The following is a 72089-nucleotide window of genomic DNA, read 5'->3' as shown; positions in this document are numbered from 1 at the left end:
GGTCTGTATAAAATATTGCAAATTTTTTTTCAGAGATCAGTGAACTAAAAGGATAGGAATCACAAGGCCAACACTGAACAGAGTTGAAAATAAAAAACTGTGAAAGGGACTCCTTGTGAGGACTTCTGATGATCTTAGGAAGTGTTTGAGTTTCTGAACAGCATTTTAACATTCTTGTAAGATTGGAGGGCTAAAATTGGATCTTGAGCTACCTAATTGAAATTTAGCTGGTATCCTCATTTTATCTGGCAAATTTGTCAATAACTCATGTGCCTGTGCTATGCTTAGTCACTTATAGGCCTAGTGGCTATCATAGTGGACAATGTATACATAGAACAATTATGTCTTTGCAGTTATTGGGTAGTGCTTCTCTGAAAGAAGAAAACTAAGATAGGCAACTTCCTTTAAGAGATGTTGCAACCAATTGCAAAGTTAAAAAGATAGTGTGTTAATGATTCACTTATATATTGATCATTGAAACAAACTAAAAAAAGTTCTATGAATAAACATATGTATTTGATTATATGATAGATGAGGCCAGAATAAGCTTGAAAGAAAAGTTGAGTAAGAATAATCTTTTCAATAAAAAGACAAAAGGGTTTATGATTCCAGCCTTACAGTTTATACAAAAATCAGTTCTAGAATACTGCATACCTCAATGTATAAAAGAACAGTAAAGCCTTTAGAAAATGATATAGGATGTACTACCATATCACATATGAATTTGTCAGATCCAATCCAGAGAAGAGACCTGAGACTACACAGTCTCCTTGGGAACATTGCAGCCTCTGGTAGGAAGGGCAACAGTCCCTGCATTCAAAGGCTATGGGCTAGAGAACACCGGGCCTCTTGGGTAGAAACCCTCAGTGCTTCCTGCAGCCTGTAGCCATCCAGCCCAGCCCTTTATGGCTAGGGCTGCTGCTGTGTGGTTAACGATCATGGTGGGTGGGGTTGATCCCGGTTTCCAGGGGACTGTCACTGTGGACACCATATGAGATAAGATGAATAAGTGACAAAGCCAACATTTTACATGTCAAAAGGAAATTAAAATTAAAAATATTAATATATTCCTTTCCACCCCCACCCAAGTCACTCTTGCTTAGGGATTGATTTTTTTTCCCCCTCTCAATTTTCTTGACTAATACTAAAGCCTCCTATTAAGTCTCCCCATTCTTCACCCTATTTTACTAAATCCTATACATTTTGTCTGAATAAACTCAAAGCATATATTTGTTAGAAGTTAATGAAGCAAAGAGAGAGGGAAGGTGCTTTAGATGGCTATGAGCTGTGTATTAGGAAGAAATAAATTTCTCTTGTTTCACTTGGTATCAAGTAATCTGTGTTTTAGACTTGTTCATGGACTTTCCTTTTTTCTTTCTGTTGACAGTAAATGCTTAGTAAATGCTTTTGATAGTCATCCATACTGTTGCATACACTGTTGCCCATTCACTTTTCATTGCTGTATGGTATTCCATCACATGGCTAGGCCCACAAACACTTTATTCATTCAATAAACTTAACAAACATCTAAAGATTGTGTGAAGGTATTATTTTCACAATTTCTAGGTTAATTTTTGAAGAAAAATTTAAAAGGGAGACTTGTTCAACCTGGCATTAAGACATAAACTAGGGCCTAGTAATGGAAAGTCAAGTTCCTGGTCCAAAAAGAAAAATATCATCGGATAGAGGTCTTAGATACAGATCCAAGAATTTGTATAGAAGCAGTACATACTAAGTATGGTGCTACAATACATAATGAAAACTTAGTTATAGTTTGGAAAAAATCAGATCATTAAATGAAGAAAAATAAAATTAGTTTTCTAACTTCCACTTTGTAAAAAGATGAACTTTAAATGGATCAAGAAGCAAAATTTGAAATCTAAAAATTGTAAAGTTAATATAAAAAAGTTTCAAAGAATATATTTATGAACTAGCAGTGGGAAATTTTAAATAAATCTTAAATTGCACAGCCCATAACCTAAGAAAATATGGATTTTATCATGACAAAATGAATGACTTCTTTTCCATGGAACAATAAAAATTAATGCACAGATGACCCCTTTCTATAAATTATTTGAAAAAGTTAAATTTATAAATGACCAATGATGTCTTAAATAAGGAATTCCTACAAATGAATGAGAAAAAAAGCCCAGGAAACTTAATTAAGAATATGTGCAAAGAATAAACATAGCAGATTAGTAGGAGAGGAAACCCAAATGATTGACACACAAAAAATCTCCACATAGAGGGCATGTTCAAAATTGCTAGTAGTCTGAGTTATTCAAATTAGAATAATAATGAGCCACCGCCTCATTCCCATCAGATTGACAAAAACTAGAAAACTTGATAACTCCAAGCAATGTGAGGAACACTTGTATGCTTCTGTGGATGATACAGGTACAACTGGGCTAGATGGTAGAATTTTGAAGATCAACCTTGTGTAATTTAACTCTACTCTGTGGAAATCTGGTTTCACTTTGCTCTAACTTTAATTTGTTCTAGAGAAGTCCCCTCTGATTCTGAGGTACTTCCAGGACAGGAAAGCGCTATAAAAATCTTAGCATTATCTTTAGCTTTCCAGAGTGAAAAGCTTTCCAGTGTATCATGATAGAATGGATGATGGAATTATATTCTAAAGTCATGGTGGCTTGATGAACTTAACTACTTGAATATGGCTTAAGTGCTTAACATGGGTAGGAAGGGAGAATTTTAGAAGTAGTAACAGAAGTGGTTTCCGAGCATTTTTGTTCCAAAATCAGTTTCATTAAAAAAACGAAAACAAAACAAACCTCTTGGAACCTACATATCAATACATTACACATCTTGCAGGATGTTAAAATATTATGTTTCCATTTTAGTTGAGACAAATCTATCCAAAAGCAAGGTGCTAGGTCACTAAAGAAGTACAGAGTTAGAGAATTGATTCTGTGGCTAAAGAGGATTTCTTTGGTGAGAACTGGGGTGTTAAGTAAGCCTCCCCCAGTCCCAGAAAGGTGCTTCCCCTTAACTTCAGCTGAGAGGAAAAAAGAGAACAAGTTAAAGATCTCGACTGTACCATTGGAATTGTAGAGTTCAAGGACCAATATACAATAATGTGGTAGAGGCAAAGGCTGCAAGATGATTCTCATTGGTCAGTTGTGGGCCAAAAGGTAAGAGTCTACCTGGAACAGTTTTGATTTCACATGAGACTTCCAGAAGCAGAATTGCAATGGCAACAGAGCTGCTGGAAGACAAGCAGATGATTAGGGACTGAGGCAGGAGTTGGAAGGAGCGAATCTCTGGATCTCAGAGGTGTGTCTCTCGGGTCCTTAGAAGAGTCCACAAAACACAGGGACCTTCTGCATCCAGGGAGCATGTCCTTGCCCACTCCAGTTCCTTGCGCTGACTTTCAGGAATTGAGGATGCTCCTGGCATTCAGGTAGAAGACCCTGTATTCAGCACAGACTTTCCAGGGTCAGTTAATATCTGTCACTTCCTTGTGTTCATAAAAGTTGTTCTGCAGTAGGGTCTACAATTTGAATTGTGATCTCTGCACTTTTGGTGCATTTTTGATCACAGGTGAGTAAGCAGTTTTTTAATTGCTTAGCTATAGCTCTACATCTCTTGGAGATACACTTTCTATGCCTTGTTCTTTAGATGAGAGACTACGTAAGTGGGCAAGTGGAGTGTAATGAGCTGTGAGATTCCAAAGGAGGGAGAAATCGAACTCTCATCCCATGCTATGAATGGCAGGCTGAGTGTGTGTGCACCACGGAGCTGCTGTTATTTTAGGTATTTCAGCATCACTCAGAATGGCCCTCTGCTGGCTTACTGATTCTTCATTAATAAAGGACAGAAACATAGGGTCAAAGTCTGACTTACACATCAATTTCTGTTTTATTTATCATTTTATTTCAAGTTTTAAAAATACATTTGTTGAATAAAATAAGCAGCATGGTTTAGTCTAGTAGTTGGTCTCTTACCACCTCAAAAATGGAAGGAAAGATTGAAAAAGGTGAAGGAAGAGATAAGCAGTGATGGAAAACATGGATTAGACAATGGGATTTTAGGGTCCCTCTCTTGACAGTGCTGTTTGCATTAGAGAATTCATTTGATTCTGGTAAAGTGAAATACTATATTATGGGAATTTAACCCTTTATCCAACATATTTGTTCCTTCTACTGAAAATATCCACAGTAGGTCACAGAGGGAAAAGACAGAAATTAAAACAAAAATACAAATAAGCATCTTTTCAAACTTAGAATTCGAATATGTATTTGTATACAGACCAGGGCAATCAATGAAGTTTATTTTTTTGATTAATATATAATACTCTCCTTCATTTTTACTTTTGCTTTTTATTTTTTAAATATTTATTTATTTGGCTGCACCAGATCTTAGTTGCAGTATACAGGATCTAGACCCCTGACCAAGTATTGAATCCAGGACCCTTGCATTGGGAGTGCAGAGTCTTAGCCACTGAGTCACCAGGGAAGTCCCTCACCTCCAGTTTTAGAAAGTCATGTTTAATTTATCTTGTTAGCTTCTTTTTTGCATCAAACTACAAAATCAATATTTCTCCGTGAATTAGAATTTGAACATTTTAAACTAAGAGATTCTCTGTATTATTATTTTAATTTTATCACACATTTCTATTAATTGACCTAAACCAAGCTCTAGAGCAGTATCCTTTAATAATACAAGCATGAACACTTAAATTAATTTACAGCAGAGCCAGGAAATTTAAAAATTATAATAAGGATCAATTTTTCAAAAATTATTTAATTAAATACCAGATATTTAGTAACAATTATTAATAGATTTAACTATCAGGACATGGCCGGCATAGCCCATTGCCATTAACAGTCAGGAAAAAACCGATTAGAGTTGGAAACAAATTGAAATAATCCAGTTATGTGAATATAAGTGGTAGTAAAAGTATTTTTAAAGAAAATTCTATTGTCAGCAATAAAGTTTAATTTTTAGCTACTTAATCAAATGTGTATTAGTCTGGGAAAGATAAAACTTGCAATTTTTACCTGATGGCCACATAACTCTGCTGCTGCTGCTGCTAAGTCGCTTCAGTCGTGCCGACTCTGTGCGACCCCATAGAAGGCAGCCCACTAGGCTCCCCCGTCCCTGGGATTCTCCAGGCAAGAATACTGGAGTGGGTTGCCATTTCGTTCTCCGATGCATGAAAATGAAAAGTGAAAGTGAAGTCGCTCAGTCGTGTCTGACTCCTAGCGACCCCATGGACTGCAGCCTATCAGGCTCCTCCGTCCGTGGGATTTTCCAGGCAAGAGTACTGGAGTGGGGTGCCGTTGCCTTCTCCGCACATAACTCTATCAGATATTTATTTTGCTGAGACTCAGTGTTTTCATCTGGAATTCGGAATGACAACATTATTTATCTCAGAGAATTTATCTAAAGAGTAAATTAGATTCTAGGTAGAAAGTACTCAAAGGTTTTAAGTGCTTTTCTCTACCCAGCACTTACAATAATTTGTCCAACAAACACTGAATCCTACAGTAGCCAAATGGCTCTTGAATTTTCCAGAATGATGACCAGCATCAGGGGGTCTCTAATTTATTAGGATGAATCTTTAAAGTTTGTTAAAAGATAGGACAGTTAACTCCAAGTTCAAGGAATCTAATTTAGTATGCTTATTACTGAAATTTATCATAACAAAGATAAACATAATCATCCATTAATAAGAGTGGGTGTATAAAAAATTTGCTGTATTGATATGAATATTTGTATATAATTCAAACATCATGTTTCAGGAGAATATTTATTGCCATGAGAAATCATTGTAAAATGGTGCTTAAGGAAAAAACGCAAATTAAAACATGTACTTTCTGATCTCCATTTTGAATATTTCGTGCATGGAAAATTGATTAGATGAACATATACCAAACCATTAGTAGAGGTTTTCTTGGATGGAGATACTAATTTTTAATGTTTTTATTTTATTTTTGATATTTTCTAAATATTCTAACACAAATATGTTAACTTTAATCAGAAAAAAATAGATGATGAAAACTTTGGAAAAATTTATCTAAAGGTGAACATTGGGCATGCTCCTATGATATCTTTTAAAATAACTCTAAAGCACTCTACAATGTAAAAAAAAATTCTCCTTGAATTTTGATTTGTCAAGCAATTTAGGAACTAGAGAAGTCACTGGTAAAGAATGAACTGGGAATTTAAATTCCAACTATCCACAATTATCAGTGTAGTAGAGACATTAGGTCATGTTAAGCTTATGACACTTCTCTCCATTCACTTCTCTTTGGCACCAATAACTTATTAAGAAAGTCAGGAAATATCTCTGATGGAAACATCGATAACTGTTACTGAAGCGAAGTGACTAATGGTTGTTGGACTGGGCACTAAGAGTTTGTTCTTAGTCTACACAACTGAGCAGAAAAATGTCAGGAAAACTTGGAAATCTCAGAGTTAAGGGCAAGAAGATATGTGTCCGAGGAATGTGTACTAACACCCTATTATACAAAGTGCAATGTTGCCCTATGTGAACCTGTTTCAAAAAGCTATAGGAAGAGGGGAGAGTATGGGCAGTGGAGTGGGGGTAGGGAAGGAGAGGGAGAGAAAGAGGGGATGAAAGAGGGAGGGAAGGAGAGGATACTTGAAGGTTTTCCAAAAACAGGCTTCAGAAAATCTATCTCTGAAGGCAAAATAAAGCATAGTTTTAAGTCAGGTTGACAAATGGAAGGAATACATGCGATCACTACCATTTTCTTGATTCACAGTCGAAATTGCTAGGTTCAGAACACATTTTTCTCAACTTACATAGGATACACCCAAGTTAGGTAAGCAGTCTTCAGCAAAAGAATTGGCAGGGAAGATGAGACCTGCTTGCCACTCTAGGTCTCCAAAACAGGCTGGAGATACAGACTTAGACAGAACTAAATGTGATCCCTCTTTAGTTCTCACTGGCTGTGTGATCTCAAACACACTGTTTAACCTCTCTGATCTTTAAAACTTCATCTGCAAAATGAAGATGATAACACCCATTCTGAAGAGCTGTAGTGAATAGGAAAGGTCAAAAAGTATGTGCTATATCTTACCACAGTGTATAACATCTAGAAAGCTACCATGTTCCCTTTAATCTAAAAATTTCTCTGTTCTTAGAAGAGGTCACAATAAACCAGGATCCATGTCTTTTACCTGTTTCTTCTGCTCTTGCAGATATGAACCACAATTTGTGTCAGGAGACCCTAACAAAGGGTGATTGACCTAACAAAGAGGTGGAAAAGCCTTTTAGTGCCTTTTATCCTTATGTCCTCTTCAGTATCTATTCAGTTCAGTTCAGTTCAGTCGCTCAGTCATGTCCAACTCTTTGTGACCCCATGAATCGCAGCACTCCAGGCCTCCCTGTCCATCACCAACTCCCGGAGTTTACTCAGACTCACGTCCATCGAGTCGGTGATGCCATCCAGCCATCTCATCTTCTGTCATCCCCTTCTCCTCCTGCCCCCAATCCCTCCCAGCATCAGAGTCTTTTCCAATGAGTCAACTCTTCACATAAGGTGGCCAAAGCACTGGAGTTTCAACTTTAGCATCATTCCTTCCAAAGAAATCCCAGGGCTGATCTCCTTGAGAACGGACTGGTTGGATCTCCTTGCAATCCAAGGGACCCTCAAGAGTCTTCTCCAAGTAGAACACCAGATGTACTTACAGCTGTGTCTGATGATAAGAAAGTGAAAAAGTGAAAGTGTTAGTCGCTCAGTGGTTTTCAACTGTTTGGGACCCCATGGAGCGTAACCTAACAGGATCCTTTGTCCAGGGAATTCTCCAGGCAAGAATACTGGAGTGGGTTACCATTCCCTTCTCCAGGAAAATCTTCCCGACCCAAGGATTGAACTGGGGTCTCCTGCATTGCAGGCAGATTTTTTACCATCTGAGCCATCAGGAAAGCCCTGTTCAATGATACGTATGAGTATGGTTTGTGAAGGGATGCTGCTTCTCAGGGTTGGAATCTGGTACAGATGGTGCTGATTTTTATTCATAACACTTTTCTTGTTTTGCAGATCTTTGCTACTGTGCATATGATTATTTTAATCTGTGCTTCTCTTTGCCCAGTTCACCAAAGGGAACCAGGCAACGTCATGGAAGGAGAGAATCAAACAGCTCTGTCTGAATTTATAATTTTGGGATTCTCCGACCTAAATGAACTGCAGTTTTTGCTATTCACCATCTTCTTTCTGACTTATGTCTGTACTTTAGGAGGCAATGTATTCATTATCTTGGTGTCTGTGCTTGATCCACATCTACATACACCCATGTATCATTTTTTAGGGAATTTGGCTTTTCTTGACATCTGCTACACCACTACCAATGTTCCCCAGATGATGGTCCATCTGCTATCAGAGAAGAAGAGCATTTCCTATGGCGGATGTGTGGCTCAACTTTTTGCCTTCATTTTCTTTGTAGGATCAGAGTGTCTCCTCCTGGCAGCCATGGCATATGATCGCTACATTGCAATCTGTAAGCCCTTAAGGTATTCGGTTATTATGAACAAGGTCCTGTATAGCCGGTTAGCAGCCTCCTGCTGGACTGGTGGTTTCCTCAACTCAGTGGTGCACACAGTACTGACAATCCGTCTGCCCTTCTGTGGCAACAACAAGATTAATTATTTCTTCTGTGACATCCCCCCTTTGCTGATCTTGTCTTGCGGGGACACTTCTGTCAATGAGTTGGCCCTATTATCCATTGGGGTCTTCATTGGTTGGACTCCCTTCTTGTGTATTGTCCTTTCCTACCTCTACATTATCTCTACCATCTTGAGGATCCGCTCCTCAGAGGGGAGGCAAAAGGCCTTTTCTACCTGTGCCTCTCACCTGGTCATTGTCCTGCTCTATTATGGCAGTGCCATCTTCACGTACATGCGGCCCATCTCAACATACTCACTGGAAAAGGACAGACTAATCTCAGTATTGTATAGCATTGTCACCCCCATGCTAAACCCTGTAATTTACACATTGAGGAATAAGGATATTAAAGAGGCTGTGAAAGTTGTGGGAAGAAAGTGGCAGCCACCAGTACTCGCTTTTGATATATAATCTTTCCTTTGTTGTTGTTGTTCAGTCACCCAGTCATGTCTGACTCTTTGCAACCCCATGGACTGTAGCATGCCAGGCCTCCTTGTCTCTCACCATCTCCCAGAGTTTGCCCAAGTTCATGTTCATTGCATCAGTGATGCCATCTAGCCATCTCATCGTCTGATACCTTCTTATTCTGCCCTCAATCTTTCCCAACATCAGGGACTTTTCCAATGAGTCCTCTGTTTGCATCAGATGACCAAAATACTGGAGCTTCAGCTTCAGCATCAGTCCTTCAGTGAATATTCAGGGCTGATCTCTCTTAAGATTGACTGATTTGATCTCCTAGCTGTTCAAGGGACTTACAGGAGTCTTTTCCAGCACCACAGTTTGAAGGCATCAATTCTTTGGTGTTCTGCCTTCTTTACAGTCTAGCTCTCACAACTGTATGTGACCACTGGGAAGCCATAGCCTTGACTATATGTACCTTTGTTGGCAAAGTAATATCTCTGCTTTTCAATAAACTGTCTAGGTTTTTCATCACTTTCCTGCCAAGAAGCAATTGTCTTGTGATTTCATGACTGTGGTCACCATCTGCCGTGATTTTGGAGCCCAAGAAGAGGAAATCTCCTCCTTCTTGGAGAAGAGAATGGCAAACCACCCCAGTATACTTACTATAAGAACCTCATGAACTGTATAAAAAAAAACCTTCTCTTATCTGCAGTCAATTAACATGTTAAAAATTAACTTTTTCACCAGCCAGCTATTCCTAGTGGCACTCAATTTATAAGAAACTCAGTGTTGGGACAGATACTGAACAGTTGGCACACTTAAGCCTAAGTGTACATATTTTGAGCTTTTGTTAGTTCTGAGCAAAAGACATTGATGTTACTCTTTTGAGATATTTTCTTCTTGTTCATAATATCCACTCCTGAATTTCATTCCAAAGATGGTGCCCCTTTTCATGAAAAACTGGTTATAAAGTTTAAATAAACCTCTATGTTCACATTTGCTTATCACTTAATCAGATATTATTAATGTTTTTGTGTCAGCATGCATTTCTAATCAGGTCCTATAAAAGTGAAAAGAGCCTAGGCTTAATCTTGGAATATATGCTCTCCTATCTCAGTTCAGTTCAGTTCAGTTGTTCAGTCGTGTCCGACTCTTTGTGACCCCATGAACTGCAGCATGCCAGGCCTCCCTGTCCATCACCAACTCCCGAAGCCTACCCAAACTCATGTCCTTTGAGTCAGTGATGCCATACAACCATCTCATCCTCTGTCGTCCCCTTTTCCTCCTGCCCCTAATCTTTTCCAGCATCAGGGTCTTTTCAAATGAGTCAGCTTTTCGCATAAGGTGGCCAAAGTATTGGATTTTCAGCTTCAACATCAGTCCTTCCAATGAACACCCAGGACTGATGTCCTTTTGATGGACTGGTTGGATTTCCTTGCAGTCCAAGGGACTCTCAAGAGTCTTCTCCAACACCAGAGTTCAAAAGCATAAATTCTTCTGCACTAAACTTTTTTATAGTCCAAATCTCACATCCATACATGACTATTGGAAAAATCATAGCCTTGACTAGATGGACCATTGTTGACAAAGTAATGTCTCTGCTTTTTAATATGCTGCCTAGGTTGGTCATAACTTTCCTTCCAAGGAGTAAGAATCTTTTAATTTCATGGCTGAAATTACCATCTGCAGTGATTTTGGAGCCCCCCAAAATAAAGCCTGACACTGTTTCCACTGTTTCCCCATCTATTTGCCATGAAATGATGGGACCGGAGGCCATGATCTTAGTTTTCTGACTGTTGAGCTTTAAGCCAACTTTTTCACTCTCCACTTTCACTTTCATCAAGAGGCTCTTTAGTTCTTTACTTTCTGCCATAAGGCTGGTGTCATCTGCAGGTTAATTGTCTGAGGTTAATGATATTTCTCCCGGCAATCTTGATTCCAGCTTGTGCTTCTTCCAGCCCAGCATTTCTCACGATGTACTCTGCATATAAATTAAATAAGCAGGGTGACAATATACAGCCTTGATGCACTCCTTTTCTATTTGGAACCAGTCTGCTGTTCCATAGCCAGTTCTAACTGTTGCTTCCTGACCTGCATATAGGTTTCTCAAGAGGCAAGTCAGGTGGTCTGGCATTCCTATCTCTTTCAGATATTTCCACAGTTTATTGTGAGCCACACAGTCAAAGGCTTTGGCATAGTCAATAAAGCAGAAATAGATATTTTTCTGGAACTCTCTTGTTTTTTCCATGATCCAGTGGATGTTGGCAATTTGATCTCTGGTTCCTCCACCTTTTCTAAAACCATACATTTCTTGAACATTTGGAAGTTCACGGTTCATGTATTGCTGAAGCCTGGCTTGGAGAATTTTGAGCATTACTTTACTAGTGTGTGAGATGAGTGCAATTGTGCAGTAGTTTGAGCATTCTTTGGCATTGCCTTTCTTTGGGATTGGAATGCAAACTGACCTTTTCCAGTCCTGTGGCCACTGCTGAGTTTTCCAAATTTGCTGACATATTGAGTGCAGCACTTTCACAGCATCATCTTTCAGGAGTTTAAATAGCTCAACTGGAATTACATCACCTGCACTAGCTTTGTTTGTAGTGGCGCTTCTTAGGGCCCACTTGACTTCACATTCCAGAATGTCTGGCTCTAGGTGAGTGGGCACACCATTGAGGTCATCTGGGTCATGAAGATCTTTTTTGTACAGTTCTTCTGTTCATTCTTACCACCTCTTCTTAATATCTTCTGCTTCTGTCAGGTCCATACTATTTCTGTCCTTTATTGAGCCCATCTTTGCATGAAATGTGCCTTTGGTATCTCTAATTTTCTTGAAGAGATCTGTAGTCTTTCCCATTCTATTGTTTTCCTCTCTTTCTTTACATTGATCACTCAGGAAGCCTTTCTTATCTCTCCTTGCTATTCTTTGGAACTCTGCATTCAAATGGCTATGTCTTTCCTCTTCTCTTTTGCTTTTTGCTTCTCTTCTTTTCACAGCTATTTGTAAAGCCTCCCCAGACAGCCATTTTGCTTTTTTGCATTTCTTTTTCTTTGGGATGGTCTTGATCCCTGTCTCCTGTGCAGTGTCATGAATCTTTGTCCATAGTTCATCAGGTACTCTATCAGATCTAGTCCCTTAAATCTATTTCTCACTTCCACTGTATAATCATAAGGGATTTGATTTAGGTCATACCTGAATGGTCTAGTGGTTTTCCCCACTTTCTTCAATTTAAGTCTGAATTTGGCAATAAGGAGTTCACAATCTGAGCCACAGTCAGCTCCCAGTCTTATTTTTGCTGACTGTATAGAGCTTCTCCATCTTTGGCTGCAAAGAATATAATCAATCTAATTTCAATGTTGGCCATCTGGTGATGTCCATGTGTCGAGTCTTCTCTTGTGTTGTTGGAAGAGGGTGCTTGCTATGACCAGTGCGTTCTCTTGGCAAAACTCTATTAGCTTTTGCCCTGCTTCATTCTGTACTCCAAGGCTGAATTTTCCTGTTACTCCAGGTGTCTCCTGACTTCCTACTTTTGCATTCCAGGCTCCTGTAACGAAAAGGACATTTTTTTTTTTTTAAGTGAAAAGGACATCTTCTATCTCAGTGTGGTCTAACTCTTTAATCTCCCACCCTCCTTCCCTTCCTTCTTTTTCTTTCCTTCTTTCTTTCTTTTATTTATCTCAATAAGCCTTTTTTAAACTTTTAAAAATTATTATTTTAAATTTTTAGTTGTGGTAAGAGCACTTAACCTGAGATCTACCCTCTTCACAAATTTTTAAACACATGGTACAATTTGATATTGTCAGCTATTTTTTACAGTAACAAAGAAAGTTGGCTCATGTAATTTTGAAGTCCAGAGCGGATCGACTTCCAGTATGGTTGCATCATGGCTCTGCCCCCATTTGTGATTCTCTTGGATCTGCTCCCATCCATGGAGCTTCATTCTCAGGCTGCCTTCCAGCAGCATCCATGGTTGCTGGGCATACCTTCTTTTCCGTGCCTTCTTTTCCAGGGGTGAAGTTAGACTCCTCCCCACACTCCAACCTCACAAACGTTGTAAAAAAGGCCCTGGGTTTTGTCTGACTTGATCTTACTCAAGCCTGTTCTGCCTCTTGGAGAGTCTGGTTCTAAATGGATGTTTAAGGAGATGGAACTGACGAGCACTTCTAAGTGACACTTGGCCTCAGGATGGACTGGAGTCAGGAGGAGTTTCTGCAAAGGTGTTGGAGGAGGTAATTGAAATAGTGAGCTAGCAGTTGACTCGAGAGCTGGACCCCAGCAATCAGAGCCTCCTCACCTCCTCCTCTGTCCTTGGATGTCAGTTCTGCCCATCGTTCCCACAGCGGGAGCCATATTTCAGGGTTGCAATCTTGAGAGAGCAATGTACTGCTGAGACATCTGGATGGTATGCACGACTGAGCCCAGGTAAGGCCTGTATATAAACTTTAAGATTCTTAGGGTGGGTGCCAAGATCTACTCTTCTGGCAGCCACCCAGGAGAAGTCTTGTAAGTCCCCTGCTTACTTTTTAATTAGCTGCCACCTACCAATCTGGAGTGTTCTCTATTTATGTTTCTCCCCCTACCCTCTATTTATGAGTAAGTTTTTATGTCACCCCAGGAACTCCTGAGTTTGTGAACCAACACAAGTGCTCTCTGCTCAACTTGCTACTATCTGATTTTACCAAAGAATACAATTAGCCTGACAACAGGACATGGGAGCTGGGACTCCTAAGCCTGAGCCCTTCAGGATTTAGTACCCTATGAGGGGTCTCTTTGAAGACCTGTGAGTGTTCCAGTGCTGAGCTTTTGAAGGTTATACTATACCTCATGGTGAACAGATTGAAACATGGCTACACGCCACAATCAATATAAGTAAAACCTGGGAGTGGCATTGATAAGAAAGCAGTAGTCACTCAAAGCACTCTTATGTGCCCCTGTTAGCCTGTGTAGCTGCTTTATCTGTCTGTCCTTGCAGCATGAATAATGGCAAGGCTGCTATTCTGCTACACTGACTTCCACTCTTTCTCTCTTAGACAAGATCTTACGGTTTTTGTTCTGTGATCTATTAGTCTATTTAGTGCTAACACCAAGGTCTGATGCTGTAAAGAGCAATATTGCATAGGAACCTGGAATGTCAGGTCCATGAATCAAGGCAAATTGGAAGTGGTCAAACAAGAGATGGCATGAGTGAATGTTGACATTCTAGGAATCAGCGAACTGAAATGGACTGGAATGGGTGAATTTAACTCAGATGACCATTATATCTACTACTGTGAGCAGGAATCCCTCAGAAGAAATGGAGAAGCCATTATGGTCAACAAAAGAGTCCATAATGCAGTACTTGGATGCAATCTCAAAAATGACAGAATGATCTCTGTTTGTTTCCAAGGCAAACCATTCAATATCACAGTAATCCAAGTCTATGCCCCAACCAGTAATGCTGAAGAAGCTGAAGTTGAATGGTTCTATGAAGACCTACAAGACCTTTTAGAACTAACACCCAAAAAAGATGTCCTTTTCATTATAGGGGACTGGACTGCAAAAGTAGGAAGTCAAGAAACACCTGGAGTAACAGGCAAATTTGGCCTTGGAATACGGAATGAAGCAGGGCAAAGACTAATAGAGTTTTGCCAAGAAAATGCAATGGTCATAGCACACACCCTCTTCCAACAACACAAGAGAAGACTCGACACATGGACATCACCAGATGGTCAACACTGCAATCAGATTGATTGTGTTCTTTGCAGCCAAAGATGGAGAAGCTCCATACATTCAACAAAAACAAGACCGGGAGCTGACTGTGGCTCAGATCATGAACTCCTTATTACCAAATTCAGACTTAAATTGAAGAAAGTAGGGAAAACCACTAGACCATTCAGGTATGACCTAAATCAAATCTCTTATGATTATACAGTGGAAGTGAGAAATAGATTTAAGGGCCTAGATCTGATAGATAGAGTGCCTGATGAACTATGGAATGAGGTTCGTGACATTGTACAGGAGACAGGCATCAAGACCATCCCCATGGAAAAGAAATGCAAAAAAGCAAAATGGCTCTCTGGGGAGGCCTTACAAATAGCTGTGAAAAGAAGAGAAGCAAAAAGCAAAGGAGAAAAGGAAAGATATTCTCATCTGAATGCAGAGTTCCAAAGAGTAGCAAGAAGAGATAAGAAAGCCTTCCTCAGCGATCAATGCAAAGAAATAGAGGAAAAATGCAGAATGGGAAAGACTAGAGATCTCTTCAAGAAAATTAGAGATACCAAGGGAACATTTCATGCAAAGATGGGCTTGATAAAGGACAGAAATGGTATGGACATAACAGAAGCAGAAGATACTAAGAAGAGGTGGCAAGAATACACAGAAGAACTGTACAAAAAAGATCTTCACGACCCAGATAATCACAATAATGTGATCACTGACCTAGAGCCAGACATCCTGGAATGTAAAGTCAAGTGGGCCTTAGAAAGCATCATTACAAACAAAGCTAGTGGATGTGATGGAATTCCAGTTGAGCTATTCCAAATCCTGAAAGATGATGCTCTGAAAGTGCTGCACTCAATATGCCAGCAAATTTGAAAAACTCAGCAGTGGCCACAGGACTGGAAAAGGTCAGTTTTCATTCCAATCCCAAAGAAAGACAATGCCAAAGAATGCTCAAATTACCGCACAATTGCACTCATCTCACACACTAGTAAAGTAATGCTCAAAATTCTCCAAGCCAGGCTTCAGCAATACGTGAACCATGAACTTCCAGATGTTCAAGCTGGTTTTAGAAAAGGCAGAGGAACCAGAGATCAAATTGCCAACATCTGCTGGATCATCAAAAGAGCAAGAGAGTTCCAGAAAAACATCTATTTCTGCTTTATTGACTATGCCAAAGCCTTAGACTGTGTGGATCACAATAAACTGTGGAAAATTCTGAAAGAGATGGGAATACCAAACCACCTGACCTGCCTCTTGAGAAATCTGTATGCAGGTCAGGAAGCAACAGTTAGAACTCAACATGGAACAACAGACTGGTTCCAAATAGGAAAAGGAGTATGTCAAGGCTGTATATTGTCACCCTGCTTATTTAACTTATATGCAGAGTACATCATGAGAAACACTGGGCTGGAAGAGGCACAAGCTGGAATTAAGATTGCTGGGAGAAATATCAGTAACCTCAGATATGCAGATGACACCACCCTTATGGCAGAAAGTGAAGAGGAACTCAAAAGCCTCTTGATGAAAGTGAAAGAGGAGAGTGAAAAAGTTGGCTTAAAGCCCAACATTCAGAAAACTAAGATCATGGTATCCTGTCCCATCACTTCATGGGAAACAGATGGATATACAGTGGAAACAGCGTCAGACTTTATTTTTCTGGGCTCCAAAATCACTGCAGATGGTGACTGCAGCCATGAAATTAAAAGATGCTTACTCCTTGGAAGGAAAGTTATGACCAACCTAGACAGCATATTCAAAAGCAGAGACATTACTTTGCCAACAAAGGTCCATCTAGTCAAGGCTATGGTTTTTCCTGTGGTCATGTATGGATGTGAGAGTTGGACTGTGAAGAAGGCTGAGCGCCGAAGAATTGATGCTTTTGAACTGTGGTGTTGGAGAAGAGTCTTGAGAGTCCCTTGGACTGCAAGGAGATCCAACCATTCCATTCTGAAGGAGATCAGCCCTGGGATTTCTTTGGAAGGAATGGTGCTAAAGCTGAAACTCCAGTCCTTTGGCCACCTCATGCGAAGAGTTGACTCATTGGAAAAGACTCTGATGCTGGGAGGGATTGGGGGCAAGAGGAGAAGGGGACGACAGAGGATGAGATGGCTGGATGGCATCACTGACTCGGACGTGAGTCTGAGTGAACTCCAGGAGTTGGTGATGGACAGAGAGGCTTGGCGTGCTGCGATTCATGGGGTCGCAAAGAGTCGGACACGACTGATCAACTGAACTGAACTGAACTGAACTGAACCACACTCTCAGGTTTACTCTAGGTCTAGGTCTATAGTAAGCCTTGAGATAAAGTTGTTTAAATATTCAAATTGGTCTTTTTTCAAAATGTGTTGGTTATTCTAAGTATCTTTGATTTACAAATAAATATTGGAATCAGCTTGTCAATTTCCACTGGAAAGATTGCTGGTTTTGATAAGAAAGGCATTGAAATCTATTAAGGGAGTGTTACATAAATCTGTGTCTCCCAATCTTTTAAAATTATCACCCTTCCAAGAAGCCCATTCCTACAAAATTTTAATGCCTCAGACAGTAATTCTACTTGGAAAGAACCCATCTGCCAGTGCAAGAGGCTTAAGAAATTCGGTTCAATCGGGAAGATCCCCTTGAGGAAGGCATTGCAATTTTCAATTTCATTGATTACTGTCCTTTATTATTTTAATGTATATACATAATTTGGGTTTTTTTTCCTATTCTTTTCCTCTTTTGTTAAGGTTTAAATTCAAATTATTAATTTGAGAACTTTAAAAATTTTCTAGTAGGAACATTTAAGCACTCCTTTAGCTGCATTTCACAAATCGTAATATGTTATATTTTGACTACATTTAGGTATATATTAATTTCCCTTGAGACTTTCTCTGATCAGTGACATCAGTGGGAGCAGAACCCATAAGAGTCAAAGTTCTGGTGGAGGGTAACCTGATTTTCCATTCCGTAGAGTTACAGTTTCATGAGACTAGAACCAACTCCAGTTCTCCCTGGATCCCCAGTTACACTTGCCAGCGTAACTGCAGATTTCAGATTTACCAACTCTATAATCACATAAGCCAATTTCTTAAATCTCTCTAAAGGTACACATCCTATTGCTTCTGTTCTGTAGAGAATCTAGACATATACAGATTTTGGTACTCCACATTCTGAGCATTAGGAATTCACTTCGTGCTCCTTGAACCAGAGAGTCTCAGCGGGCTTCTCCTAGAGCTCTTTGTGACTGTGGTATGGTGTTGCCCGTTCTTGCTTCTGTTTCTGATTGTGTTAAACTCAGGCTGAGATGTTGCTGATGGAAAAAATGGTAAACACTGCCAATTTGATGGCAATTTGAATTCTAGTATTCTTCCCCAACCCACCTGCTAATATTTATTTTTCAGGAAGCTCAAATAGCTTCTCCTTGCTTTCTGCTCAGATTTTACAGATGCCATTTCATGGAAGAGACAGAGCAAGCATGTTTATGTCATCATCGAGGGAACTAGAACCTGTATTTTGGAAATTTTATTGATACTTGGTGAAACAAAATAGTCAGGACTTCTTTCTTCCAGTTTTAGTTGTCCATACTGTTTTCGATTCTGTCAGTACGGGAAGGGATTGACTCTAACAGCACTTGCTGGTGGGTCTAGAAATAGCTGTGAGGTGGTGGAAGCACACCAGATTAGTCAGTAGACTTGAGTTTGAACTTGGACATTACTGTTAAATACCAGTAGAATTTTATTCTAGGCTGTTATTCTTTAATTTCAATTTTCTTTTCTGTTAAAATGAACATATGCTGGGAGCCGGCATATTGCATATTGAGTGAGGATCTGTAATAGCTCAACTGGAATTCTATCACTGCCGGGAGCCAGCGTGAGGCACTCCGCCCATGACAAAGGTCATGAGGAAGGAGGCTCGGCATACGCAAAGGCGGGATCGAGCCTCAGGAGTCCCCCTGGAAATTCTCGAGCATCTACCCCCAAAACCAGAGTCTGCCTACTTTCTGCTTTGTGCTTTCACCTACACCTCTGACTTTACGGGGGGCTGTCTCCCACTACCTCTCTCTGAAAAAAGAGTTAGCTTACAGCTCCAGTTAATTCCTGGGTGTGACAGTGTTTAACCTACAAACTCCTTTGGAAATCCTCTAGCCTGCCTGAGTAGGTTTTTCCGGCCACATGTGATTGTTCAGAGCCTCCCAACTGTGAGAGGCAGGAGATGTTCTAAACTGCCTAAACACAGATTCCTTTGAGTAGTTAAAAGATTGATTAGAAAATGTATTGGTGAAGGGTTTTTCACTTGTTGGGCCAATGTTTGCTGCTAAGTCTCCATACTCCTTACCTACTGTGTCTTTGGCAGTGTATTGATTGATATAATGGGTGTATAGAAATGTAAAATGCAGCTTTGTCCAATGCTTTTTGGAAGGCTGGTGCCTGACTTTGGAATAATCACCTTTAGAGAAAAATAAGTTTCTTAAAATGTTAACAGGCCTCCTGGCCAGAAGATGATGTCTATCACCTGAACTTTTGCATATGATAAGTTTACAGGAAAAAAGCCTGGCTTGCTGCATGACTCTACCCCTTCCCCCATTATCCTCTATGCATAACTTAAGGTATAAAAACTACTTTGGAAAATAAAGTGCGGGCCTTGTTCACTGAAACTTGGTCTCCCCATGTCACTCTCTCTCCCAAATTCCAGCTGAGTGTCCATCTGGAGCGCGGATGTCCTCTGCGACCATTTATTTGCCTGGGCTTCTAAGACCCACTCTAGAAGGTGTCTAAGGTGGGGCACCTTCCGCTATTCGAGAGGGCGCCTGCGGCCTCCGTGGTCAGAGCTAACCTGGTGTCACGGGTTATATTGATTTTCCGCGTAAACCAAGCCACTCAGCTTCTTTTCTCCACTGAATTTTCCTACTGAGCTATCCTTATTTCAGCCTCTTTTCTCCACTGAATTTTCCTACTGAGCTATCCTCATTCTATTACTCTTTGTATCCTTAATTAAAGTGTAATTAAGCAGTTGTTCCCTGACCCTCGCCTAGCCGTCTCTCCTTCGAATACCCTGGATCAGCCGGGGCTGGTCCCCGGCAAACATAGTCTTTAAAAAATGCAAAAGTAATTTTTGAAATAAACAACTGTAAAAAACAACACATTGTTATTTGGGTAGCAGATTAATGATAGCTAACATCTCTTGTGTGCTTATTGTGTGTGACACGATTGTGACACTGTTTAATGTGATTAGTATATATTAGAGGGCTTACCAAGTGGCTCAGTGGTAAAGAATTCATCTGCCAATATAAGAGACCAGATATGCAGGTGCAATCTGTGAGTCAGGAAGATCCCCTGGAGGAGGAAATAGCAACCCACTCCAGTATTCTAGCCTGGAGAATCCCCATGGACAGAGGAGCTTGGTGGGCTACAATTCATGGAGTTGAAAAGAGTAGGACGGGACTGAGAGACTGACCACTAAGTATATTAACTTATTTGATATTCACAACAGCCACATGAAAGAGGTACTAGTACTACCTTTTTCTTACAAACAATTGAACCACAAAATTGTTAATTAGCTTTCCTAAGGTCACATGTTTAACAACTGTTGGGCCATTGTTTAAACTCAAGCAATCTGAATCTAAAAACTGTGTTGTTAGCTGATGCATCCCTGGTAGCTCAGTTGGTTAAAAAAAAATCCACCTGCAATGCAGGAGACCCTGGTTGGATTCCTAGGTTGGGAAGATCCTCTGGAGAAGGGAAAAGCTACCCATTCCAGTATTCTTGCTGGAGAATCCCAGGGACAGAGGAGCCTGGTGGGCTGTGGTCTATGGGGTCGAACAGAGTCAGACACGACTGACGCGACTTAGAAGCAGCAGCAACAGTACAAAGAGTCGAACATGACTGAGTGACTTTCATTTGGACTTGGATGTATATGCTACACTGAAAATGAGCCTCATGGTTTATTGCTTTCATGAAATAGTTAAAACGAAAGAGGGATTGAATCAGTCTGTTTGGAATATTTCACTAAATTATTTAATCACAAAGCAAAAAAGAATTTGAAAAAATGAAGTTTGAATTCCTTCTTCTAATATAAAGAAGTAACTAGGATAACTTTGAAGGCCCCTACAGTATTTATTTTCTCACCAAGACTCGAGATTATGGCGATTGCTAGCCTGTACTAAAGACATGTGCTCACCAAACCTTGTCCCAAGAAACAATCCATTCATTTCACATAGATCAAGCAGCAGCTGCTTACAGCCATCGTTTTGCAGTTTCTAAGCAATTAAAACTTGTCTCCTTGGAAATTGGCTGTTGTCAAGCAAGGTCTTGTTCTACCACAGCCACTAGAGGGCTCATTAGAAAACTTCCAGATAATTGTATTATTAAAATATGAACGTTTACACCAAGTCAGTCAGTACCTAATTGTTTAAGTGCTTCAGAACTATTTTCCCTGAAGAGCAAGGTGATTTATCAGGGCACATGAGGTTGTCTCCAGAGTCCCCAGCTTTGTTAGGCAATCGCTGGCACTTCTATCTCAATTTTGCCTCAAGGTTTTAACAATCTCACAACTTAACTCCAGGAAGAGGCCTCTGGGGGCAGGCTTCTTAACAAAGAACGTTGAGATAAACTTCAAAGTTTAAAGCTTTCCCCAAGGAAAAGGAGATGGGTAACTGAGCAGAAAGCACCAGTCAACGGTAGAGTCATTACTATAGAGAAAGGAAGACACTTTAGGAAAACTTCAGGGTGTTTTATTTTCTCTAAGAGCCACTAACTCCAGAATGAATGAAAACTAGACCTCTGTTAATATCAGCTCTCTTTATATTCATGCAACCATTCATTCATTTATTCACTCAGTTCATTCAATTAGTTATTCTGATATCCAGGACCATTGTTATAATAGCTTCCCATATCCAAAGTTCTAATTAAACCAAGTTGAATAATAATTTAGGTAACATAATTGCAAAGAATGTGTCTCACCTTGTAGCATGGAAGCTTTTTACCACTTGATATTTCTATTTGCAGCATTTAAAATAAACTTATCCAAGTTTATAATAAAATCTCCTGCTTTTCTACAGTTTTACTACTCTTTGTGAATCATAGTATAGATTTTTCCTATTTGAACACAATTTACTGTTAGGATTACAGTCTTTTTTTTTTTTTTTTTTTTTAAGATTGGCCTTGTGGCCGGGGATCTTAGGTCTGGGATGAGGGATCAAACCCACACCCTCTGCAGTGGAAGTGCAGAGTCTTAACCACTGGTCCGCCAGGGAAGTACCATGATTACAATCTTATGTTTGATATTTATTACTAGATTGTCTATAAATTCCTTTTAACCTAGCTTTGAAAGCTATATACATTTTATATCTGTATATAAAATGCTACATACAGATACTACAAACATACATACATATAGATACATTTAATAAAATTGTGTATTTGGAGTATTTCATTCAGTCCAGTTCAGTTCAGTCACTCAGTCATGTCCGACACTTCGCGACCCCATGAATCACAGCACTCCAGGCCTCCCTGTCCATCACCAACTCCTGGAGTTCACTCAGACTCACGTCCATCGAGTCAATTCCAACTCATGAAACATGTATTATCGCAATTAAGAACCTACAAAAAGTGAGATTTTGAGCTAAGGAAGAATAACTTCAGACAAAAATAGGATAGTGATAATGGAAATTATCTCATACTGCTATAGCATCTTTTTATTTTAATTCATCATTAAATTTCCTTGATACAGAATTTCTATGACTACATTTGAAATGGTTAAATTAACCACCGCTACTCCCTTCCCTCAAGTCCTCTGTTTTTTTATGTGCATTAATAAATTAATAACTAAGGAGATATATAGACAGATATAAAACAAATCACTTTGCTTTACATTAGCAATTAGCAATTATCTCAATAAAATAATAAAATAAATTTTAAAAAGACATTGATAACAGTGTTTATTTGAAGGAAATGGATGGATGTGGAAAAAGGATATATATCTCATTGTATATCTTTCCTTGGCCTTGGAAGAAAAGCTATGACCAAACTAGACTGCATATTAAGAAGCAGAGACATTACTTTGCTGAAAAGGTCCATCTAGTCAAAGCTATGGTTTTTCCAGTAGTTTTGTACGGATGTGAAAGTCATACAATAAAGAAAGCTGAGAGCCAAAGAATTGATGCTTTTGAGCTGTGGTGTTGGAGAAGACTCTTCAGAGTCCCTTGGACTTCAAGGAGATCCAACCAGTCCATTCTAAAAGAAATCAATCCTGAATATTCACTGGAAGGACTGATGCTGAAGCTGAAACTCCAATACTTTGGCTACCTGATGCAAAGAACTGACTCATTGGAAAAGACCTTGATGCTGGGAAAGATTGAAGGCAGGAGGAGAAGGGGATGACAGAGGTTGAGATGGTTGGTTGGCATAACCAACTCAATGGACATGAGTCTGAACAAGCTCCGGGAGTTGGTGATGGACAAGGAGGCCTGGCGTGTTGCAGTCCGTGGGGTCGCAAAGAGTTGGACACGACTGAGTGAGTGAACTGAACTTATATCTTTCCTGTATTTTATTTTCTAAAATAAATGACTAATGACTACTCAATGACTGAATGACTAAACTACATCCATAGTTAAATAAATGAGTGCATGGCAGAAGTACATTACGCAAGGGTGTTTTCATGTTATTAATTGGCACAGGACATAAACTTTTATCCCATTCAAAGTGGCAGAGAGCACATTTTAAAATGGTGTTAATATCATCTAATTCAAATGTGAATTGTTTTTTAAATTTTAACCTGATTTAGTTTAAAAATTATAAGTCAAAATCTTAAAATCTAACTGACCATTGTGTTTCCCCACTAGTCTGATGTGCACTTCAAGATATAAACAAATTTAGTATTAGTAGGGGTTTCCCAAGTGGGGCTAGTGGTGAAGAATCCTCCTGCCAATACAGAAGACATAAGTTCTGAACACAGGTTCAATCCCTGGGATTGAGCCTCCTCATTAATCTCAGAACTCTTTGACTTCATTCATTTATTGTTTATTCAAAGTGACTGTTAATTACCAACTTAATATAAGGCATTGAAACATGTATAATATCATATATGAAATGAATCGCCAGTCTAGGTTTGATGCACGATATTGGATGCTTGGGGCTGGTGCACTGGGACGACACAGAGGGATGGTATGGGGAGGGAGGAGGGAAGAGGGTTCAGGATGGGAACACATGTATACCTGTGGCGGATTCATTTTGATATATGGCAAAACCAATACAATATTGTAAAGTTAAAAAATAAAATAAAATTTAAAAAAAAAGGGATGTGATATCTGCTGGACATCAGAAAATAGAAATTTAAAAAAAGTCAAGTCTTAATTCTCCACCCTCAAATAATTCATCATGTAAAGATAAAAACAGATATTGATTTCAGATATTTAGAATATAATGTGGTAAATGCAATAGTTGACATGAAAAGATGTCACAAAGACATAGATGAGTCCTAGAAAGACATTTCAAAGGAGATGACTAAAGAATTTTAGGATCTCATCATGTTACAACCCACACATCTACCAACTATCCTATCTTCGTTTCAAGGCTTCATGCTTGATCTTGGAGTAAGCTCATATAATTACTATTCTCTCTTTCTCCTACTATTTTTCTTTTTCCAAAATTTTTATTAATGTATAATTTACATATAGTAACAATCACCCTTTGACTACATATTTTTGTGATTTTAAACAAACATTTGCAGTCATGTAGTCATAGCCATATTCAAGCCATAGAATGATCCCCTGCATATGTGCTAAGTTGCTTCCGTCCTGTACAACTCTGAGACTCATGGACTGTAGGTTGCTAGGCTCTTCTGTCTGTTGGATTCTCCAGGCAAGAATACTGAGGTGGGTTGCCATGCCTTTCTCCAGGGGATCTTCCTGACCCAGGAATCGAACCCCTGTCTCTTATGTCTCCTATATTGATAGGCAGGTTCTTTACCACTAGCACCACCTGGGAACCCCCTAGAAAAGTCCTATCACCCCCTAAAATTGACCCACACCCCTTTCTAGTAAACCCTCTCCCTCAAGCAGCCACTGTGACACAGATCTGTTTCTGTGCTTATAGTTTCAGCTTTTCCAGAAAGTAATCATATAAACAATTGTAAAAGTGGAATAAAATAATGTGTAGTCTTTTACACTACTTCTTTTTCATTTCTTTGGCTTAAAAAATAGCTTCAGTTTCAGACCACACCCTCTAGAGCCAGAAGTCACATCTCTAAGAGTGAGAGTAGAAAACTTCTACTTTTTTCTGTGAGTTCTAGCTCCCCAGAGTATATATTCTCCTTCCTTATTTCCACCACACACCCCAAAGCAGCAGTCTCTTCCACTCATATTGCTCAGAAAATCTGGAGAAAATTCCACAATAATGTACTCTGATATCTTTATAAAATAATGAACTCAGTCTTATTTTTCAATGATTTGTCCTTTCTTCCCAATTTTTCCTATTTCCTTCTGGAATTGTTTCAAAATTTACCATTTTTCATTAACTTATCTATACTCTCTTCATTATTGGTGGTGCCCTCACCTTCTGTTTTACAGAAGAATGTAAGTCTTTAGGCAGCATCATTTAATGGCATTTTTCATATTCTCAGCCATCTTCTACAAACTGTCTCATGTCGGTATCACCAAATACAATTATTGTTAAGAAATATGATTCAACCATGACATGTTGCTAATTGCAAGGAAGTGATTACTGGCTGTAGGCAGGAAGTTTTGGTGTAGTAATAGAAGTGAAAGCCTGATTGCAGGACGCAGCATGAATGGACACAGCCTATCATATAAAGACTTCATAAATGCAGTATGCAGTCTTTCCCATGACCTCTTTTCCATTTCTTCATGTATGATGTTGGATGATTGACATCAACTTATTCATACTTCTATATTTGGCTGTAATGTACTTACTTGGAGAAAAAAATTGTTCAAACATATTTAGCTTGTCATGTAATAGCTTCCTTAAACCATGGTGCATCTAGATCAGGATTTGTCAGTGGCAGCTGCATTGACATTTGGGGCTGGATACTTCTTTATGTCTGGAGTTTTGTACATTGTACGATGTTTAGCAGCACCACTGGCCTCTACCCACTAAATGTTAGGAGCATCCTCCCAAGCAACTTTGACAACTAAAGATACCTCCAGACATTGCCAAAAGATACCTCCAGACATTGCCAAATGTTCCTACAGACAAAATCACCCTCTCTGCGCATCACTGCTCTAGATGGTGCAAAGTTCTGTATTTCCCAGTTGTTCATGCAGTAACTGTTGTTTTGCATTTTAGGTAAACAGTGGTAATTCAAAGGCCATATCACCATCAAATGACTGATCAACCAACCCACTGGCTTCTTCCTCACTCTAGGCTCCTGTCTTTAGAAAATTTGAAATTGTAAACTCTTTTCCTGTCCCTTTTTAAAAAGATATGGGGCTGGTGCACTGGGATGAACCAGAGGGATGGTACGGGGAGGGAGGTGGGAGGGGGGTTCAGGACGGGGAACACGTGTACACCCATGGTGGATTCATGTTGATGTATGGCAAAACCAATACAATATTGTAAAGTAATTAGCCTCCAATTAAAATAAATAAATTTCAATTAAAAAATTTTTTGAAAAGATATAAATCTTTTAAAAACTTCCTATCATTTTTTCCCCTTTTTTCAGCCTCACTGTGAAGCTTGTAGGTTCTCAGCTCTCTGACCAGGGATTGAACCCAGGGCTGCAGCAGTGAACGCCTGGAATCTTAACCACTAGGCCAAAAGGGAACATCCTTTCTTGACAGTTTTACAACCCAAGAATGTCTTTCTCAGGGATGAGAGTCATCATTTTGAAATATAATTGTCAAGGAAGAAATCTTTCTGATCTCCTAGTATCTCTGGGAGGGTAAGAGTCTAATCTTCACATAAATCAATTACTGCTAGAGTTATTAGAAATGAATAAAGTGGCTAGTTTTAAGTCCAGTATATAAGAATCAGTGTAGTATTCTTAACAGTTATAGTTCTCAAATTTCTTAGTAGCAACACACAGAACCAATCCTAACTGTATCTACCTATACCACACAGTCTCTTGGAAGGTCTGATAATCAAGCTTGGAAGATATGAGCTCAGGACAATGACGCTGTCCTAGAAGGGAGTACACTGCTGACGCTGCTGGACAGACTCTGCATTTCCTACCATGGATGTGGGGAGCGGGGTTACAGACTCTGCTACTTCCACTCCCCAAACTGAATGCCTGGACCACTAACTTCTTTAGAAATGGATGCCACATAGTTCCTGCTTCTCACATTTTTCTTTTCTTAGTTAAAATCTCAGGCTGAAATATCTAATCTCAGAACCAAGGTCCTATGTCTACATTCTAGCTGAAATAAATACCAAGAAAGTGAGTTTTTGTTTTCTGCCTTGGGAGATAGTGGTAGGAGTAGTGTGGAATTCCTACAATTTATGGCATTGTTCAACGATGTACCTACAATGAGTGTTTAACATGAATAGAAATTGAATCAGGTTTATAGTCACCACACAAATGTAAAATCATAGAAAAAGGCTATTGAGAAGTGTGAGCTACTTTCATAAAGAGAATTAGCAAAATATTATTTAGTGTAAAACACTTTAGTGTTTCTTGGTTAAAAGAAACTATATAACAGAGTACATATCCCAAGTTAATTTGTAAATTTTGAATGATTGAATGCTCTCAAGAACAAATGCAGTGTTTATTGAACTGAATGAAGAGGTTCAAAATGAGAATACAAGGCAATAAAAATACTTTGTAAATCAAAGAATAATCCTCTACCTAAATCACTACAGTAAAAAAAAAAATACAATATTACTTAACTAGCTTAAATACATAAACATAGATTAATAAAAATTTGAAAGCATAGAAATGGAGATAAAAATTGACACATTTTATAATTCAGTAGGCTCATTAAATAATAGGTCAATAAAATAAATATTTCATAAATTAACATATTTAGTTGGTGTGTAGCATAAACAATATAATTTACACATTATTGCTGATGGATTGAAGAATCTAATAACTAACAAAAAAGATTTAATTATTAGTCATTTAAGACTATCCCTGGTAACTTAGACTGGTTAAGCTTTGTTGCTACAACCTTTAGAAACTCATATCAAATTATATGAGATTGCATAGTAAAGAAAACTAAAATAATAAAGTTAAAGAGGGACTGAGAAAATGGTTTTTGCTGTTATAAAACACAAACTTCTAAGATTTATGAAACTTTTTACATAATGGGTAAAGAATAAAAATATTTAAAGTTAAAATGAATAATATGAGAGCAAAATAAAAATTGTAATATATTTAATTTCTTCATCTATCACATTAAAAATAATTAAAGTTAGAATATTGCAGCTATAAAGGTGAAAAATCTCCACACTACCCAATGTGTGTATGTTTTATATACTTTTATGTTCCAGGCACCTGTTATGATTTCAGCCACCTAATAGAATCTCTCTGCATGTTTGTTGTATGAATTCATAAATCACAGGAGACATGTAGAACTGACATGGCCACACATTCCTAATAGCCACATAAAATGATTTAACATTTTTAGAAAACAATACAGTCACATACTTAAAGCAGCTTAACATTTCACATGCTTTGTCTCAACAATCCCAGTCCATGGAATTATGAAGAGTAGAAATTCAATTTCTAGCATGAATGAATAATTGGAAAAAATATATATGCATAAAATAGGTGAATGGTTAAATGTATTATGATATGAATTCCATTCAATTCTGTGTATTCAAGAAAATTATATTAGTGAAACTACTTAAATATGCATAATAATTGTATATGTTTGTATCAGCATGTAAACTTGGCATTTAAAAGACAAAAATTTAAATGGACATTTGGAATTAAACAATTGGTGAGTGGAATTGTGGATAAATTGTCACTGTTTATTACTATTATTGCTGTAATTTTGTCTATGCTGTTTTTCCAAAAGTGCTGTGTTTGTTGGTATGACCTCATATGTGTTTGTGTCTGCATGTCTATATGTATTGGGAGGAAAAGGAAAGTAGTGGACCTACACTAAAATATTATATATAATTGTTTATTTTCTCTTAATTTGAAAGAATAACAAAAAGTCTTATTTCAGTGTCTAAAAGAGTGAAGATGTCAAATGAAGCATTTTCATTATGATTATGGTTATAGTATTTGGTTTATCAACAGGAAAAAAAGTGTTGTTTTTCCTCAACATTACTATATACATATTACATGAATGCTCAGTTGCTCAGTCATGTCTGACTCTTTGGCAGTCTTTACCATTTATATATAATGGATTCCAGTTATTAAATATGCTCCTTGTGTGTAATATTGGACAGCCATCAACCACAGGACAAAAATGTTTTTTTCCTGGTGAATTCACCACGCAACAGTAACTTTCTTAAAGCTCCCTTCATGGCTTCATTCCTCAAGCTGTAGATCATAGGGTTCAGTGTTGGGGGCACTACTGTGTAAAAGATAGATATGATAATGTCAGAAGCAGTTGGAGAATCTGAAGTTGGTTTTAGGAACTCAAAAATGCCTGTGGAAAGAAAAAATGACACAACAAAGAGGTGGGGCAGGCAGGTAGAGAAGGCCTTGGAGCAGCCCTCGGCAGAGGGTATTCTTAGAACTGTGGAAAAGATGTGCGCATAGGAAAGAACAATGGAGACGAAGCAGATGAACGCCAGCAGCGTCGTGAAAGCAGCCACTCCAATCACGCCTAGGTAATCACTGGAGCAGGAGAGCTTCAGCAACTGGGGGATATCACAGAAGAACTGGTGGATTATTTTGGCCCTACAGAATGTGATGGAGAATGTGGCAGCTGTATACAAGATTCCAGAGATGCCTCCACTCAGCCATATAGCTATCATAGCCCGCTTACAGGCTCTGGGATCCATAATGTCTTCGTAGTGCAGTGGGAGGCAAATGGCGGCATAGCGATCATAAGACATCACTGTGAGAATGGCCACCTCAACCCAGGCCAAAGATGTGAAGAAGAAAACCTGAAGCACGCACTGACCGTGGGCAATATAGCCATTGCCTGTCAGTGAATTGTCAATGGACTGGGGGACCGTGACAGAAATGAAGGACAGGTCCAGGAGCGAAAGGTGTTTCAAGAAGTAATACACTGGGGTTTGGAGATGTTGGTCCAGAGTTGTGATGGCGATAATCAGGAGGTTTTCTGCTAAGGTTAATAAGTATATTAACAAGAAAAGCAATGCGTGTAAGATCTGCAGCTCACGGTTGTTGGAAAACACCATGAGGAGGAATCCGCTCATTGCGGTTACATTTGCCATAACCATTTTGAAGGTACAAATTGTGTTGGCAGCTGGAAGATAAAGAGGATGGAGGAAATGCAGTAGAGAGATGTTAAAATATTCATTTATTTACAATGCTTCTTTCAACAATTAATTTTTGAGTACCTGTCATTCATCAGCTATGCCTTAGATGCTGGGGACTCAAAGGTGAAGATATGTATATCTTGTGTTCAGGGAGCTTACAGAAAACAAAAATAAACCTGAGTGCAGATGTGATCAGAGTCACTGGTCCTATCACAGATAAATGGTTGCATTTCTGCCACTAAAAACACTATTCCATTTCCACAAAGTGAAACTTGTTGCTTTGCTTTAAGTCAAGAACAGAAATTAAGTGATCAGTTCTTAATTAGGGGTTTCACAAAATTGGATAGATTATATTGCTCTATTTTAGTATTCTGAAGGGCCCTTTAGAGGAATTGTGGTTGGATGGGATGATATCTAAGGTTCTTCCCTGGCAAACCATTCTAATAAAGAGAAAGTTCCTATAATTATGAGGCCAACAACCAAATTATGCAGTGTTACTGCCTTTTCAGCTAACATTTTATTTAATAATCACATCTTGAAATCAAGAACAAAAAAACTTTTACAAAGGAATTACTTACATTTCACTATCAGATTTAGTGTTAATCTGTCTAGGGCTTCTTCTGGTACCTAACAGTTTTCTCTTTGAAATTTCATTTCATTTCTCTTCACATTGCCTTCAGCTAAAGTCATTAAGTATGTATTGACTATTTACTACATGCAAAGTGAAAGTGAAGTCACTCAGTCGTGTCCGACTCTTTGTGACCCCATGGACTGTAGCCTACCGGGCTCCTCAGTCCACGGAATTTTCCAGGCAAGAGTACTGGAGTGGGTTGCCATTTCCTTCTCCAGGGGATCTTCCCAACCCAGGGATCGAACCTGGATCTCCCGCACTGCAGGCAGACGCTTTACCGTCCGAGTCACCAGAGAAGCCCACTACATGCAAAAGGTATTTGCAAAGAAGAGGAAGAAAGAGTGATTGCTCTGAGGTCGCTTTCAATATGGAAGGAAAACTTTCAAAAACCCCATATACAACTTCAGAAGGACACTCTAAAAAGGTATAAAGTGATCTACAATTCAGAAAAGAAATAAATGAAGTTTTAGGCCATTGTATAGTGTTTTGGGCTTTGCAGGATGGAGATAAACAAAAGTTCTCCATTCATTAAAATATACCTCAGTATATGAGAACTGACCAGTCACGTAGTCATGAGCCTCTCATATTCCTTAATTTTTTTCTCTGCCTGTGAGTTTTAGGCAGCAGCTGGGGGGGGGGGGGGTGTGGGAATAAAACGAAAAACTGCTGAATGAAGCAATTTCTTTGAGTTTTATTCTGAACCATGTGCAAGATTGAGGGCAGGAGGAAAAGAGGTGTCAGAGGAGACATGAGGGAGACAGAATAAATCTGAACTATGAGCAGGAAAGTTTGACATTAGAGAAGAGAAAAAGAAAGTAAATGAGAGAGGCTACTGAACTAACAAAAGCCTCTCAGACTGATGAGAAATGGGGGTGGGGTGCTGATCTAAGTAAGATTCTCTTAGATATGACTAGCGACTGAACAACAGATATGAAAACTCACCAGAAATTTGTGTGTGTGTGTGTCTCATTAATTCAGGTTCTTGGAAATCAACCTCCTCTATGAAGAATGAACTCAACATCTGCCCCGCCCCTTCTACCAGCAGGGGTCAATAGTATTAGATTTACAATTTTATATTACATTAAATTTAAATTTTTAAACTTTTGCTTTGGCTGCCAAATTAAAAGTCTTTCTCTTTCTCTATGGGTGTGAATTGCAAAGTTAATATAGAATATCACCCTCTTACTCCATTTTTATTAAAGCCTTACACAGCGAATAGAAAACAGAAAGAATTAAAGAGTAAAGGCTACGCTTTCAATAGTTTCTCCCTTTCTGCCTTGGAGAGGCAGTTGCTGCCTGTTTTTTTGTCTCTCTTTTCCTTGAACTGATAAAATAATAAATGACATCATTATCCATACTTAATTTTGATATTGGTACATTAAGTATTTTAGTCTGCCAAATTTCCACCAGTGATTATCAACAGTCTGGGAAATAAACTGAAAAATTTTGAGCATTCATTTTCATGAGACAGACACCATGCTAGAGTTTGTCATAAAATATGCCTCAAGTTTTATTTTTTTATCTTCTATGGCCTAAGCATTTTAATCTCTATTTTTAAAAGAAAAAAATAAGATTCAGAATACTTAAGTGACAGAATTGAATCTAAGCACCAAACCTTTTCTTTTGCAATTCATACCACTGTCTTACATCTAAAATCTCTGAGTATTTATGGAAGACATGCAGAAACATTGGGGGAAAAAGCCAAAATTACACCGAACATTTATCTATTCAAGGCTTTGTGTTTCATGGTGATATCAGAGACTATGACATCACTATAGTACAGTTACTCTACTGTTATAGTTCAGTATAAGTGCTATACATGTTATAGTGCAATTACTTTACTGAATGTTTATATAAACATATAAAATATGAACCTTTCTTAATTTACTGACTTTTCTTAAATTGCTCATTTTGTAATATATTCATGTGAATTAAATCTATGACCTTTATTAGCAGCTCATTTTCCGTGTTAGAATGAATAGTCTTGCTTTTTCAAATTCAATTTGAAGAATATAATGTTCTGTCAATTTCCATAAAACATTTTTCTCTTTCCTCATTCAAGATTGTAAAACTTACCACAGCCACTATTGGTGTGTGGGTAGTTATGAAAGCTGATCACAAAATTCTGACCTTTCTCATCTATAATGACATCTTTTAAAACAGGTTGTTTCCCTTGAGAACCCAAGGTTTCTGTTGCTTTTGGGATTTTTCCCCCCCCCATCTTTTGTAATGGAAGCCTGAACTGAATGATGAGACTATTTCATTTTCTCTCCTTCTCTGTCACCTGGGACTCGAAACTTTTCACACAGAGGGGGAGTGACTTGGTAAACTGTGGGGATTTTGTTCCTAGTTCAGCGGTTTGCAAACTTTAGCAGAGGTATGGATCACCTGGAGAGCTTGATAAAACAGGTACATAAACCTTACATTTAGTAATTCTGATTCAGAAGGTTTCATGTTTTTGAATGCCTCCATACATTTGAATGCCTAACAAACTGCCTGATGCTGCTGCTGATGGACTGAATGCCACATTTAGAGAACTGCTGTAATAGTTAAATTATGCATTCCAGAAAGGCAAACAAGATTTTAAACATTAAAAGAAATTTTTAATGTCACGTGTCCTGGGAAACTAGAAATCATTGTTTATAGAAATTGAGGCCTATGCATTGCATCTCAGATTTAGAACAGCTATTTTGGGCAACCATTGTGGTCTCTAATAAATATAAAACTATCTACTAAAAGATCCTAAAACAAATTTAGCAACAGTACCTGAAAATCTCATAAAGAGGCTCAGTCCATTAAATTTATTATTTATAAATAATATATAATTTATAAATAATATATTTATAAATAATAAATTTATTATTTAAATATATGCAACTACTTTATAAGTATACTTAAAAATGAATGTAAGTCCATGATGTTGTTTTGTAATTTCTGAATTCTCTTACCATCTTTTATATTTTATTAATATTTTTCAGTAATAATCATATGACTATAAATTTATTCAATTTATATTACAAAGGCTTCTTCTGAAGCTGTAAGGACATAGATTTACTGTTTTAAAGGCTACAACAGCCTTCTGCTGAAGGCTATCTCATTAGTGTATAATAGTAGAATATGCTTATTTTTACAGATGATACAAAAACACGTATACTCACATAGGGTCGCAAAGAGTTGGACACAACTGAAACGACTTAGCATGCACACACATGGAGAAACAAATCATTTGCAATGAGTAGAGGCAAATAAGTGAGCTTGGAATCAGACAAATATTACTTTGAATCACATATTTGCTATTCTTTGAGAAGTTGCAAGAAATTAATCTCCTCTAAATTTAGTGTCCTAATTGATAGAATGGGGCATAGGTAGAACAGTTGCTTGATAAAATTAAAAGGAAAATGTATGTAATATACCTGACATTTATTAGAGACTGAATAAATAGGTATGGGGAAAGCTATTATAATACATAAAAGGAAGGGAAAATTAATATGGGTACTTAATGCACAAAAGAAACCTGGAGGTCTGTTGGAAATCACATAATACACCATAGATACACTATCTCATGAACACAATCAGCTTATTTGGCAGCAGTCTGGAATCTATTTGTTAACAATGTTGTGATAGTTTCAGGTGAACACGAAGGGACTCAGCTATACACATGTATCTCTAAAAGCCAGCTTTAAATTATGCTCACCAAGTCCCAAACTAATTGCCTTTTCTCTTTTATTTCAGAAAAAATGCTGTAAGATGCCTAAAAATAAAAATTGAATTTGTGGAAAGAAGACCAATATCCCTAGAACCATAACATCTTAAATTCTGAAGAATTATGTTTTGAGAAGACTATAAAGAACGGAAAAGTTAGAAGGGAGTTCCGGAAAGAAATCAGATTTATTCCTCCTACAGTCTGAAACATAATAACAGTACCTTTTATTTGTATGGTACTTTAGAGTTTAAAAATGGCTTTTAAATGCATCTTTCTCTGAGTGAATTCTTCTTTTGACAGTATCTTCCTCAGAGCCGCCTTCATGGCTTCATTCCGTAAACTATAGATAACTGGATTGAGCGTTGGAGGTATCACAGTATAGAAGGTGGAGAACATGAGATCCATAGCTGACTGGGAATCAGAAGGAGGTCTGAGAAACTCAAAGCCTGCAGCTGAGAGGAAGAAGGTGACTACAAATAGGTGGGGTAGGCAGGTAGAGAAGACTTTGGTTCTTCCCTCAGCTGATGGAATTCTCAGCACTGCAGAGAAGATGCAAATGTAGGAAAGCACAATAGAGATCAAACAAATAAATGCTGTTGAGGTTGTGAATGCAGCCACTGCAATCTCATTAATGAATTCATAAGAACAGGCTAGTTTCAGCATCTGAGGAACATCACAGAAGAATTGGTGAATGACTCTCTCCCCACAGAGCGGTATGGAGAAGTTAACAGCTGCGTGCATAAGCCCAGAGAGGCCCCCAGCAACCCACACAGCTATCACTGCATGCCTACGGGCACAGGGGTCCATAATGGTCTCATATTGCAGTGGTTGACAGATGGCTACATACCGGTCATAAGACATCACTGTGAGGATGGCCACTTCTGACGAGGCCAGAGCTATGAAGAAGAAAACTTGAAGAATGCACTGATCAAGGGAAATGTAACCATTGTTCATAAGTGAATTTGCGATGGCCTGGGGGACTGTGACAGAGATGAAACACAGGTCCAGAAGAGAGAGGTGCTTCAAGAAGTAATACATGGGGGAATGGAGGCGATGGTCCAAGGTAGTTATGGTGATAATGAGGAGGTTGCCTGTCAAGGCCAGCAGGTATGTCACCAAAAACAGCAGTGCGTGTAAAATCTGAAGCTTACGGTCAGCAGAAAACCCCACGAGGAGGAATCCACTCACTGAGGTCAGGTTGGCCATGTCACTCTGAAGATAGCAAGGCTGACTCTGTTTAGGAAGCCAAAGAACAGCAGCAAAGAATGTATGATATTGATATAGTTATTAGTCAAGTAACTAAGTGTACTCAGCAAAGAGCTACTAAAATCAAGACAAATTTATCTTCATGGGAATGTGGTAATATTTAATTCAGAAAAATCTTTAGCCTTTTTTTCAAAAATTGAACTTCTTAATGTGATCAACAGCTTCACATAGGTTGAAAAAAGTTATGAGAACTTTCTGGAGAGATAATAAGCAGATAAGATGAATGTGCAGATGAAAGATAAATTTTCCTATTTTTTGAAACAGATAACAGTGACAGGGAGATGATTGGGAGAAGAAATGAGTTCTGATGGGAGAAGCCCAGTCAGAGGTGTGCCAACCATAAAGTTAGATATGAGGATTTGGAACTCAGAAGACTATGGCAGTGCTTGAAACACCCCCAATTCAGTAAGAGTGCTCTTACAAGAATACTTTTGAGTTAAAAAAAGAATGGAAATGAGGTCTGAGGATAGACTTTTAGATACCATCAAATTTAAATAGATGTAGAGAAGAGGACTGAGTCAGACTGAGAAAGAATATTTACAGAAGAAGAACACCTGTAAGGAGTGACATCATAGAGCCAATGGAAGACAGATATTTTAAAAGAAAAAAAAATAATGTACAATGTGTGCTAAGTTGCTTCAGTTGTGTCTGACTCTTTGTGACCCTGTGGACTGTAGTTCACCAGGTTCTTCTGTCTAAGGGATTCTCCAGGCAAGAATACTGCAGTGGGTTGCCGTGTCCTTCTCCAGGGGATCTTCCCAAACCAGGGATCAAACCCGAATCTCCTGCACCTCCTGCATTGCAGGCAGATTTTTTTTTACCACTGAGCCACCAGAGAAGCCCCCATGTACAGTAGATTCATTAATGTAAGAGGAAATTTAAAATAACAATAAAAGTATTGAATTTACCATTGTGAGGGTCATTTGTGGATTTGCTAGAAGCATTTAGGAGGACTAATGGGTACAAAAGCATGAAAAACATGGTTTAAAAAACAAACGAAATGTGAAAGGAAATATAGAAATTTTGGAGCACAGCTATAAAATGTTTCATAAAATATAGAGAAGTTTCACTCACCAGAGCTGATCTTCGTCAGTAGGAACCAATCTCTTTTAATCCTAAAAGTGAACATCTTTATTCTAGAATTGAGCTGGTGGCTTGATCTTTGTAATTTTCATGTAGGGAAAGGACTGAGATGTTTTCATATAAGATTAAACAGTGAGCATAGACCCAGAGACATTTTAAGTTTCCACTGAGCCCTTGATACCCATGAGCCTATGGACAGCCCATGAAATCAGTGCTGCCCTGGCACTAGGGAACAAACTTGTTCAGTGTGGTTGATGTTTCACGTAAACACTGTGGGTTCAAGCATGGGACTTCATGGACCTGTCCCTCAAGAATTGCTTCAGTGAAAAGTAGTTAATTATCATCTGGGTTGAACTGAATCTTAGATTCTGCTACAACATATACAGTTTATTTTCTACAGTATAAGTTCAGACTTAAGTTTCTCTAGTAAGAAAGATCAATTTTAACTTTATTGGTCACCCATGAAGTCACGCACGTTTGTATGGATTTCATTTAAAAGGAGAATGTTTAGTAATTGTTACATAAACGCATACAAAATTACAGAATCAAAAGAAATTAGAGTTAAAAGACAACTTCTTTGTCATTGAGTCTAGGCTTCATTCAAATACTATATCTTTTCTAAAATAACTCTGAACCTGATAATCCACTCACCATTTTAACAATAGGCTACCACAGATGGGTAATACATCCAAAAATAAATGTATTCTGTTTTGAAATACCTATGACAATGGAAAGACATTTAAAAAATTGTGGTACGAACATTAAACATGAGATCTACCTTTTAAACAATAAGATAAATTTTTTAAAATGTTTAATCTTACATCTATGCCTAAATGTAAAAAAAAAAAAAAGGTGAAATAATGCTATTTGCAGAAACATGATGGACCTAGAGATTTTTATACTAAGTGAAATAACTCAGAGGAAGACAAATATCATATGATATCACTCTTATGTAGAATTTCATTTTAAAAAGATAATAAATGGACTTATCTACAAAACAGAAACATACTTATAGATACCGAAAGCAAATTTGTGGTTACCAAAGGGGAAATGTTGCAGGGAGGGTTAAATCAGAATTCTATACTTTTCTTTAGTATTTCCTTGTTTCTACTTTATGTGGGTTCATTTTGTTTCTCTTTTTTAGTTTTTTATTTAAGGTAAAGTTTAGATTATTGATTCGAGATCTTTATTCTTTTTTTAAAATGAACATTTAATAATAAGTATTATGCTTTAAGCACTGCATCCCACAAATTTTGATATGTGGCGTTTTTATTTTCACTTACTTCCAAATACTAATTTCCTTTGATTTTCTCTTTGATCCATGGATTACTTAGAGGAATATTACTTAAGTTTCAAAGGCTTGGATATTCTCCTGTTATCTTTCTGTTGCTGATTTCTAGTTTTATTTCATTATGGTCTGAGAACATGTCACAGACAGATGAGTGAGGAATTTAAGACCTGAAATCTCATTCACCTTTTACTTTCAAGGATTTGCTGACTTAAAACCTAGTGCTGTGTGATTGAGGAGAAAGACCTAACTATCCCCACTCTATTTTTCCTTCTGAATACCAAGGATTAAAATACTAGAACTCGTTTAACAGGTTTCTTTTTTCTTCTGCTACCCCTTAATCTAGAAAATTAAAGTAACTCGTAAGATTGATTCATGTAGAATTATTGCCATAAGCGAGTGGTCCTAAGGCTATGGTCCAATGTAGTTATTAACTGAAAAATTTCCCCAGAATTTACTTTATGAAAAATCAAAGTATTTGTGGTAAAAAGAGTGATAAAGTTTCAGTTGGATACCTTTGTATTAGTAGTGCCATCTTTCTGTACAAGTTCAACTAATGTAAGAAATACGACTATAAACCTGCTTGCTGGTTTGTGTTCTCTGTATAACACTCTCACCAATCAAGCTGTAGATTTAGAAAGAAATTTAAGGATCTTAAATTTTATAATTCTAACTCAGAAAATCATGTGCTGGCTTATGTTTATAAACAGGACTATTGTTGTAAAGCGCAGCATGAACAAAAGTGGCTTATATTTCTAGTAATTTTACATGATTCATAATGGGAATACTGATATTTTACCTAACTGCAATATTTACTGCAGGTATCAGCTTTAAGTGTTTTTTTTACAATTATATTTAAATAATACAATTTCTTACATTTGGGATTTTATGTGTATGGTACTCATATTAGTCAAGGTAACATAGGTTTTGCTGCAGTAATAAATCAATTCCAAATCCCAGTGGTTTAAAACAAAATACTTGGGCTTCCCTCGTAGCTCAGTTGGTAAAGAATCTGCCTGCAATGCAGGAGACCTGGGTTAGATTCCTGAGTTCGATTCCTGGGTCGGGAAGATCCCCTGGAGAAGGAAATGGCAATCCACTCCAGTATCCTTGCCTGGAAAATCCCATGGGCAGAGGAGCCTGGCGGGCTACAGTCCACAGGGTCCCAAGAGTTGGACACGACTTAGCGACTTCCACCACCACCACTGTATTTCTTATGCACATAAAATCTGACTTGGGAAGTTGGTGCTTCTTTCTTTCTTTCCAATAATTGGGGGATCCAGATTTTATCTATCTTGGGATCCAGTCATCTCAAAATATGGCATAGAGTAAGAGTGCAAGAAGTAGGAAAAAGTGTTTTTTTAAAAACTGTGTCAATCCAGAAAAGACACTCATCACTTAGACTCACATTTTATTTTCCTGGATTATGTGGTCCCAAAGGAATTAGATTCACTTATATGTGAATTAGATTCACTTATATGTGGATATTTTTCAATAGTAAGTACTACTGCACTGTACCAGTACTGAAGCTGCTTAAATCTGCAGAGTCTAGGAACGGAGGATTCAAGAGGCTGTCTGTAAATTATAGGCAGATGAACACCTGTGTGGTTGAAGGGTCAGCTGTATGTTATTTAAATGGAATTGAGTAAGGCATCCTGGAGGAGGGCCCACATACTCCTGTTTCCTGCTGAGTTTTCACCCAGTTTTCTTCTTCTGCCTGTTCCCTAGTAGTGAATGGTAGTGAAGTTGCTCAGTCGAGTCAGACTTTTTGCGACCCCATGGACTGTAGCCTACCAGGCTCCTCTGCCCATGGGATTTTCCAGGCAATAGTCCTGGAGTGGATTGCCATTTCCTTCTCCAGGGGATCTTCCCAACCCAGGGATTGAACCCGGGTCTACCCGCATTGTAGACAGATGCTTTACCGTCTGAGCCACCAGGGAAGTCACCTCAAAGGAATTAGAAGGTAGATGTTAAAATGGGATCTCACACATGGTAGGAAAGAGGAATCTGTGTAGTGCCACATTATCTAAGCCTTGATTTGTTTTTGACATCGTTGGGAATTTTCTAGTGCTCCTCTAATAAATAGACACTAGACTTTGTTTTGAAATAGATAATTTTACCTTGTTGAATATGCTTCCTACTGCTCTTTCTATATCACAAAATATTTTTCAGTTTAATGACTTGCTATTTATAAAATTTACTAATATAAAATTTAATAAATTTACTGATGTTTTAGTAATACTTGTAAGAATATTTAAATTTTTTCATTAATTTTGTTTTCAGCATTGTACTATATTTATTTGCCTGCTTGATAGTACCTGTACTATTATAATTCATTTAACTGTGTATTTTAATGTATAAAATTCTAAAATAGCAGACATCATTTATGTAAAAATATTAAAAATTCAGAATTTTTTTAAGTCTCAAGTGTTTGCTCTGATATGTCTGTAATATTGAAGGTAAATCAAAACATACCCTTAGGATTTGGGGGGGCATATCGGAAGCAACTTCCAACAGCAGTGCTAATTTTTTTTGTGGTCCCATGTTTTTGCTTAAAAATGTATGCAACTTCCACAGCATAATAGATCCATACTTGTTCCAATACAAAATAGTAGTTTCAATGTTCATTTATTTAAATTTTATCTAGACTTTCAAGCAAAACTAATAAACTCAAGAAGATGTAGCATTTTTATTTAACAACCTCGAATACCCTCTGAGAAGGCAACATACAAGCTCTGAGAAATACACTGCTTTATCAAGAATGAATAAATTAATACTATAAACATTTTTAATATAAATATTAGCATATATATTATATTATTAATATAGTGACATGAAGTCCTGTGTAAAAATGGATCATGAATTGTGACAAACACTGTTATCAAATTTTTTTTTAAGTTTAGTATACTTTTCCAGATTTTGTTAGAATTGAGGAAACAGATTTTCTTTCTCTAATCTAACTAGGAACCTTCATTTCTTTAAAATCCATTTCTTTGTCCTGGCTATTATAAACAGTGCTGTGATGAACATTGGGGTATACGTGTCTCTTTTAATTCTGGTTTCCTCGATGTGTATGCCCAGCAGTGGGATTGCTGGGTCGTATGGCAGTTCTATTTCCAGTTTTTTAAGGAATCTCCACACTATTCTCCATAGTGGCTATACCAGTTTGCATTCCCACCAACAGTGTAAGAAGGTTCCCTTTTCTCCACATCCTCTCCAGCATTTATTGCTTATAGATTTTTGGATCGCAGCCATTCTGACTGGCGTGAAATGGTACCTCATTGTGGTTTTGATTTGCATTTCTCTGATAATGAGTGATGCTGAGCATCTTTTCATGGAAACAACCTAGATGTCCATCACCAGATGAATGGATAAGAAAGCTGTGGTACATAGACACAATGGAGTATTACTCAGCCATTAAAAAGAATACATTTGAATCAGTTCTAATGAGGTGGCTGAAACTGGAGCCTATTATACAGAGTGAAGTAAGCCAGAAAGAAAAACACCAAAACAGTATACTAATGTATATATATGGAATTTAGAAAGATGGTAACGACAACCCTATATGCGAGACAGCAAAAGAGACACAGATGTATAGAACAGTCTTTTGGACTCTGTGGGAGAGGGAGAGGGTGGGATGATTTGGGAGAATGGCATTGAAACATGTATAATATCATGTAAGAAACTAATAGCCAGTCAAGGTTTGATGCAGGATACAGGAAGTTTGGGGTTGGTGCACTGGGATGACCCAGAGGGATGGTATGGGGAGGGAGGTGGGAGGGGGTTTCAGGATTGGGAACACATGTACACCCGTGGCGGATTCATGTTGATGTATGGCAAAACCAATACAATATTGTAAAGTAATTAGCCTCCAATTAAAATAAATAAATTTAAATTTAAAAAAAAGAAAAGAAAAAAAACTAAAAAAAAAAAAATCCATTTCCTTATATTTTAGCTTCATCTGTCTTCCAATTGGACCACAGAAAGCAGAATTGTTCACTGTACTTAACTGACAGGAAGTAGATCTTTGCACTGTTCTTTTTAGGAGGAGATGGGAGGGTTGCAGTGGAAAAAAAAAAGAAAAAGGAACAGTTCTAGATTCAGTCATGTGGGGTGCATTTACTGAACATTTATCATGTCCAAAGCATGAAAGAGAAATCTGCAGTAATCTGAGAAATTACAAATATGAATGTTATATGGGCTTGGGAAGGACTTATATTGAAAGGCAATGCATTGATAAAGTATTCAAATAGAACCCACCTGAAAGAAGGACATCTCATGTGATTGGGGTTAACCAGTGTTGTCAGAAAAACAATTCTAAATGCAGTCGAATATGCTGAGTAGGAAAATACCAAGATTCTTACTGATATGTGGGGAGAAAAAAGAAATTCATATAAAATATTCCATTTTATGAGGTGATCTCGATTTACTGGAATATTTTATTTTGGGAGGGAGAGTTTTTGCATATTTTAATTACATCTTGTCTTCAGTATTTGCGATTCAAAAATTTACATTATTTTTGGCAGTGTTGAATGCACATAGATTGTTAATGTTCCTAGTCATATACCAATTTAATTCAGATTCCAGAATTCATACCATCCATTGTATTTATTCTCCAAAATTCAGGAATCTGATGAAACACACGGATGGGTTTCGAGAAATTCATGTTTATCAAGACCTTAGAGATTACCTTATTAAGGGACTGTGATTCATTACTTTGAAATAACTAGAGGACTAAAATAAGTAAAAATTGTTAAATGTATTTTGGAAAGGATGATTTTATAAAGCAAGTTTGGGGATATGTACTATAAAAGAGAGATTGGCAGAAATTCTACTGATCCTCAGAATAATACTCTGTAATGACCCATATGGGAAAAGAATTATGTACAGTTCTATGAATTTAGAATTAAAATTTTATTATTTAGATTTGTTTTATGGGCCACAGAACTATAGTATTACATATTAAATTTAAAGTTTGCTAAGAAAGGCAATTTCAAGCACCTTTGAATTAAGGCAAGTGTTAATGTCCCTATTTGGTGGCAAAAAACTATAGTCAAAGATAATGAATGGTTTTCACCAAAAGGCACACATATGTTTATCACTTTATCTATGGGGATAAATATACTCATTAATGAAGAAAAATATTTGATTTGCATTCCAGGCAATGATGTTGAGTTTTTACTGAACTCACTCTCTTTTCTTTAGGCATGTTTAACTAATACATATTTGCAAGGCAGTTGGCTATAAGATCTTTTTTTGATATTTGGCAAAACTAATACAATTATGTAAAGTTTAAAAAATAAAATTAAATTAAAAAAAAAAGATCTTTTTTTCAAGTAAAGCTAAGAAGTCAAGCAAGGCTTTAAACTCAACATAATTTTCTCATAACTCCTACATTGAACTAGGCCCAACTTACCCAGTCAAGTGGTAAAGGAAGTTGTCTCTTTAAACTCATAAATTACTAGTAAGTTTTCTTGAGTTAGAATATTTTCGGCCTTAGGTTTTTCCATCATTGTTCATTGTTCAAAGCATCTTTCTGCTTTTTCTCTCTTCCTCCACAGTAAGTTCTATTTGTATTTGCCCTGACCTCATTGTTGTTTATCATACCAGTGTAAGACTGGCTAAGGTTTATGGCAAAAGTAACATTTAAAATCACTGAGTCTAAAATTTGTATGTATTTCCCTTTGCATATGTCTGTCTTATATGGTTTTGACCTAAATGTTTCTTGATTTCACTTGCCTCTGGGGCCTTTGGTGGATGACATAATTGGACAGTGACTGTTAGAAGACGACTAAATGCTGTTAATACATGTTGGTTAAAGTTAACTCAGCATAGTAGTGGCATTTTTAAAAGCATGGGATCATTCAGTTTACTTGGGATTCACTTAGGAAGAGTTTATGCCAAATATACCTTTTAAAGCTTTCTAAATATCTTTTCTCTAGCTATTACACCAGGTTTTCCCCCTGAAACTAAGTTAACTAGTCATAAGGGTTAGGGAAAAAATTGATATGACTTGGTAAGATCCAATATTGCAAAAACAGATAGTCTCAAAAGTAGATAAGCGCTGTGTGGAGATCATTAAGAGTTGATGGTTTCTTTCTTTGTCCTGTTTCACCTGTGAACTTTATGACACTGTCCTCTTGTCTCCATGTCTGAAATCTTCTTTGAAAGGCAGAACCAGTCATCCTTACTTCTTAGGTCTTCTCTTCAAAGATCATCTTGTCCTGACCCAAAATTCCTTAGTTAGTGCCCTTCTAAGGGCAGCTTTCACATCCTTGTTCCTCAGTGTATAGATAAATGGATTGAGTGTGGGTGTGACGATTCCATAGAAGAGAGCCATGATCTTCCCTCTGTCCCGTGAATAGCTAGAGGGAGGCTGGACATAATACTGATGGCTGTAAAGTAGAAGAGAGAGACCACCAGCAAATGTGAAGCACAGGTATTAAAGGCCTTCCAGCGACTTTCAGCAGAGCGGATTCTCATTACTGCCTGGGCAATGAACACATAAATGCCCAGGATGAGGGAGAGGGGCACCAGAAGTTGCAAAGCCCCTAGCACATTGAGCTCAGCCTCATTCACATGGGTATCTGTACAAGCTAGTTTCAGAAGAGCAGGAACTTCACAGAAGAAATGGTCTATCACCCTCTGTCCACATCTTGGGGTCAACACGGTGAGAGTGGACTGCACAAGGGAGTTAGCGAAGCCACTAATCCAGGTCCCAGTGGCCATGTGGATACAGCGTCTCTGGTTCATGATGATTGGGTAGCGAAGGGGCTTGCAAATAGCAGCATAACGGTCAAAAGCCATGATGGCTAGAAGTATGCATTCCGTAGAACCCAAGGCCAAGGAAATATAGAGCTGGGCAACACAACTGCCATAGCTAATGGTCTTTTCTGGTCCCCGAAGGTTGACTAGCATCTGTGGGACAGTACTGGTAGTAAAGCAGAAATCCAGAAAGGATAGATTAGAAACAAAAAAGTACATGGGACTGTCCAACTGGGGATCCAGGCAGGAAACTAGGATAACAGAGATATTTCCAAACAGGGCAAAGATGTAAGCCACCAGAAAGATGACAAAGAGTGGTGTTTCCAACCAGGATCGATCAGAAAATCCCAATAAGATAAAATCATCTAGTGAGCTCTGATTACTGACCCACATATTGGCACTGATGGGAGATTCCAGCTGAGACCTCTAAACACCCACTTCTCTAAGGATAGGTATCAATGATAAAAGGAAGCCACTGGAAACTAAAAGCCAGAGATGCTAAGATGAAACTCTCATTTCTGCTTTAATCTGCATCTATATTCTAATTATGATGAAATATCAAGCCAACATTATCAGTGTAATAGTGAAAGATTATTAATAAAAGAATAAAAAGAACCAGCAAAGTAATTGGGAAATTTTCCTTATGTGATGAGTGTTTTCTGGTTAGTTATCATTCCTTTGGATTTTGTTATCTTCTCTTCTAAAAAGTTTGAATAGAACTACCATCAACACTACTTGTTATGAATATTTAACAGAAACATCAGAGTATTGATGAAAACAGATTGCAAGAAGGCAGACTTTCCCAAATATAGGTTGAGCAAAGGACAGCATGAAGAAGGCAGGTGGATCAGCAGTCCAGGGGGAGCCAAGGCATTTTGGTATCTTCATCTTCCTCAAACCGATCCTAGTCAGAAACATCATGGGAACTGGAGCACGTCATAGATTTTGCACAGTGAAAATATGGAGTATCAGGACTCCTTTTACCTCTTCCAAGCATTAGTGTTGCTCCTATTAAGAACATTTGAAAGTTGAAGGAAGAAACAAAAAATTCAAACAAGATAACATACACACAAAACAATCATGCATTGGAAACTTGCTTGCTCTGAAATGCCACTCAACAGATATCTAAATAAATTTGATCAATTTCTAACCTGAGTGAAAACACCAGAAAGAGTTTCAAATACTTGGCTCCTTTAAGTAAATCTCTCCTATTTTTATATACAAATTTCTAACTCCTCAAGATAATTATGAGCACATTAAACATTTCCCCCTCTCCCTTTCTTCTTTATTTTGTTTTCTTACTTATTAATTATAATATTTCTACCATTTGAGGTGCCTCTACCTCACTCTTCCCCCATCTAAATCACACAATTCCTTTATTATAAATTTCTGAAGGAAACTCTAGTGATTAATTTTTTATTCTCTAAAATCTCTTTAGGTTTGATTCACTGGTTATGGCAAATTTTGCATTTTAAGTTACTTTATAAAAGACATTTTCCTTCTTCCTTCAAATCCCAGTGATTCCTTTTACCAGATGACTGACTTTAGAAATGTCATTTAATCCTTTTGTACTTCAATCTTCTTTTCTCTAAAATGAGCATAATTATATGCATCTCATAGGACTAAGTGATTTAATCTAAACTCAGTTATTTTCATATGCTAATAATTCAATAATTATGATTTCTTTCCCAAATTATGAATTCCCTAAAATATTGGACTTTCCTTATTTTTGTGCATCTATAAACAGTGTAGAATGGTATTTGTAACAGATAATTAATAAATACTGACAGATAATAAATATGATGTGACTACTAGGAAAATAGCCCTGGAACCTCTGATTATTTATTTTCCTGATTCTCTTAATTGGCCTTACATTATAATCTTCTTGTGCCCTTAATGTGGTAGAATTATTGGATTTAATTGGTCAGGTTTTTTTTTTTTCACATTGGTGTCATTCAACTGTGAAATTAGACATTGTGTGTGTGGGTGGGGCGGGGGTGGGCGGTGAGTGACAGTGAGAAATCATAGGAAGAAGTGCTTGCTTCACAGCCCAAAGCTCAGAACTGTTAACTCTAAAACAGAGCTTCTTAGCCATCCATCTCACACTTCTGATTTCTTTGCTCTGGTTACAAAATCACAATTCTTTTGGGATCCTTATTGTCATCTTTGAATTACAATTGCCGATATGTCATCCAAGTTGTCGGACTGCACCAACTATTCTTTAACATTGTCTCTTGCATCTATCCATTAAATTTATATCTACACAGAAAAGTTAAAACAGACACAGAGAAAATAATTCAGTGTTCCATGGCCTCTAGCTTTCAAAGTGGTCTCCTCACTTACAATGGCTCTCTCATCTTCAAAGTATCTTAACATGTTTGTAGAACAGTCTTTCCTTAGTTCAAATCTGATCATGCACACACATCTCAGCTCAAAATTCAGCAGTGAATCTCCACATTGTAACACATTTTATTAAAATGCAGACTTAGATTCAATGCCTCCTATAATCATGGCTCAAACCATTCCATTTTATCCAAATTTTTTATTTTCTCACTGGCGTTTATGCTAATATGAGACACCGTTGTTGCTTTCCATCCTGTAAGGGCCATTTCAAGTACTAAAGTGTTCTAAATTATTCCCCACTCTCCTTTTTTTCTGTCCCTGAATTGGGAAGATCTCCTGGAGAAGGAAATGGCAATCCACTACAGTACTTCTTGCCTGAAAAATCCAGTGGACAGAGGAGCCTGGTGGGCTATAGTCCATGGGGTCACAAAGAGTTGGACACAACTGAGTGACTATGCACTCCTTTTCTAATTCTCTAGAGCACTTTATTTGTAATTCTCTTTTGGTATACTCCATATTTTATAAAAATTATATATATATATATGTAATTTGTTTTTGTTTCTGTACCTATCCTATTTTCCTGACCAGATGGATTGTATACTCCTAAAGAATAAGCATGTGATAGAGGTAAGAGTGTATGTTAAACATAATAAGCATTTACTACATTTTAATTGCCTCTTGATGAAAGTAAAAGAGGAGAGTGAAACAATTGGCTTAAAGCTCAACATTCAGAAAATGAAGATCATGGCATCTGGTCCCATCACTTCATGGGAAATAGATGGGGAAACAGTGGAAACAATGGCTGATTTTATTTTTCTGGGCTCCAAAATCACTGCAGATGGTGATTGCAGCCATGAAATTAAAAGACGCTTACTCCTTGGAAGGAAAGTTATGACCAACCTAGATAGCATATTGAAAAGCAGAGACATTACTTTGCCAACAAAGGTCCATCTAGTCAAGGCCATGGTTTTTCCAGTAGTCATGTATGGATGTGAGAGTTGGACTATAAAGAAAGCTGAGTGCCAAAAAAATTGATGCTTAAGAACTGTGGTGTTGGAGAAGACTCTTGAGAGTCCCTTGGACTGCAAGGAGATCCAACCAATCCATCCTAAAGAAGATCAGTCCTAGTTGTTCATTGGAATGACTGATGTTGAAGCTGAAACTCCAATACTTTGGCCAACTTATGTGAAGAGCTGACTCATTTGAAAAGACCCTGATGCTGGGAAAGATTGAGGGCAGGAAGAGAAGGGGATGACAGAGGATGAGATGGCTGGATGGCATCACTGACTCGATGGATGTGAGTCTGAGTGAACTCCGGGAGTTGGTGATGGACAGGGAGGCCTGGCGTGCTGCGATTCATGGGGTCACAAAGAGTCGGACATGACTGAGTGACTGAACTGAACTTAACTGAATTAACTTTAATTCAATTGAAACCAACAACTGTGAACCTCTTTCCTTTGGATTTCCTATCTGTTAAAATATGTTAGCACCCTTGAATTTATTTTTTCTTTTATGACCTCAATCCATTTCATTGCTATTTCATCACAACAGAACCAAGATACAGCTTTAGTTTTTCATTTCATACCCCCCAAAAAAAGCAGAGTTTAAATACACCCTGTTTTACCCTTAGAGCAAATATTTTAAGGTTTTTCTGCTCATTCCCAAAATGACGCAACTAATCAATCAATAAATACATTTATTTTACTTATCAAAATCAATGGATTTTGAATGCCACTTTGAACTCCATACTGCTTGCATGATAATTGGATCAAGAAAAAACTGTATAATATTAAGGGAAATATAGGCAGTAGCTGAAATATTAGTAGGACTACTTACATGGTAAAATTATATAAAAATGTTTCTGGAAATTTTCAAGTGCCTGTGAACTTCTATGGAAAACCAAGTTGATTATCTTCTGAGACTCCTCCTTATAAATCCTATCCTTATATATAGAATAACACTCTTCATTTAAAACTGGTTTTATCCAATGTCTTTTCTTCTCCCATTTCTTATCATATGATAGTGGGACTTTAGGAATAGAATCTTGGAAATATGATTATGCTATGCTATGCTAAGTCACTTCAGTCGTGTCCGACTCTGTGTGACCCCATAGATGGCAGCCACCAGGCTCCCCCATCCCTGGGATTCTCCAGGCAAGAACACTGGAGTGGGTTGCCATTTCCTTCTCCAATGCATGAAAGTGAAAAGTGAAAGCGAAGTCACTCAGTCATGTCCGACTCTTAGCGACCCCATGGACTGCAGCCTACCAGGCTCCTCCATCTCCATCCATGGGATTTTCCAGGCAAGAGTACTGGAGTGGGGTGCCATTGCCTTCTCCAAAATATGATTATGCTTGGCATTATATTTTATTTGCAAAGATATGGCACAGATATCATTGCCAGTTGATTAGAGAATTATAGAAATAAAACATAGGATCCTGATTCAACACTGAGAAACATTTTTATCTTTATACATAATATCTGAACCAAATTTTGCCTCATCTATTTTGATCAAAGAAAAATCACTCACGTGTTGCAGGGTTACTTTATAGAAGGATGCCCCTCAATGAGCATTTCCAATTAGAATCATAAAAGATGCAATTGTAGAATTCACCCTCTCTGAATTGCTTTCTTGCTAAATAAAGACTCAGGATCTCATTTTGTAGTTACCTGCACTCAGACACTGTTTTTAAATCTAAACAAAGCTGAAAATTTCCTCCTACCTTTCACAGATTACTGCCATGCTATTTTCCCAATCTTTATTATTTTCTCTTATATCCCTCTAAATGGATCCAGCATGTCTTTAAGTTTCTGAGATAAGCTTGGACTGCTATGAATAAAATCAAATCACATAATTACTCCAGGAAGAGTAAAAATTTTAAAAGGAAAATATGTAGCATGTTTTATTGGTTTTCAGAATACATGACAGCATTCCTAAACATTGAAGGCATATTGAAACATAGTGATAAAATAAGTGATGATAAAATGATAGCAACAGATAAGTAAAGAGGGGGAAAAATGAAGAAAGAAAATAGGGAAAGAGGGAATTTCCTGGTGGTCCTGTGGTTAAGACTCTGTGCTTCCACTGCAGGGGGTACGGGTTGAATCCCTGGTCAGGGAGCTAAGATCTCTCATGCTATGTGGCAAGGATAGAAAGAAAAAAAAAAAAAAAAGAATCAATAGAATTATTTAGAAAAAAGAAATAAAAATGGGAATGAGAGAGAAAAGATATACACAGCCAGAAAGAGTGTACTGTTTTGTGCAGCACATTGCAGATGATCAGTTAAATGTGTCTTCTGAATATGCAACAGGAGACAGAAACAGAAAAAAATAGGATGCAAAGATTACAGGGGTGAGGCCAAATCCAGCAGTTGTTAATTTGCTTGGAAAAGGCTGTGGGGAGTTTTTGCCTTTCTGGTTGTGTATGAAAATTATGGGATTAGTAGAGCTTAATTTGTCTAAATAGGAAGTTAAAGGAAATGCTGATGAACCCCCCAGAGGATGAGAAAATGGAGCTGGGAAGACAGAAGAATCTGTGCTTCTCCAGCAAATAGGACCTGCAAAGGAATGAAAGGGCAGCAAGAAAAAAATATCTTAAAACGTGGCTTACGGAAATATTGGCCATTTTTATGGATGTTTGCATCCTGATATACTCTTTAACAACTTCATAAGCATGATTTGAATATAATATGTTATGACAAAATAAAAACAATATTTAAGTATTCATTTCACCTCTAATTTATTTTAGATATTATCTGAGGATCTTTGCTGTGATCTCAATGCCATGGTCTCTGCCTATCAGATTCCTTTGTTCTAAATTGTCATAGATTTAAACAGTCTTTGATTTGTTTGAATAGTAGGACCTTCAGAGCTTAATTGCTATCTACACAAAATCAATATCTTGCTGTTCACAAACTTTGTAATACAAATAGCAGTTTTAATCTAGAGAAATGATAAAAAAAGGCACACCTAAAAATATTTAAATGAAAATATAAAGTCCCAAAGTTACCTAACACTAATAGTAAATTTATATTTTCCCATAGCTTTCCTCATAATAAAATAATGTATACCTAGGATTTAGAAACACCAGCATATATTGAATTTTCCATAAACATATATGTAACCATATATATATATATATAATATATATACACACACACACACACACACACATATATATTTGCTTTGGTACTCATATAGCAATCTTCCTTACATGTATGTTTGTTTTGTCATCATAATAACCTTCTAAAGTAAAAAAGATTTTTTTTTAATGATAGAAGAAACTCAGACAGCAAGAAGTTACAGGACTTACCCAAGTATATAAACCTAGAAAATTCAGAAGCAAAAATTTGAATAAAATAAGATTTTGAATCCTAGGTCTGTACACTTTTCCTAATTTCATTGTTCTCCTCTCAAACAAAAATATATGCATCTGTGGAATCAACCTTTTAAATTTAAAAGAAAATCACTTAGCGTTCTACTGCTGAATCGTCCCTTTACTCCATCTTATAAAGCAACCGATGACAAAGCAAGGTGACTTTTGATTTTTCACTGTCCTTACCTCCCCAAATTCCTTCTGCACTTACTTGATGTTCAGTTGTAACTCATCAGTTGTTCTGTGCATAACAGAGTGGGGGAGTTATGGGAGACTGACCTGTGGCCGAAACATAATACCATAATACCCAGACCTTGGTTTTCTGTTTGCATTTGTTTTCAGTTCTGCAGAGTTTCAGCCAGGCTCTCTCTGATCTACTGAAGGGTCAACTTCAAGAAACTAACTCCAATTTAAGGCTATCCATAGATCCACAGGAAGCTCTCCCAGGAGTTGTCATGCTATTCCTATCTTGGTTCATCCTTCCATTTAAACCTCTGAGATTCAGCATAATTAACATTTATACCACCAGCATGTCCAGGAGAAAAAAACCAGAGGGACTAGAAGGTAAGACAACCTCAAAGACAACCAGGAAAGTGTTTCTAATGATACACAAACATTGGGCATATCAGTATGGAGGGTCATCTAAGAGAAAACCGAATCAATTCCAATAAGATTTAGTGGTTGTTGATATCATTTTATATTAATAATTATATTAATACATATTGATAATTACATTAATATAGAGTATATGGTATATAGATATTATACATAATTTTATATATTTTAGATTAATTTATATTTTATATAGCATATTATATTACTACATTGACTTCTCTGGTGGCTCAGATGGTAAAGCGTCTGTCTACAATGCAGGAGACAGGGTTTGATCCCTGGGTTGGGAAGATCCCCTGGAGAAGGAAATGGCAATCCACTCCAGGACTATTGCCTGGAAAATCCATGGACAGAGGAGCCTGGTAGGCTACAGACTGTGGGGTTGCAAAGAGTCAGACACGACTGAGCAACTTCACTTCATTCATTAATACATTAATGTATGTCAATATATTTATAACTAAATTCAGTTCAGTTCAGTCTCTCAGTCGTGTCCGAGTCTTTGTAACCCCATGAATCGCAGCATGCCAGGCCTCCCTGTCCATCACCAACTCCCAGAGCTCACATCCATCGAGTCAGTGATGCCATCCAGCCATCTCATCCTCTGTCGTCCCCCTTCTCCTCCTGCCCCCAATCCCTCCCAGCATCAGAGTCTTTTCCAATGAGTCAACTCTTCGCATAAGGTGGCCAAAGTACTGGAGTTTCAGCTTCACCATCATTCCCTCCAAAGAAATCCCAGGGCTGATCTCCTTCAGAATGGACTGGTTGGATCTCCTTGCAGTCCAAGGGACTCTCAAGACTCCTCTCCAACACCACAGTTCAAAAGCATCAATTCTTCGGCGCTCAGCTTTCTTCACAGTCCAACTCTCACATCCATACATGACCACAGGAAAAACCATAGCCTTGACTAGACGAACCTTTGTTGGCAAAGTAATGTCTCTGCTTTTGAATATGCTATCTAGGTTGGTCATAACTTTCCTTCCAAGGAGTAAGCGTCTTTTAATTTCATGGCTGCAGTCACCATCTGCAGTGATTTTGGAGCCCAGAAAAATAAAGTCTGACACTGTTTCTACTGTTTCCCCATCTATTTCCCATGAAGTGATAGGACCGGATGCCATGATTTTTGTTTTCTGAATGTTGAGCTTTAAGCCAACTTTTTCACTCTCCTCTTTCACTTTCATCAAGAGGCTTTTTAGTTCCTCTTCACTTTCTGCCATAAGGGTGGTGTCATCTGCATATCTGAGGTTATTGATATTTCTCCCAGCAATCTTGATTCCAGCTTGTGCTTCTTCCATCCCAGTGTTTCTCATGATGTACTCTGCATAGAAGTTAAATAAACAGGGTGACAATATACAGCCTTGACGTACTTCTTTTCCTATTTGGAACCAGTCTGTTGTTCCATGTCCAGTTCTAACTGTTGCTTCCTGACCTGCATACAGGTTTCTCAAGTAGGCAGGTCAGGTGGTCTGGTATTCCCATCTCTTGAAGAATTTTCCACAGTTTATTGTGATCCACACAGTCAAAGGCTTTGGCATAGTCAATAAAGCAGAAATAGATGTTTTTCTGGAACTCTCTTGCTTTTTCCATGATCCAGCGGATGTTGGCAATTTGATCTCTGGTTCCTCTGCCTTTTCTAAAACCAGCTTGAACATCTGGAAGTTCACGGTTCACATATTGCTGAAGCCTGGCTTGGAGAATTTTGAGCATTACTTTACTAGCGTGTGAGATGAGTGCAATTGTGCAGTAGTTTGAGCATTCTTTGGCATTGCCTTTCTTTGGGATTGGAATGAAAACTGACCTCTTCCAGTCCTGTGGCCACTGCTGAGTTTTCCAAATTTGCTGGAAGATTGAGTGCAGTACTTTCACAGCATCATCTTTCAGGATTTGAAATAGCTCAACTGGAATTCTATCACCTCCACTAGCTTTGTTCATAGTGATGCTTTCTAAGGCCCACTTGACTTCACATTCCAGGATGTCTGGCTCTAGGTCAGTTATCACACCATCGTGATTATCTGGGTCGTAAAGATCTTTTTTTGTACAGTTCTTCTGTGTATTCTTGCCATCTCTTCTTAATATCTTCTGCTTCTGTTAGGTCCATACCATTTCTGTCCTTTATCGAGCCCATCTTTGCATGAAATGTTCCTTTGGTATCCCTGATTTTCTTGAAGAGATCTCTAGTCTTTCCCATTCTGTGGTTTTCCTCTATTTCTTTGCATTGATCACTGAGGAAGGCTTTCTTATCTCTTCTTGCTATTCTTTGGAACTCTGCATTCAGATGTTTATATCTTTCCTTTTTTCCTTTGCTTTTCGCTTCTCTTCTTTTCACAGCTATTTGTAAGGCCTCCCCAGACCGCCATTTTGCTTTTTTGCATTTCTTTTCCATGGGGATGGTCTTGATCCCTGTCTCCTGTACAATGTCACGAACCTTTGTCCATAGTTCATCAGGCACTCTATCTATCAGATCTAGGCCCTTAAATCTATTTCTCACTTCCACTGTATAATCATAAGGGATTTGATTTAGGTCATACCTGAATGGCATAGTGGTTTTCCCTACTTTCTTCAATTTAAGTCTGAATTTGGCAATAAGGAGTTCATTGTCTGAACCACAGTCAGCTCCTGGTCTTGTTTTTGCTGACTGTATAGAGCTTCTCCATCTTTGGTTGCAAAGAATATAATCAATCTGATTTCAGTGTTGAGCATCTGGTGATGTCCATGTATAGAGTCTTCGCTTGTGTTGTTGGAAGAGGGTGTTTGTTATGACCAGTGAATTTTCTTGGCAAAACTCTATTACTCTTTGCCCTGCTTCATTCTGTATTCCAAGGCCAAATTTGCCTGTTACTCCAGGTGTTTCTTGGCTTCCTACTTTTGCAGTCCAGTCCCCTATAATGAAAAGGACATCTTTTTGGGGTGTTAGTTCTAAAAGGTCTTGTAGGTCTTCATAGAACCATTCAACTTCAGCTTCTTCAGCATTACTGGTTGGGGCATAGACTTGGATTACTGTGATATTGAATGGTTTGCCTTGGAAACAAACAGAGATCATTCTGTCGTTTTTGAGATTGCATCCAAGTACTGAATTTTGGCCTCTTTTGTTGACCATGATGGCCATTCCATTTCTTCTGAGGGATTCCTGCCTGCAGTAGTAGATATAATGGTCATCTGAGTTAAATTCACCCATTCCAGTCCATTTCAGTTCACTGATTTCTAGAATGTCAACATTCACTCTTGCCATCTCTTGTTTGACCACTTCCAATTTGCCTTGATTCATGGACCTGACATTCCAGGTTCCTATGCAATATTGCTCTTTACAGCATCGGACCTTTCTTCTATCACCAGTCACATCCACAGCTGGGTATTCTTTTTGCTTTGGCTCCATCCATTCATTCTTTCTGGAGTTATTTCTCCACTGATCTCCAGTAGCATATTGGGTACCTACTGACCTGGGGAGTTTCTCTTTCAGTATCCTATCATTTTGCCTTTTCATACTGTTCATGGGGTTCTCAAGGCAAGAATACTAAATTGGTTTGCCATTCCCTTCTCCAGTGGACCACATTCTGTCAAATCTCTCCACTATGACCCGCCCATCTTGGTTGCCCCACGGGCATGGCTTAGTTTCATTGAGTTAGGCAAGGCTGTGGTCCTAGTGTGATTAGATTGACTAGTTTTCTGTGAGTATGGTTTCAGTGTGTTTGCCCTCTGATGCCCTCTTGCAACACCTAATGTCTTACTTGGGTTTCTTTTACCTTGGGCGTGGGGTATCTCTTCACGGCTGCTCCAGCAAAGCGCAGCCATTGTAATATTATGTATTTATTAAAATTAACGAGACAAGTCTATGGCTACAGAATTAGAATGGTCTCTAAGGTATATATATTTGAGAAAAAAAGTTACAGGAGGGTACTGATAACACAAGATGCTATTTATTTACCTATCAGCATAAATGTATAAATAAATGTATATATAAAAACACACTTGCACATCCCCTAAGTGTGCCAGTTTGTGTACAGAAGATATCAGGAAGCACAGAGTGCAATCATGGAGTTAGGAGTGAGGGAGTTTATTTGCCCCATGAATAGTCTTACTATGTGTATTTCTTGTCTTAGGTTTTTCACATTTTTAAAACTTTTAACAATAATAAGGACAAAACAACTCTATACAACTATGGTGTCCTTCATGGAAGGTTTCCTGAGGGATGTAAAGAGAATATGTTGACAGCTGTGAAAAAAAATGTGCTTAAAGCCTGCAATGCAGGAGACCCGGGTTCAATCCCTGGATCGGGAAGATGTCCTGGAGAAGGGAATGGCAATCCACTCCAATATTCTTGCGAGAATCCCGTGGACAGAGGAGCCTGGTGGGCTACAGTCCATAAGGTTGCAAAGAGTTGGATACAACTGAGTGACTAACACTTTCACTCATTTTCAAAGCTTGAAATTAAATAAACCAACATTTTACCTTAACCAAATTGCCCTTATATGCATCTATTTCTTTTTCATAAGACTTGACTTTTTATTCAATGATTTCTCAAAGATATATGTAAATAATATGAAGTCAAATATTTCTACATAGTTAAAAAAAACAAACAGCAGTAGCTAGAATTCCATATCCTTTCTACCTCCATTTTCTGTTATGACAAGAAAGTACATTCAGCTCTTCTAGATTTTTTATCTGGCAGTTTCTTGAATATTTCTAAATTATTTCAACATTTTCAAACATAGTCACTCATTGCTTAAGAGAGCTAGGTATCACTCCATGCACTTAGAATGTGTCAGCAAATAACAAAGATTGTTGTCTCTTTGAAGTTAAAATTTAAGGGGAAGGAGGAAGATAATAACAAGTAAGTCTAATAAATTATGCTGTAGAGTATTTCAGAAGAGGAAAAGTGCTCTGGGTGAAAGAAACCATAGAGTGGGAAGAGAAGCATCGGTGGATGAGATGGACAGATGGTAGAATTAAACAGAGCCATCAGGAGAGCTCTCCTTGAGAAGGTGAGATTTAAACACTTGAAGGAGTGGAAGAAGTGAGCCAAGCAGATATAAAGCTTGCCAGCCAGAGAATGGCAAGGCCTTACCTGGTGTATTTTAATAACAACATGGAGGCCAACAGGCTGAGCTGAGTGAGTTAGGAGGGAGTTGGGAGATGAGGTCAGGAGATGCCACTGTAAGAATTTGGGCTTTTCCTGTGCTTAGACATTTGGGGCTTTAAAAAGAGAAATAAGAAGATGAATGATTGACTTTGAATTTCAGAATATCTGTTGTGCCTAGAATTCCCTGGAAGCATGGAAGTGATTACAAAAACAGACACTAAGACAGTAATCTAGCTGAGAGATGATGGAGACTCAGAGCAGGGTCTTAGCAAGAGAAGTGGTGAAATTCTAGATATCTCTGAAGATGGAGATAATAGGATTTCCTGAGGCATTGGATGTTGGCTGCTGTGTTTTACTTTTGCCTCCCAATCTTTTAAAAGCAGTAAGATGTCATACTTTTCTCTATAAATCACTTACTGTCTTCCACTGCTAGTGGTAAAGAACCCACCTGCCAATGCAGAAGATTAAAGAAGAGACTCAAGTTTGATCCCTGGGTCAGGATGAATACTGGAGGAGAATCAGGTATCCCACTCCAGTGTTCTTATCTGGAGAATTCCTATAAACAGAGGAGCCTGGTGGGCTACATGGTGTCTCAAAGAGTTGGACATGACTGAAGTGTCTGAGCACACAGGCACCTATTTCCCATCTCCCTAATGTTTATAGATCTCTTCTCTGCTCATAGTTTGGCTCCAGTTTGATTTGTTCTAACAGATTCATACAATTTTGTACTTAATACAATTTTTATGGTTTTTAGAAAGGAATGGGAACAAATATTTTTTGCTAAATTTACTATGTTGAATCAGAACCATTTTTTAAAAAATTTATTTAGATAGCTGGTTATGAGGATAAAATAATAGAAAATATATGTTAAGCTTGGAAAAAGGCACCTTAACTTTTTATTCAGCAAAGATTTATACAATTATAAAATGTAAGGTGCCATATTATTTTTATTCTTGATATATATCATTGGAAGCCAATGATGTGATTTCCATCCTTCAAAGATGATGCACTCTAAGCCTTACCAGATTTAGGATATTCTTTCCTGGAAGGCAACTTTCTTGATTCCACGTATATTTGCAGTTTTATCTCTTCCTTCAAAGTACTACATAGTAAACAGTGAAAGTGATAGTTGCTCAGTCATGTCTGACTCTTTGCAACACCATGGACTGTAGCCCATCAGGCTCCCCTGTCCATGGTATTTCCCAGGCAAGAATACTGGAGTGGGTTGCCATTTCCTTCTCCAGGGGATCTTTCCAACCCAGGGATTGAACCCGGGTTTCTTGCATTGTGGGCAGATTCTTTACCACCTGAGTTACCAGGGAATCTCAGGAATCCCCTATAAAATAAATTTCATGATTTAGGAAGCAATTATAATAGATATATCCTTTAGTATGAATTTCTTAAACACATAGATATTTGATATACTTGCCCTTTTATTTTGCATCTATCATGATCTTCAATTAATTTTAATTGTTTCATAAATCATGAAATATATTTTATAGGAATATTATATATTATTCTTCAATAATGCTAGGATATTCTAATTCTTCACAGTGATAAACATACAATGGTGCATAAATTATTACTGATTGAGTAAATTAGAGATAAACTTATATGTTGATTTATGACTCGGTTTGTCACTTCTTAGTGCACATGTTTTCATCTTAAGGAGAGTTCTTAAATGGTAGAGATCATAGGTTCATTTTCTTTAGTATAAATTTCTTATTGATTTAGGTTTAATGTGGGAAATTAAGTAACTGTGAAAATTAAAAAGGTTAACTGGGAGGATAATAGGGAGAAAGAGACAGCTTATAGTTATAAAAACTAAAAGAAAAAATATGGATGATTATACAGGTGATTAATGGATCCTACTGGTACAGCTTTTCAGGAGAACCTTGCCAATAAAGACTTCATCTGTTACTATTACAGTAGATGAATTCAGTCTGGAGGTTGGGAGGTGAACTATAAGCAAATATGAAGTGGGCTAGGAATAGAGTTATCTTTGTCCAGAGGTTACATGAGGAATACATTTTCCCCTTGGCTCTGGCAATGGAAAACAACCAAAATCAAAGCAAGACTTAGATACTATAATTGAGTCACAATTATTAGATCACAATAGACTAATTGCTATTGGCTTGTCTATGGGGAAAAAAAGCATGTTTGAATGAAACAACTTACCAACATATTTGGTTAGATGTCAAAAGCAGAACTCATTTGATTTTCATTAAGTGAAACTAGTAGAATTGTGAGTTGCGACAACCCACAAAATTTATGCCTGGAAAACATATATTTACTATCAAGGCCACTCAGTCTGACACCATGCTTATCACCAAGATCAACAAAGTTTATTAATGATAACTAACATTGACCAAATTCTTACTATATACCTCCTAAGGCTGTCCTCCTAAGGCTGGAGAAAATGAGGGTTAGAAATGCTTAGTGATTTACCTGGAATTATGCAGATGGGAAATAAATGATGGAGACAGGACATAGAGTCTGATCTCTGAGTTCAAATATTCTTTACTACCACAGTACTACACTTGTCCTTTCAGAAATAACAGCTTAGACTCTGTTGTCACCATTGAAAGCAAATGTGTCACACTTTTTGAGTGGAGAAAATAAACATGTTTTTTCCATATTATGAAGACAAAAAAAATGGACTAACATTTTTGCCATATTTTCAGGTGATTATTTTTCATTTTCTTTCCTTCTCTCTCTCTTTCTTTAGAATTCTGTTTTATTTGGCAGACTTTCTGAGGACTTCAGGTCTGGGAAGCAGTCTCTTAGAATAGCTCTCCTCAGGTGATTATTTTTCCATCCCGATATAAATGAGTAAGTGTTAGGCAGTTAGAATAGGGAAAAGGAATCCAAAATGGCGGTGGCTAAAAGACAAGGAAGGGAAAAGCCCGCGAAAATAGAAAAAGGAAAGTGAAAAGAAGGTCCGAGGACCGGAGTGAAGACATCAGGTAAAACAGCACTCCTGGCTAAGCCCAATTTGCATAGGGCAGGCCCAGGGGGTAGAAAAAAACATATAAAAAAAGGAGCCAAAGGGCGCACGCGCTCTCCCCCCGCCCCCCCACACCCTCATGCTGGGATGCTATTTTCTTCGCATCTTTGGATTGACGTGCCCTCACCCCTTGAAGATGGATTTTCCTGCTATCTTCTAAATAAAATAGAGCTGTAACACTGAGCTATAACACAATTTGTCTAAGAGCTATAACATGGTCCGTTCGAGACCTGAGAGCTATAACACGGTCTGTCCAAGACCTGAGAGCTGTGACATGCCGAGGGGGCTTTAATGTCTGTCACTCCAAATATTTGTTGTGGTAAGACAAAAACAGAGGAGAATACACTCACCTGACAGTAACTAATTATTGACTATGTACATTGAACATAACTGTAAAAAGTAAGCATACATAGACTAAAATAGAGGGAATATTATGATCAGAAAATTAGAAGATTGAAAAGAAGTTAATTGCTATTTATTGATCACTTTTTGCATATGCTTTACTTATTGTTTTGTGCTGGTGTCAGCCTATGGGTAAACAGTGTTGTGGCTGGATTAGCCCTTTGTGGTTCTTATGATTGCAAGATGCCCTCAACAATAACCACTGAGAAACTTGAAAAAAGAACAAGGTTCATTACTGACAGTTCAAAAGTATACATGGCAAGTCTGGTCTTGGATAGAGAGAGAGCAGGTCTAGGGTTCTGCTTTCAATGAGGCTGAAGGTCGTGGCCTTGGGTTTCTGGGTTCCCTCTTCATTGGTGAAAACATAAGAGAGGGAATTAAAAGAGCAGGAAGTGAGAAACAAATGGCCCAAATTGTCAGTTACCCAAAATCAACCAATATCTCTGAAACAAAAGAGTCTAAGAGTATGGGATTGGGGGTAGCCTGCCTCTTTAATCTATTCATGTGATTAGCAGTTGTTCTTTTTAAGAATATTTGAAGTGGATGCCTCCATAATCATAGCTTAAGTCAGTTCAGTTCAGTTCAGTCACTCAGCTGTGTCCTACTCTTTGCGACCCCATGAATCGCAGCACACCAGGCCTTCCTGTACATCACCAACTCCCGGAGTTCACACAGACTCACGTCCATCAAGTCAGTGATGCCATCCAGCCATCTCATCCTCTGTCGGTCCCTTCTCCTCCTGCCCCCAATCCCTCCCAGCATCAGAGTCTTTTCCATTGGGTCAACTCTTCGCATGAGGTGGCCAAAGTACTGGAGTTTCAGCTTTAGCATCATTCTTTCCAAAGAAATCCTGGGGCTGATCTCCTTTAGAATGGACTGGTTGGATCTCCTTGCAGTCCAAGGGACTCTCAAGAGTCTTCTCCAACACCACAGTTCAAAAGCATCAATTCTTTGGCGCTCAGCCTTCACAGTCCAACTCTCACATCCATACATGACCACAGGAAAAACCATAGCCTTGACTAGATGAACCTTTGTTGCCAAAGTAATGTCTCTGCTTTTGAATATGCTATCTAGGTTGGTCATAACTTTCCTTCCAAGGAGTAAGCGTCTTTTAATTTCATGGCTGCAATCACCATCTGCAGTGATTTTGGAGCCCCAGAAAATAAAGTCTGACACTGTTTCCACTGTTTCCCCATCTATATCCCATGAAGTGATGGGACCAGATGCCATGATCTTCGTTTTCTGAATGTTGAGCTTTAAGCCAACTTTTTCACTCTCCACTTTCACTTTCATCAAGAGGCTTTTGAGTTCCTCTTCACTTTCTGCCATAAGGGTGGTGTCATCTGCACATCTGAGGTTATTGATATTTCTCCCAGCAATCTTGATTCCAGCTTGTGCTTCTTCCATCCCAGTGTTTCTCATGATGTACTCTGCATAGAAGTTAAATAAGCAGGGTGACAATATGCAGCCTTGACGTACTCCTTTTCCTATTTGGAACCAGTCTGTTGTTCCATGTCCAGTTCGAACTGTTGCTTCCTGACCTGCATATAGGTTTCTCAAGAGGCAGGTCAGCTTAAGTCAGGCATTTGCATTACAAAATGAACAAAGAAAAGCCTCTTAAACTTATACTACATTGCCTTTTGGATCTTTTAATAAACATAATAATGACGTTTCATTCATTTTTTACTCCTAAGTAAATATGATACAAAAAAGCTTTGACAAAATTTTCACAAGCTCAGAAAGGAAGTTGTGGAGTTAAAATCCACACATTTAGAGTCTATTCTCTGCACTGGACACCGCACAGCAAATGAAAGCTCTTTATTGTGATAAACGGGAAATTACTTTTAGACAGAGTTGTTTCCAGAAATTGTTAGAATACTGTTGGGAAGGGATATAGTGTAGAAGCAGCCAGGAAACTGGTTGTTAAGCACCTCATAAAAATGGAAAGAAATGAAAGACTAAAAAGGGGGAAAGGAAGGAAGCAACAAAAAGGAAGGAAGGGAAGGCAAGTGGTAATACAGGAGAGAACAATTGGAAAAATAGAATGAACAGTGGAAAAAGGGAAGGAAGATTGAAAAAAAGCAGGAAGGGAGGGCAAGAAACAGAAATTACGTGAATAATGGACAATTAAAGGGTGTGGGGAGATGGCAGCTTCAAAGGGTCCAAAAGAAGCCTGGGAAAGAGGTTGCGAGGACCGATGATTCTGAGGCTGAGTAGCAGACTGTGATGATTGTGTGTGTTCCTTATAGGTTAGTGTTTCTTTACAGAAAGAATGTACAAGATGACCTTCAGCTTCATTTTGCCATCAAAAAATCAACCTCTGTGTGCTCAGTTTCATTTTTTTTATAAGCCTAGGTCTCTGGCTCTGTGAAAAAGTCTTCCCAGTGCTCCTTTCACATCTTTATTTCTCAGTGTGTAGATGAGAGGATTGAGGGCTGGAGTCACTACTGTGTAGAAGAGGGAGATGAATTTCCCATAAGTATGGGCATAAGAACTGTTGGGCTGGATGTAAACAGCTATAATGGTCCCATAGAAGAGGCACACTACCATCAAGTGGGATCCACATGTCCCCAGGGCTTTGTGCCAGGCCTGGACTGACTTGATCCTAATAATTGCCTTGACTATACGTACATAGGACATCAATATCAGTGCCAAGGGCAAGAGGAGCAAGACCAATGAAGCAATGACTAGCTGGACCTCATTGGCGTGGATGTCCACACATGCAAGTTTAATAATTGAGGGTACCTCACAGAAGAAATGATGGAGCCGCTGGTGTCCACAGCGAGGCAGCCAGAGGGTGACAGTGCTCTGGGTGAGAGTGTTTCCTACTCCACTCAGCCATGCAACCCCTGCCAGAGCCTGGCACAGCCGTGGGTTCATTATGGCTGCATAGTGGAGAGGTTTGCACACCGCAGCATAGCGATCAAAAGCCATTACAGCCAGGAGGATGCACTCAGTGGAGCCCAGAGCCAGAGAGATGTAGAGCTGGACAGCACAGCCCAGGGCTGTTATGGTCTTGGCTGGTCTTCTTAGGTTCCACAGCAGCTGGGGAACAATACTGGTAGTAAAGCAGATATCAACTAGGGAGAGGTGAGTAAGGAAAAAGTACATGGGTGTTCTGAGTTTAGAGTCTATAGAGGAGATCAGAATAATGACTGTATTTCCCGCCAGAGTCAGGAGATACGATACCAAAACCACCACAAAGAGTATCTTTTCTAGGTTGGGCTGATCAGAGAAGCCCACCAGGACAACGTCTTCTTTGACGCTGCTACTGTTCATGCCCATCACCCTGTTCACAAAAAGGAGGAAAACATTGTAAGAATTTAGAGAAAGGATAATGTATTGAGCTCTGGTCACAATGTGGTGGTTTAGTTGCTAAGTTGTGTCTGCCTCTTGCGACTGCAGGGACTGTAGGCACGTCAGGCTCCTCTGTCCATGGGATTCTCCAGGCAAGAATACTGGAGTGGGTTGCCATTTCCTCCTTCCTGACCCAGGGATCTAACCTGCACCTCCTACATTACAGGCAGATTCTTTACCAGTGGAGCCACCAGGAAAGCCAAGATCAACCTTTTAAAATTTCTCTTTGAAACACTGACTCTGAGAGAAATTACTGTGCTCCATAGAATAAATTTTGGCAATGTCCTTCAGAAGCTGCAGCAAATGACAATAAAGCCCAGACTACAAAGAGAGGTACATGATGGCTAATTTAAGAATTTTCTTGAGAGATAACTATTAGAAGGTGAGATAAAATTTATCACAAAAAAATAAAGAATAGCAGAAGAATAAAATGCATGTGATTAACTTATAGTTTATGAAAAATCATTCAAATTAAATGGGGAAAACTCAGTAATACTGATGTATAATATGTGTAAATAATATTTCAATTCTTCAACTGTAATTTTGAGTTGAGCATTTTTTCACCAGGATTTTCATATATATAAATAACAGCCTACTTCTGGAGATTACAGAGATTATTTTTCCTATAAAATGGCAAACATTTGGCTATTGAAAGGAATAATATTAACATTTATATATAAATATTTAATCATTATGCACACATGATTTCAAAAATCTATTTCCTTTAAGGATTAGTCTACTTATTTATCCTAGCACTTATTAGTGATGTAAATTCATGAACATATTCAGAGCAAACCTCCTTGCCTTCTTTGGTGAGTGGTGTTGAGGAAGGGAGTCAACTTTCCTGTCTTGTGTGTTGAAGGAAGAGGTGGTTGAATCTGATGAAAGGAATGAGGATCAGGAAAGGAAGCATCTTTGATGGGATGAAAAAGGCTTCTTCAATGCACTTCAAATCCACATTGAATTTTTATCTTCAGGAAGATTAAAAGGCCAGGCTTTGTAATGGACTTTTAAAAAGTCCAAACAGCTATAAATGCAAATGTTTAAAATATATTCACTGATACAAACCTTATTCCCCCAAAACCGTAACTCTATTTCCTGTTTAAGACAAACAGAAGCTTTTACACGTCATCAGTGAAAATCACTCAGATTTCAAAATTCTTCCTTAATAATTGCATATCCTAAAATTGTTTTATTACTTGTTGGGAAAATTATTCATGGATGTAAAATATACTCTTATATATAAGATGTATTGATTTAACTTATCACATAAATATGATACTTAGTAGAACCCAGTGAAAAGGAAAGAAGTTAAGGGAAGCATCCAGTGTGGGATCTAGACATTCAACAGCAGCATGATGTCACTGAGTGATCACTCAAAATAGCAAAAGTAAACAACAGTAAAATGAGCATACAAAAGGACCTCTAAGGAACAAACCAGTTTATATTATACAGACATATTTTTCTTATAAACACTCTCATAATTATATATCTTCATATGCATGCACAAAAATACAAATATATTCATACAGTGTGGGATCTAGACATTCAACAGCAGCATGATGTCACTGAGTGATCACTCAAAATAGCAAAAGTAAACAACAGTAAAATGAGCATACAAAAGGACCTCTAAGGAACAAACCAGTTTATACTATACAGACATATTTTTCTTATAAACACTCTCATAATTATATATCTTCATATGCATGCACAAAAATACAAATATATTCATACATGTGTAATTCCTTCGATTCTATTATTCGTGGTCAATTTTCAACTATTTAGTTCCCTAAAAAGCACTCATTTTTCCTATCAAAAGAGTAACAAAAAGCCAAACCCAGGTCTCTTGTTTGATTTTCTTTAATTCAGACTGCAGGTTGCTACCTTATCCTCTCTAATGAGAATTTCTCCTGTGTTTTAAATCCTGCCACATTCTCCCACACATATATGCAATACCTCAACAGAAATACCATGAAAGATCAATTCACAGTCATGAACTTGCTCCTTATTTATACAGAAAGTTATAACAGTATGTTTACTTTAGGCTTCTAGAAGGATTCTATTCCAGTATGATGCAAAATTTATCATCACCCATGTACCATATTATCTCCACACCTGAAAGAACATCACTTTAAAATAGAATCTCAATTTGCCATTAAAAGTTAAGAGTCATAAGCATGATATAGATATAAAAGCAAGGCATCAGAAAAAGTAAATAAGTTAAAAGAGGAACATTTCCAGATTTCCTTTTTTGGGGGAATACTGATACTCTTATTGTGAAAAAGAACTTTAAGTCATAGGATTCAAATTATTATTACCTTGAAATGAGCTCCGAAGGCCCATGTACTAGTTTTAGGGACTGTTATTTAAGATGGAGCTTCCAGAAGGTCAGCAAGTCAGGAGAGACTGGAAAGGATACAGAACACCAAATATGGAAAAGTTCCATGGAAACAGTTCTCCCAACATGGCAATTAATATCAGGCTCTGTAGCATCATAAGAAGAACTGTCCCAGGAGATGATCCTGAAAGAGAGAGTTTTGTCCCTCTGATTTTTCACTGTTGTTTCCATCTAGGCCAAACTACAGAGATATTTAAAGTCTGCTCTCATAACCACCCAACACTGAGTTGTTTTCTCATTTCTGCCATGTTCATGTTAAATTTCTAATAATATAATATAATCTATATTATACATATATGTACCTGCTAGTTACAAATATATTCTGTTATATTTGTAATTGAAGAATACAAATTGAATTGTAATCTTGAATATTTGTATATTTAAGAATATGCAAGAAGAAATTTTGTATATTTGAATTGAAGATACAAATATATCTTCATACTTTCTGTATTTTAAATTTTAGCCAATCTGGTTGTATATTTCATGATTTCAATTTGTACTCCCCTGATAACTGATGACTATGCCAAAGCCTTTGACTGTGTGGATCACAATCAACTGTGGAAAATTCTGAAAGAGATGGGAATACTAGACCATCTGACCTGCCTCTTGAGAAATTTGTATGCAGGTCAGAAAGCAACAGTTAGAACTGGACACGAAACAACAGACTGGTTCCAAATAGGAAAAGGAGTATGTCAAGGCTGTATACATTCACCCTGCTTATTCAACTTATATGCAGAGTACATCATGAGAAACGCTGGGCTGGAAGAAGCACAAACTGGAATCAAGATTGCTGGGAGAAATATCAATAACCTCAGATATGCAGATGACACCACCCTTATGGCAGAAAGTGAAGAGGAACTAAAAAGCCTCTTGATGAAGGTGAAAAAGGAGAGTGAAATAGTTGGCTTAAAACTCAACATTCAGAAAACTAAGATCATGGCACCTGGTCCCATCACTTCATGGCAAATAGATGGGGAAACAGTGGAAACAGTGTCAGATTTTATTTTGGGGGACTCCAAAATCACTGCAGATGGTGACTGCAGCCATGAAATTAAAAGACATTTACTCCTTGGAAGAAAAGTTATGACCAACCTAGACAGCATATTGAAAAGCAGAGACATTACTTTGACAACAAAGGTCCGTCTAGTCAAGGCTATGGTTTTTTCAGTGGTCACGTATGGATGTGAGAGCTGGACTGTGAAGAAAGCTAAGTGCTGAAGAATTGATGCCTTTGAACTGTGGTGTTGGAGAAGACTCTTGAGAGTCCCTTGGACTGCAAGGAGATCCAACCAGTCCATTCTGAAGGAGATCAGCCCTGGGATTTCTTTGGAAGGAATGATGCTAAAGCTGAAACTCCAGTCCTTTGGCCACCTCATGCGAAGAGTTGACTCATTGGAAAAACTCTGATGCTGGGAGGGATTGGGGGCAGGAGGAGAAGGGGACGACAGATGGCTGGATGGCATCACTGACTCGATGGATGTGAGTTTGAGTGAAATCCGGGAGATGGTGATGGACAGGGAGGCCTGGCGTGCTGCGATTCATGGGGTCGCAGAGAGTGGGACACGACTGAGTGACTGAACTGAACTGATAACTGATAAAGTTAGCTAATTAACCTCACATTAATAATTGCCTGATAATTGACTAAAAATAACATAAATGTGAAAAACTGAAAAGTCAGTCTTGACTACAGAAACTAGTAAACATTCCTGCCTAGATTCCCCTTTTCCCTTTGCACAGGTTTACCCTGGCAGTTCAGAAACTACACTTCTCAGCTAGAGGCACAGAGGAAGATGCACAAGATGGAAAGCAGGGACTGCTGCTACTGCTGCTAAGTCGCTTCAGTCGTGTCCGACTCTGTGCGACCCATAGACGGCAGCCCACCAGGCTTCCCGTCCCTGGGATTCTCCAGGCAAGAACACTGGAGTGGGTTGCCATTTCCTTCTCCAATGCATGAAAGTGAAAAGTGAAAGTGAAGTTCCTCAGTCGTGTCCGACTCTAGCGACCCCATGGACTGCAGCCTACTAGGCTCCTCTGTCCATGGGATTTTCTAGGCAAAAGTACTGGAGTGGGGTGCCATTGCCTTCTCTGAAAGCAGGGACTGACCTCACCCAAATCCCCACTGTAAGGTCTCTGACAGGAACAGGCTCAAGCTCAGGAAACACAGAATCTTTACATGTAAATTGTCACTCGACAGTGGACATTTTAATTACTAATGTGAAAACACTTTATTAGTAAAAGTTGACATTTTTACCACTTGAAAATGGCTGGAAAGATTATGGGACATTCTAAAGATGTTATCCAGGAGCAGGGAAAGAACTGCTTACATGGTACAGGCAGGATAGATAAAGGAATAAAATTGTTGTTCTTCTACTTTAATCACACCCCATGAGTACTCTTACTGTTAGGATATCATGGGTAAACATGGACTGAGTTTGCTAGGTGCCAGGCACTCTGCCAAGCATGTTACATGAGGTACCTCACTTATCACTCACCACCCTAGGAACTTGGTATTATTGTTCTACTCACTATAGTGGAATAATTTTACCTATAAGTTTAATAACTTGCCCTGAATATTAAGAAACTGCTGGGTGTTTAAATATTAATTGAACAAAAGATGAATGACAACATGTTGTAGAAGATAAGGGATAAATTAGATCATAATGCTAGAGAACCTGGAATTCTGTGCTCCTGAGACTTTATTTAAAAAAAGAAATGACCCACCCCAAATGGAGTCACTGTGCTAAGCTCAGAAAAGCAAAACCAATACAATATTGTAAAGTAAAAAAAAATAATAATAAAAAGCAAAAAAAAAAAAAAAAGAAAAGAAAAAAAAGGAAAGGAAAAAAGAAAAAGAAAAGTAAACTGAGACACAAAACCTAACCTGTTAAGATTTTCTGTTTCTTCCTGGTTCAGTTTTGGAAAGTTGTACTTTTCTAAGAATTTGTCCATTTCTTCCACATTGTCCATTTTATTGCCATATAATTGCTGATAGTAGTCTCTTATGATCCTTTGTATTTGTGTGTTGTCTGTTGTGATCTTTCCATTTTCATTTCTAATTTTATTGATTTGATTTTTCTCCCTTTGTTTCTTGATGAGTCTGGCTAATGGCTTGTTAATTTTATTTATCATTTCAAAGAACCAGCTTTTGGCTTTGTTGATTTTTGCTATGGTCTTCTTTGTTTCTTTTGCATTTATTTCTGCCCTAATTTTTAAGATTTCTTTCCTTCTACTAACTCTGGGGTTCTTCATTTCTTCCTTTTCTAGTTGCTTTAGGTGTAGAGTTAGGTTATTTATTTGACATTTTTCTTGTTTCTTGAGGTATGCCTGTATTGCTATGAACTTTCCCCTTAGCACTGCTTTTACAGTGTCCCATAGGTTTTGGGTTGTTGTGTTTTCATTTTCATTCATTTCTATGCATATTTTGATTTCTTCTGTGACTTGTTGGTTATTCAACAGCGTCTTGTTCAGCCTCCATATGTTGGAATTTTTAATATTTTTTCTCCTGTAATTGAGATCTAATCTTACTGCATTGTGGTCAGAAAAGATGCTTGGAATGATTTCAATTTTTTGAATTTACCAAGGCTAAATTTATGGCCCAGGATGTGATCTTTCCTGGAGAAGGTTCCATGTGTGCTTGAGAAAAAGGTGAAATTCATTATTTTGGGGTGAAATGTCCCATAGATATCAATTAGGTCTAACTGGTCTATTGTATCGTTTAAAGTTTGTATTTCCTTGTTAATTTTCTGTTTAGTTGATCTATCCATAGGCATGAGTGGGGTATTAAAGTCTCCCACTGTTATTGTACAGCCACTATGGAGAACAGTGTCGAGATTCCTTAAAAAACTAGAAATAGAACTGCCATACGACCCAGCAATCCCACTGCTGGGCATACACACTGAGCAAACCAGAAGTGAAACAGACATGTGTACCCCAATGTTCATTGCAGCACTGTTTATAATAGCCAGGACATGGAAGCAACCTAGATGCCCATCAGCAGATGAATGGACAAGAAAGCAGTGGTACATATACACAATGGAGTATTACTCAGCCATTAAAAAGAATACATTTGAATCAGTTCTAATGAGATGGATGAAAATGGAGCCTATTATACAGAGTGAAGTAAGCCAGAAAGAAAAACACCAATACAGTATACTAATGCATATATATGGAATTTAGAAAGATGGTAATGACAACCCTGTATGTGAGACAGCAAAAGAGACACAGATTATAGAACAGTCTTTTGGACTCTGTGGGAGAGGGAGGGGGGGATGATTTGGGAGAATGGCATTAAAACATGTATAATATCATATAAGAGACGAATCACCAGTCCAGGTTGGATGCAGGATACAGGAAGCTTGGGGCTGGTGTACTGGGATGACCCAGATGGATGGTATGGGGAGGGAGGTGGGAGAGGGATTCAGGATGGGGAGCACGTGTACACTCGTGTTGGATGCATGTTGATGTGTGGCAAAACCAATACAATATTGTAAAGTAAAAAAAATAATAATAATAATACAAATAAAATAATTGTTTAAAAAAAAAATAACCTAATTGTAGTTACAGCCTCCTTCAGGAGTGTGGTTTTAGCTAGTCAGTCTGGAATTTTCTTGTTAATGCATTGAAATAAAATTAATACTTTCTGACGGTACTATAAAAATTTAAACATAAAATTTCTTCTCTGCCCTTAGCCTCCTCTCTCCCTACACAGTGAATTGTGTCTCTACATTATGTGTTCATTAAACCTGTGCCATTGGCAGGAACACCTGATCATCCATAAAGGGCAACCTCAAGCCAACTGTTTAAAAGACAACATTTCTTCTTGATCTTGTTTAGGGTCGTATGACTCACCATGAAGGTGCTAAAATCTGATTATATAAACTGTCAAGAATACATCATTTGATATACAGCCCTCTGTCCCAAGAAACATATAAACTGTGTTTTGACTTCTAATGGGGGAACAGTTCTCTGAGTTTTCTGAGATGCTCTTCTTGGGTTATAATCCTTAAATTTGGCTTGAATAAAATTTTCAAATTTTCTTAGATAGGCTGAGGCTGATTAAATTTTTGTTGACAGCGCCAATGAGGTAATCTAATACATAGTCCCTTTTCATCCCCCTAGGTAGCTTCCCTGAACCTGAAACAATCCAGTCTTTTCTCCTTCTGCCTATAAAAGTCTCCTATTATGTATAACTTCTCTTTGCTTGGTAGATGGGAAGCTACCTGATTTATGGTTTGCTAAATAAAACCAATTAAATCTTAAAATTTATTAGGCTGAATTTTTGTTTTTTGACATTAGTAATCAGTGGCTTAGTGGTAAAGAATCTGCCCGCCAATGCAGGAGATGCAGGTTTGATCCCTGGGCTGGGAAGATCCCCTAGAGAATGAAATGGCAACCCACTCTAGTATTCTTGCCTGGGAAATCCCATGGACAGAGGAGCCTGGAGGGCTACAGGTCATGGGGTCACAAAAGAGTAGCACACGGCTTAGCAACTAAAGACCAGCAATCATTTGAAGCCATTTAAATTAGAAAAGTGGAATTATATATGGAAAATAATTTTATGGAATAATCAAACATCATGGAGAAAAGAAAGGTTTGAAGAAACAGTTTGGAGGTTTTAGAAATTCAGTCATAGATAACAATAAGTGTCTAAGAGATTAGAAGGTGAACTACATGAGCTGCTTGGGTTGGTGTAAAGGTCTG

General features: G+C 38.0%; 3 protein-coding genes and 2 pseudogenes across 3 annotated transcripts; 1 reads left to right on the top strand and 4 right to left on the bottom strand.

Moving 5' to 3' along the window:
- Positions 1 to 8108: 8108 nt before the first annotated feature.
- On the top strand, positions 8109 to 9062 carry LOC129647501 (olfactory receptor 5V1). The gene has a single exon (XM_055574582.1). The coding sequence runs from the start codon at positions 8109 to 8111 to the stop codon at positions 9060 to 9062; it is 954 nt and encodes a 317-aa protein (XP_055430557.1).
- Positions 9063 to 28990: 19928 nt separating this feature from the next.
- LOC129647179 (olfactory receptor 14J1-like) lies at positions 28991 to 30047 on the bottom strand (annotated as a pseudogene).
- A 4613-nt stretch (positions 30048 to 34660) lies between these two features.
- LOC129647500 (olfactory receptor 14J1) lies at positions 34661 to 35626 on the bottom strand. Its single transcript, XM_055574581.1, has one exon. The coding sequence runs from the start codon at positions 35624 to 35626 to the stop codon at positions 34661 to 34663; it is 966 nt and encodes a 321-aa protein (XP_055430556.1).
- An 8307-nt stretch (positions 35627 to 43933) lies between these two features.
- LOC129647499 (olfactory receptor 2B2-like) lies at positions 43934 to 45215 on the bottom strand (annotated as a pseudogene).
- Positions 45216 to 62977: 17762 nt separating this feature from the next.
- LOC129647498 (olfactory receptor 2G3-like) lies at positions 62978 to 63919 on the bottom strand. Its single transcript, XM_055574580.1, has one exon. It carries the CDS (start codon positions 63917 to 63919, stop codon positions 62978 to 62980), a length of 942 nt encoding a protein of 313 aa, XP_055430555.1.
- Between the last annotated feature and the right edge of the window lie 8170 nt (positions 63920 to 72089).

The sequence above is a fragment of the Bubalus kerabau genome, chromosome 3 (genome assembly GCF_029407905.1).
Source record: "Bubalus kerabau isolate K-KA32 ecotype Philippines breed swamp buffalo chromosome 3, PCC_UOA_SB_1v2, whole genome shotgun sequence".
NCBI classification, from domain to species: domain Eukaryota; kingdom Metazoa; phylum Chordata; class Mammalia; order Artiodactyla; family Bovidae; genus Bubalus; species Bubalus kerabau.
Note: the sequence above shows the minus strand (reverse complement) of the source record. Positions and strands in the feature narration are given on the sequence as shown.

Coding starts and splice junctions, on each gene's coding strand:
- LOC129647501 (XM_055574582.1), top strand. CDS start 8,109: ATGGAAGGAGAGAATCAAACAGCTCTGTCTGAATTTATAATTTTGGGA.
- LOC129647500 (XM_055574581.1), bottom strand. CDS start 35,626: ATGGCCAACCTGACCTCAGTGAGTGGATTCCTCCTCGTGGGGTTTTCT.
- LOC129647498 (XM_055574580.1), bottom strand. CDS start 63,919: ATGGGCATGAACAGTAGCAGCGTCAAAGAAGACGTTGTCCTGGTGGGC.